Raw genomic sequence first — 72,089 nt, forward strand, 5'->3', positions numbered from 1 at the left:
GGACTGCTGGCAGGTGCCCCACACTGCTGGGGGGTGGGGGTGCAAGGGGACATGAGTGGGACATGTGTGGGGGCCTGCTGGCAGGTGCCCCTGACTGCTAGGGGGTGGGGGTGCTGGGGGACATGTGTGGGACATGATTGGGGGCCTGCTGGCAGATGCCCCGCACTGCTGGGGGGTGGGGGTGCAAGGGGACATGAGTGGGACATGAGTGGGGGCCTGCTGGCAGGTGCCCTGCACTGCTGGGGGGTGAGGGTGCAAGGGGACATGAGTGGGGGCCTGCTGGCAGGTGCCCCTGACTGCTGGGTTGTGGGGGTGATGGGGGACATGTGTGGGGGCCTGCTGGCAGGTGTCCCGCACTGCTGGGGGGTGGGGGTGCAAGGGGACATGAGTGGGACATGTGTGGGGGCCTGCTGGCAGGGGCCCCTGACTGCTGAGGGGTGGGGGTGCTGGGGGACATGTGTGGGGGCCGGCTGGCAGGTGCCCCGCACTGCTGGGGGGTGGGGGTGCAAGGGGACATGAGTGGGGGCCTGCTGGCAGGTGCCCCTGACTGCTGGGGGGTGGGGGTGCTGGGGGACATGTGTGGGGGCCTGCTGGCAGGTGCCCCGCACTGCTTGGGGGAGGGGGTGCAAGGGGCCATGAGTGGGACATGTGTGGGGGCCTGCTGGCAGGTGCCCCTGACTGCTGGGGGGTGGGGGTGCCAGGGGACATGTGTGGGGGCCTGCTGGCAGGTGCCACGCACTGCTGGGGGGTGGGGGTGCAAGGGGACATGAGTGGGGGCCTGCTGGCAGGTGCCCCTGACTGCTGGGGGGTGGGGGTGCTGGGGGACATGTGTGGGACATGAGTGGGGGCCTGCTGGCAGGTGCCCCGCACTGCTGGGGGGTAGGGGTGCAAGGGGACATGTGTGGAACATGAGTGGGGGCCTGCTGGCAGGTGCCCTGCACTGCAGGGGGGTGGGGATGCAAGGGGACATGAGTAGGGGCCTGCTGGCAGGTGTCCCTGACTGCTAGGTGGTGGGTGTGCTGGAGGACATGTGTGGGGGCCTGCTGGCAGGTGCCCCGCACTGCTGGGGGGTGAGAGTGCAAGGGGACATGAGTGGGACATGTGTGGGGGCCTGCTAGCAGGTGCCCCTGACTGCTGGGTGGTGGGGATGCTGGGGAACATGTGTGGGGGCCTGCTGGCAGGTGCCCCGCATTGCTGTGGGGTGGGGGTGCAATGGGACATGAGTGGGGGCCTGCTGGCAGGTGCCCCTGACTGCTGGGGGGTGGGGGTGCTGGGGGATATGTGTGGGACATGAGTGGGGGCCAGCTGGCAGGTGCCCCACACTGCTGGGGGGTGGGGGTGCAAGGAGACATGAGTGGGACATGAGTGGGGGCCTGCTGGCAGGTGCCCTGCACTGCTGGGGGTTGGGGGTGCAAGGGGACATGAGTGGGACATGAGTGGGGGCCTGCTGGCAGGTGCCCCTGACTGCTGGGGTGTGGGGGTGCTGGGGGACATGTGTGGGACATGAGTGGGGGCCTGCTGGCAGGTGCCCTGCACTGCTGGGGGGTGGGGGTGCAAGGGGACATGAGTGGGACATGAGTGGGGGCCTGCTGGCAGGTGCCCCTGACTGCTGGGGGGTGGGGGTGCTGGGGGACATATGTGGGACATGTGTGGGGGCCTGCTGGCAGGTGCCCCACACTGCTGGGGGCTGGGGGTGCTGGGGGACATGTGTGGGGGTCTACAGGCAGGTGCCCCTGACTGCTGGGGGGTGGGGGTGCAGGGGGACATGTGTTGGACATGAGTGGGGGCCTGCTGGCAGGTGCCCTGCACTGCTGGGGGTTGGGGGTGCTGGGAGACATGAGTTGGTGATCATATTGCAACGTGACATGTTGCTTGGCTGGGGGGCATGCCCATGGTGGATGGGCTGCCTGCGGGACATGACCAGGGGTGCAAGGTAGTCCCCTGTGGTGTGGGCTGCCCGCAGGGGCCGTGGAGGGGGTAGAAGGGACACCTGGGAGGACCAACACTGCCAATTCATGTGTAGGACTCCCGGCGCACCCCTGAAATACACGTACCCAGGCCAATCGTGTGTGAAACTTCCCGCGCACCCCTGAAATACACGTACCCAGGCCAATCGCTTGTGAAACTTCCCGCGCACCCCTGAAATACACGTACCCAGGCCAATCGCTTGTGAAACTTCCCGCGCACCCTGTGAAATACACGTAACCAGGCCAATCGCGTGTGAAACTTCCCGCGCACCCCTGAAATACAGGTAACCAGCCCAATCGCGTGTGAAACTTCCCGCGCACCCCTGAAATACACGTACCCAGGCCAATCGCGTGTGAAACTTCCTGCGCACCCCTGAAATACACGTACCCAGGCCTATCGCATGTGAAACTTCCCGCGCACCCCTGAAATACACGTAACCAGGCCAATCGCATGTGAAACTTCCCGCGCACCCCTGAAATACAGGTAACAAGCCCAATCGCGTGTGAAACTTCCCGCGCACCCCTGAAATACATGTACCCAGGCCAATCGCGTGTGAAACTTCCTGCGCACCCCTGAAATACACGTAACCAGCCCAATCGCGTGTGAAACTTCCTGCGCACCCCTGAAATACACGTAACCAGCCCAATCGCGTGTGAAACTTCCCGCGCACCCCTGAAATACACGTACCCAGGCCAATCGCATGTGAAACTTCCCGCGCACCCCTGAAATACACGTACACAGGCCTATCGTATGTGAAACTTCCCGCGCACCCCTGAAATACACGTAACCAGCCCAATCGCGTGTGAAACTTCCCGCGCACTCCTGAAATACACGTACACAGGCCAATCGCGTGTGAAACTTCCCACGCACCCCTGAAATACACGTACCCAGGCCTATCGCATGTGAAACTTCCCGCTCACCCCTGAAATACACGTAACCAGCCCAATCGCGTGTGAAACTTCCCGCGCACCCCTGAAATACACGTACCCAGGCCAATCGCGTGTGAAACTTCCCGCGCACCCCTGAAATACACGTACCCAGACCAATCGCGTGTGAAACTTCCCGCGCACCCCTGAAATACACGTAACCAGCCCAATCGCGTGTGAAACTTCCCACCCACCCCTGAAATACAAGTAAGCAGCCCAATCGCGTGTGAAACTTCCCACGCACCCCTGAAATACACGTACCCAGGCCAATCGCGTGTGAAACTTACCGCGCACTCCCGTAATACACGTACCCCACTCGCACAGGCCCTTTCGCGTGTGAAATTTCCGGCGAACCCCGTAATACACGTACCCTGCTGAAATCGCGTGTGAAACTTCCCGCGAACCCCAGTAATACACGTACCTCACTCGCACAGGCCCTTTCGCGTGTGAAACTTCACACGCACCCCAGTAATACACGTTCCCCGCTTGGCGTTTGCTGTTTGGCAGCCCTGTAAACTGGTCCAAGGTTAGCGCAGCCCTTTGCACTAAATTGGGAATTTTGATGGCTTTCCTTGCGCAAGGGCGTTCTTGGGGTCGTAACTGGCGCTGCTGCAGGGTCACTGCACCACTCTGCGCCACGCCGGTTTTGGAGGCTAAAATCCACGAATACGCTGTGCGCGGAAATCGATTTTAGCGCACGCGGCTGGTGCAGACATTCACACGCGCACACTGGGCGCCAGCCGCGTGCGCCACTTTTGTGCGAAATTCTATGAATTACCCTGAGAGTGTCAACTGCTATGGCTCACTGACATGTCACATTCCGCTGCCCATTCTAGCATTTGTAGGAATTATCGCATGAATACAACACAAAAAATGGGTTGGTGTGTCCTACAAAGCTTCCTATTGGCCACACTGTGCTCCCTACTGCATGCCAAAATCTTGTCAGGCGTTACACAACGTCGGTGTACCTGGCTCTACGTTCCTGCTGGTTTTACTGGCAGCGGCGCACTACAACTGTGGAGCTGCATCACTGCTTATGTTTTCATTGCACCCAATACTGACTTCCCAACTCCAATAGCACGATAGCATTCCTGCCAGTGAAACACTGTGGTGCAATTCTCCCTATGGCAAGCTATGTTCTAAGCGGAAGTGTGTGTTATAGGGCGATACTGTTTCTGTGATACAACGTGCAGTGTTTAAATGGAGAAAAGAATGAACGTTGGTCTTACAGATCTGCAGAGGGCTTTTGCTTCTGCACTTGTCTTATAACAACCTGAATATTAGAAATATGTGTTATGCAAATGGATGGTTCAAATACCGCTATTGGTGCTCTTGCGTCCCAAATAATGTATCCGGATGAACCTGGTGGTGTACTTCACTATGAAAGAATAGTCCATCGTAAGAACATTATTCCATGTCATATAATGCAGTAATCATTGACACAAGTAGGTCGTGCTCCTCCATGTTGTATTATTGGAGACGAACGAAACCTGGAATCTTTAAACAATCACACGTATGAATCAGTAACAAGCCAGATGGATGCTGTTTTCTCAAATTCTATTTTATCATCACGCTTGAAGGCAGACTTCCACATTTCGAAAGCAGATGCATTTTCACATCCTACATCAAAAGGTGTTAATAACACTGAAGTGCCCCAATAATTGTGCCAGAGCAATTTTATCATAACATATTGGCTTTGAAATAAACATGGGATAGCAGCTGCAGCATTATGGCATGCATTTAAGGTGTTATTGAAAGAGAAGTGCACCAATATTTCTGCACAGGCGAGTGATGGTATGAATTGGGTTTTTGCATTGGTGTAAACAAGCACATAATGCAACATTATCTTTACTGATATTAAAACTGACAAATAAGGAAGTAGAGGCATACTAAGTGTAAGTGCATTTAGTATAGAAAAATAAAAACATAATTGTGCTGATCACCAAGGTGAAACAAGAAGAATGTGCACCTTGGTAAGGACACAAAGCCAATGAGGAGCCGGAAATTTGGACGATAACTGAAAATGTACTGCCTGCGTTTTTTTCCAGCAACCCAGTGCCGTTCCTGGGATGAAGCGATTTCTTAGGTGCCCTCAGCACCTTGAGCACAGGTCCCTCCCCAGCCTCCCTGACCGCCCACCGTCCCTAAAAGTAAACTCCAAACCGCCTATGAAACCGGTTACCTGCAGAGGCTCCCAGCTGCATCTGCGCCACTACTTCCCGTCTCTGCCCGCTTACCTATCACAAAGTTTAAGAATACCAGGGGAACATTGATGCAATATTGCCATTGATTGCATCATCAAAGTCCCAGATATATACTACTTGTTTTTGGCCACACAGAGTGGGCTCATATGGTGATTGTTAAAAGGACTCTCTCCTTCATCAGCGACCAAAACACTTGGTGATTGTTATGCTCTGTTATGTTACATACATTTATAAAGTGCAAACGTGTACTCAAGAGCATCTTGGTGCGGCAGGATCCAGCAGACCGGAGAAGGAAAAGGGGCAAGAGTAGAAAGCCAAAATGCCAGTGTCCAGAGAGAGGAAGCAATTGATTGAAGTAAATTACATACAAAAAACGTAATGACATGATAACAATAATTACGTTATTGAAGATGAAGCTACCCTTATCGTTGGCATTCCCCATTTCTTCAGATGGTCATACAAAAGCAAAACGAATACAACCTGCCGTAGTGCTTCCAGTGCTTAATTAACCACTTAGTTGCAAAGGATGTGCCTGTCCAAATTGTTAGCCCTAAGGGAAATCCATGTCCTTGCTGCATTCGATATGGTTGCAGATGCAGCAGTTCAAAATCAGTGAGTACAGAAGTAAACCGGTTAATGGCGATCACTATGATTGCACTGAAGTGTTTACTTTGGTAGAGTTCTCATGCAAGAATGCAGTCGATCTGTCTGTTGAAGAGTTTGATTCTTGTGTGTTCCAGCTGACAATCCTAGATTTGTGAAAGGCTTATTATTGACACAAAATATATGTTCATGCAAACTCAAACGATGGCTCAAGATGTAGAAAGCTACAGATTTAGAGCATCAGGCTGCGAATAGAGCATGGGTCAGTGCATGGTATTTATTTATAGCCTGCACACATAGTACGTTTCAGTTTTAAAGTGCCAGCCTTTGATGTGGCCACACTAATTGTATTTTTAACCTTGCAAGTGCCCCTATTTATCAGCAAAACATAATGGACTTTTCAAAAGAAGTCCCACAGAGCCGAATGTGATTAAAGAATCGCCAGGATTCAAGATTAAAAAGGTTTCATTCTAGAGTTAACAGTGTTTGGTTGATTGTACATGATATGGTCTTGAGAGCACACCCACCATAGAAGTCAGCAAAGGGTGAGCTTGTCAAAATGTTAATTCAATACCGTCACATGGTTTAACACCATAAGTCGTGTACCTAAAACATTCAGTAAGAGAGAGTGCTCTGGAAAAATAAAGTATCTGGACAGTGTCGTCTACATATAACATAAGGTGTGGACAGCCATCTGCAAAAGAGAAAAACGGACTAATGGGCATTACAAGGGGCTGACTACAGAGAATAAACTGTGAAATATTACTGGTCTAAAAAGGGAATTAACAAAGCAATTGGGTTGGGGGCTGTGTTTGACACTGACAGATTCACCTAAAGGTATGGAATGATTTCTCCACATTTAAGATATTGAATATTGGGAAAAACATTTGTGATGTCATCTTTGATGTCCTTAGTGTGATCCTAGCAGTGCACAGTGGTGGCGCGAGTTGTGATTGCTTAGCTTAAAATAACTGGTGACTTTCTGAGGTTTTTCGGTTTTAGTTGTAACCATACTGTCCCTTTAACAACATTCTTTCACTGAATTTTATAGGTTTTTGTTAGTGCAAGTTAACCATAAGGTCCCTTTAACAACATTTTTACAGGGAATTTCATGGGTTTTTGATAGTTCAACTTAATCATAACGTCCTTTTAACAAAGTTCTTTCAGTGAATTTCATAGGTTTTTACTGGTGTACCTTTAATCTGCTACAGGTTCCTTATATTGTACCCTTCGCCCCCAATGTGGCAGCTATGGAGTCCACAGACAGTGCAGTAGTCGGCAAACATTGGACAGCATTTACAAGACTCAGAATCATAGGGCATACCCAAAAAAGATGTACCCATCAACCAACAAACATATGTACATACAATCACAACTAATGTTTAAAACATGCAAATGTACCTTTTTGTGCAAACACGTAGGTTAAAAAAAATTTAATTATTTTTTTAGCACACATTACAATGGAATGCACCAAACACAAACCATAACTGTACACTTCATATAAACGCCTCACTACAACTCTGCATACAGATTGAGAAACATCAGGTGCTTATTGAACAACACATTCTTACTAAACAGTATGTGCATTGCATTTATTTCTCTATTATTAGCTTTCATTATATAAACACATGTTATAAGAGAGAAGAAACTTTTTTTCTCACAGCAATGGCAAGCACACATGAGTGGTTAGAGGAGGACTTGCCAACAGAAGAAATGAGCGACGATAACATCTCCAATGGTATACAATACATACACAACTTACTAAAATAATCCAACTGTAAATAATCAAATCATGAACTTGTCTAAACTGAGTAACTGAGTAATTATTTTATCAAACTTTTACAGTATGCCAAAAACCATATAATTAAAAATGTTCCCTATCACTGTCCTTCTTTCACCTTTCCACCTTGTCTGCAGCAATCATCCCCATCAAATTCTGAACATTTCAATCAAAGACGCTTTGATGAAACCTCACTCTCTTCCTCCCCTCATAATTATCATACACAAATTCCTAATTCTCCCATTTATGTTTCCCATTCCAATACCCCATCCCTTTCTACAATAAATATATTGTTTGTACTATCAATATTTTGTTTATTGTTGTGTGATATTTCCTGTTATGAGTCAACGGACACCACGACTGTCCATGGTGTCCGTACCTAATAAAGAGGTGCCTCTGGACAGGTGAGATGTCTGGACATGTACGGTTTCGCATGATGCAATCTTAATTAGTCCATGGACACTGCACCTGTTCTACGGACACCAAGCGCATTCGCCCTGCAATTCCCGCCTGATGGGTGTCCACGGATGGCCGTCTGGCACACGGACAGCTGCAGACATCATGTGACCGCACCAGTGTGGCGTGATGGCAGTGTCCACCAACGGTATCCGTGGCCATGGACAGTTTAAAAGTGTTTTTCCATGGCAATCAAGGGTGTTTCAGACAGAAATGTTACCATTGCACAGCTCCCAAACGTATTGTACGTTCATCTGGCAACTTTTTACAACTTTTCAAGGCCTATTTTGAACTCAGTAGTCCGCGGACAGTACAACTGTCAGTGGACAGTTCCTCTAAAGGGACCTCCCTTATTACTTTTCCTCATTCTCAATCTGACTATCCAGGAGAGTACACCTGCTTCACTGTTGTGAACATTTATTTTCTCTTTGCTCCGGTGTTTTGCAGAGGTTGTTCTTGGAGAGCATGGCATCTCTTATGGTCATTGCTTCTTCCCAGCCACCCTCACTACCACCACCACCATCATCATCTGGAGGGGGGAACAGATGCAGTGATACAGAATAAGAGGATCAAGAGGAAGAAGAGGATGAAGTGGAGGAAGTCCCTGTCACCTGTACTCAGAGTGAGTCCTGGGTGTGACCATTTTTCACAACCTTTTCAAATGCCCCAAAGGCTCGTGCAAGCAAGGTACGATGCAAATTTGTATTCCATCATGGGAAACCGGACTTGTGTTCCTACTGGACTACTTCCAAAAGGAGTCACACCAAATCAACCCACCAACTGCTCTGAGACGGTTTCCTCCCTCCACCCCATTATCTTCATCTGCTCCTGTCACCACAAAGGATACTCCATTGGGGCAGAGGATCCCAGTGGTGGCTTCACAGGCCATGCAGAACGCTGTTGAACCTTACATTTTGAGGGTCACTGTGCTATGTATGTACTGTGAACCACTGATGTGTAGGGGGCAGCAGTTTTGCAATGCTTTTGAGGCTGCAGTCAAGGAGCATGAGAAACACTGCCACTTATCTGATTAAGGACTGCCTAACATCTTCCTCTCTCCACCTGCCCCTTCATCCCTGTAGTTGGTGCCCGTTCCCTCCCTGCCCTCCCCTACCTTCCCTATCTTGATAAAAAGCACAAAACAAATACAAAATCCCCAAAACACACAAAAAGTTTCCTTTAGGGGTCACCTTTCATGGTTAAAAAATAGAAGTGAGAAAAAAAGTCACAGGCCCCTGTGCGACCTGCACAGTCCGTGGACTTTGCGGTAGTTCGTGGACAGCATGGTAGTCCGCAGACAGCGCAGTAGTCAGCAGACTTCAAAAAAACTCCAGGCCCGGGAAGAAATTGAAATCATTTTAATTGTTTTGCTTTCAAAAAGGATGGCTCTTAAAATGACAATTTTTTGTGTTTTTGGCTTTTTATTTTTTTTAACAATTATGGTTTTCAAACTGAATTAAGAAAACATTTCACATAATTTAATTATTTCTTCTCACTATCATAAAAACGGATTCAAAAATATTTCAAAAATATTTTAAATGTTTTCCACTAAAATCTGATTACCCACATCAGTTAGATGAACTCAACCGCATCCACATCTGCCTCTGGGCAACGTGTGAAAAAAATCTAATTAGGGAACATTTCCTTCAACTTTCCCAAAGTCTCCTTCATTGCAAACTGCAATGCAATTCCAGTCACGTCCCCCAAACTGTTTCTTCCACAACAAACAATAATAATGTCTGGATGTTTTAATTCAACCATATTTGCACAAAATGGGAGCAAGTCCTCCCACTTCATGGCTCGCGGACAGCGCGGTGAAACTTTGTTCAAAATGTGTATTTAGTAGAGTGTGTTGGTGTGTAGGAGTGTTTGGGGAGGGTGGGAGTGTATGAGATAGGATGAAAGTTGTGTTTTTTATGTGTTAGACGTTCTTTTTGTGTTCGATTTGTTTGCGGACATCACGGGTGTTCTGAAATGTTCTAAATAAACTGACTGGGGGGTGTTCTAAGGACTCAATATGTGTCTGTTTTGTTCGCAAGCAAAGTGAAACTGTTCTAAGAACACTTGCGGTGTCCGGGGAGTGTTCGTAGGGGGTGTCCTGAGGACGCTGTCCGTATTGTTCTCTGTCAAGTTGAATGTGTTCTAAGAACACCCGCGGTGTCCTGAAATGTTCGCAAATAAACAAAATGGGGGTGTTCTGAAGACGCTTCTAAGAACACTTGCGGTGTCCGGGGAGTGTTCTTAGGGGGTGTCCTGAGGACGCTGTCCGTATTGTTCTCTGTCAAGTTGAATGTGTCCTAAGAACACCTGCGGTGTCCTGAAATGTTCGCAAATAAACAAGATGGTGGTGTTCTGAAGACGCTTCTAAGAACACTCCCGGTGTCCTGGAATGTTCATAGGGGGTGTCCTGAGGACGCTGTCCGTATTGTTCTCTGTCAAGTTGAATGTGTTCTAAGAACAACCGCGGTGTCCTGAAATGTTCGCAAATAAACAAAATGGGGGTTTTCTGAAGACGCTTCTAAGAACACTCGCGGTGTCCGGGGAGTGTTTGTAGGGGGTGTCCTGAGGACGCTGTCCGTATTGTTCTCTGTCAAGTTGAATGTGTCCTAAGAACACTCGCGGTGTCCTGAAATGTTCGCAAATAAACAAAATGGGGGTGTTCTGAAGACGCTTCTAAGAAAACTTGCGGTGTCCGGGGAGTGTTCTTAGGGGGTGTCCTGAGGACGCTGTCCGTATTGTTCTCTGTCAAGTTGAATGTGTCCTAAGAACACTTGCGGTGTCCTGAAATGTTCGCAAATAAACAAAATGGGGGTGTTCTGAAGACGCTTCTAAGAACACTCGCGGTGTCCGGGGAGTGTTCGTAGGGGGTGTCCTGAGGACGCTGTCCGTATTGTTCTCTGTCAAGTTGAATGTGTCCTAAGAACACTTGCGGTGTCCTGAAATGTTCGCAAATAAACAAAATGGGGGTGTTCTGAAGACGCTTCTAAGAACACTCGCGGTGTCCGGGGAATGTTCGTAGGGGGTGTCCTGAGGACGCTGTCCGTATTGTTCTCTGTCAAGTTGAATGTGTCCTAAGAACACTCGCGGTGTCCTGAAATGTTCGCAAATAAACAAGATGGTGGTGTTCTGAAGACGCTTCTAAGAACACTCCCGGTGTCCTGGAATGTTCATAGGGGGTGTCCTGAGGACGCTGTCCGTATTGTTCTCTGTCAAGTTGAATGTGTTCTAAGAACACCCGCGGTGTCCTGAAATGTTCGCAAATAAACAAAATGGGGGTGTTCTGAAGACGCTTCTAAGAACACTCGCGGTGTCCGGGGAGTGTTTGTAGGGGGTGTCCTGAGGACGCTGTCCGTATTGTTCTCTGTCAAGTTGAATGTGTCCTAAGAACACTCGCGGTGTCCTGAAATGTTCGCAAATAAACAAGATGGGGGTGTTCTGAAGACGCTTCTAAGAACACTTGCGGTGTCCGGGGAGTGTTCTTAGGGGGTGTCCTGAGGACGCTGTCCGTATTGTTCTCTGTCAAGTTGAATGTGTCCTAAGAACACTTGCGGTGTCCTGAAATGTTCGCAAATAAACAAAATGGGGGTGTTCTGAAGACGCTTCTAAGAACACTCGCGGTGTCCGGGGAGTGTTCGTAGGGGGTGTCCTGAGGACGCTGTCCGTATTGTTCTCTGTCAAGTTGAATGTGTCCTAAGAACACTTGCGGTGTCCTGAAATGTTCGCAAATAAACAAAATGGGGGTGTTCTGAAGACGCTTCTAAGAACACTCGCGGTGTCCCGGGAGTGTTCGTAGGGGGTGTCCTGAGGACGCTGTCCGTATTGTTCTCTGTCAAGTTGAATGTGTCCTAAGAACACTCGCGGTGTCCTGAAATGTTCGCAAATAAACAAGATGGTGGTGTTCTGAAGACGCTTCTAAGAACACTCCCGGTGTCCTGGAATGGTCATAGGGGGTGTCCTGAGGACGCTGTCCCTATTGTTCTCTGTCAAGTTGAATGTGTTCTAAGAACACCCGCGGTGTCTTGAAATGTTCGCAAATAAACAAAATGGGGGTGTTCTGAAGACGCTTCTAAGAACACTCGCGGTGTCCGGGGAGTGTTCGTAGGGGGTGTCCTGAGGACGCTGTCCGTATTGTTCTCTGTCAAGTTGAATGTGTCCTAAGAACACTCGCGGTGTCCTGAAATGTTCGCAAATAAACAAGATGGGGGTGTTCTGAAGACGCTTCTAAGAACACTTGCGGTGTCCGGGAAGTGTTCGTAGGGGGTGTCCTGAGGATGCTGTCCGTATTGTTCTCTGTCAAGTTGAATGTGTCCTAAGAACACTTGCGGTGTCCTGAAATGTTCGCAAATAAACAAGATGGTGGTGTTCTGAAGACGCTTCTAAGAACACTCCCGGTGTCCTGGAATGTTCGTAGGGGGTGTCCTGAGGACGCTGTCCATATTGTTCACTGTCAAGTTGAATGTGTCCTAAGAACACTCGCGGTGTCCTGAAATGTTCGCAAATAAATAAGATGGTGGTGTTCTGAAGACACTTCTAAGAACACTCGCGGTGTCCGGGGAGTGTTCGTAGGGGGTGTCCTGAGGACGCTGTCCATATTGTTCTCTGTCAAGTTGAATGTGTTCTAAGAACACCCGCGGTGTCCTGAAATGTTCGCAAATAAACAAAATGGGGGTGTTCTGAAGACGTTTTTGAGAACACTCCCGGTGTCCTGGAATGTTCGTAGGGGGTGTCCTGAAACCGGTGTCCGTATTGTTCGCTGGCAAGTTCAAAGTGTTCTAAGAACACTCACATTGTTCGCGGACATTAAAAGTTTCCCATAGATCATAGTTGAAATGTTTGACTCTATGGATGTGATATGCTGCGGTGGTTGTTGCCAGGGCATAGAGTCTTGGGTGCATGGCCATTTGGCCATGCACCCAAGACTGTATGCCCTGGCAACAACCACCGCAGCATATCACATTCATATTTGCTTATAACTTTGGGTGAAAAACAAAGGTATAAGGAACAAAGGTATTAGATACTATGGATGTAATATGCTGCTATGTCTGTCCTTATTATGGTATACTTACTGTTTGGTCTAGTAATGGGAGTCCATGTTTTTCTTCTTCATTTCTGTGATTAAAGAAAATAGCATGTTAGTATTAGTATTTTGTAATGACTTATTACATTGTATAAGCAATATACTTTTATTATTTTTCGACCCTCATATTTAGTAGAGTACAAATCAGAGTACTGTGCAATTTGCTCAGTTTCTGTATTTGTTGCTAAAATCATTGGGTCTGTGGGAGAAAAAAAAAATCCATGTTGGATTAAAAAAAAACCTTTTTCTGTTATGCTACAGTTTATTTGTTTGTTTGTTTTCAGTGTTCACTTGTTGTTTCTGGCTAATGCTTTATACTTTGCTTTGTTGTATTTTTTTTGGAGCAATAACAGATTCTTCATTTGTTTTGATATTATAAAATTTTGGAGCAGTTAGATACCAATTGGCGTATTCTAACTGTCTATTTTTTTAATATATTTTAGTGGTTTTGATTTATCTATTTGGATATTGTTAAATTTTGGGACAGTTAGATACCAATTGGCGTATTCTAACTGTGTATTTTTTGGCCTAATTTAGTGGTATTCATTTATCTGATTAGTTGTTGTAGAATCTTTGAGCTGTTAGATAGCTTTTGGAGTATTCTAACAGTTTATATTATTTTAACACAAACTTATAATTTTGGGACAGTTAGATATCAATTGGCGTATTCTAACTGTGTATTTTTTGGTCTAATTTAGTGGTATTCATTTATCTGATTAGTTGTTGTAGAATCTTTGAGCAGTTAGATAGCTTTTGGAGTATTCTAACAGTTTATATTTTTTTAACACAAATTTACTTAAAGGTTTAAATACAGTTTATTTATCAAATTTTGGTTTTAAGAACATCAAATAAGCGTTTGTAAGATTTGCTGGTAATCTCTGCTTTAGAATAATGGTACTATCATTACATTCAAACCATCCACATTTCTTTTTTATATATGCCGTGTAGTGCCCTGAATTGGTTGTGGCTCCTGCGTGGTAGATTATACCTATTGTTGTGAAGGTTTTCTTACCAAGTGATATTTGACTATATGTGAATCCAGTCAGCTTGCAGTTGTTTTTGGTACCATCTGCATTGTAACGTAGAAGCATTAGTATTGTGTATTTACTATGTGTTTGTGAGGTAATTATGTTGGAAGCCAATTTATCTTCTTGTGGTATATTCCATTTCAGAACATATTGTATTTAAATGAATGGTTAGTGTGTTACATATATGGGTTACATTTCTTATGTATTACTATATATAATGTGTTTGTGTGCTGCTTTTTGAAATTGTTAAATGTTCCTATATTATGATATAACAATCAAACATACCCCCCCCCCACAGTTTTTAGGTAGTGGTGCTGTTCGCCGAACATGTCCGCGACATAAGTTCGCGGACATCAAGTTCATAAGAAGAGATCTAGTCAGTTCCATATGACATGTATATAAAGTCAAAGTCATTATTGTTAAGTTGTGCTACTAAAAAACTATGAAATTCAGTGAAAAAACTTTGTTAAAGGGACGTTATGGTTAAGTTGCGCTACTAAAAACCTATGAAATTCAGTGAAAAAACTTTGTTAAAGGGACGTTATGGTTCCAAGTAAAACCGAAAAACCCTTGAAATTCGCCAGTTATGGTAAGCTAAGCAACCATAACTCGCGCCACCACCGTGCACTGCTAAGACTAACACCCAGGACATCAAAGATGACATCACAAATGTCATTGATGACATCACTGATGACATCACATGTATATGTACTTCTCATGAAATATGTGTAGAAGGGATTCTTATTATGTTGCGGAAAAAGTGTCAAGAATCATTGCAAGAAATATACCCTAATAAGTGCATTGAACGATGCATTGATATAAATAGCATCCTATTATGGGGTTCTACCTAGTATACTATGCTACTAATACAGAAACATAACATTGTGTGCAGCGAACAAGATGAAGGTATGATATTCGTAATGTTAATATGCTGAATAATGAAATGATAATTGTTTTCTTAATAGATTTTTGTGTACTGTGAAATATGTAATAAGTAGCTAATAAAACCCATGTATTACATAACTGCATTACTATAGACAAAACACAAAGACACAAGAACACATACCAATATGGGTATATACAGGGAAAGTGAAGTTAGCAAAAAAGCACAAGTAGTAGCAGAAACAATTCATAACTTAACTGATTAGTTTCATGCAAATAAATTATTGCTCTGTTTCAAAGCTGCTATTTACCCTATGTATATGTATCACTTGATGTGATTGGACCCTAAGGAAAGTAGTGTGAGTACAATGTATACAAATATGACCATATACAGGGAAAGTACAGCCATAAAAAAAACAACAGAACTATCAGAAAGTGCTCATAAGTCTAGTGATTATCTTTATGCACAGAAAGGATTGCTGTCTTTCAAGCTTGTGTTTTCCCATATGTATATGTTTCATATGATGTGACTGTACTCTAAGGGAATTACTGTAAGAATCTACTAGAAGGATATGTCTACAAATAAAATAAAATTCTTAGTTTCTGACTTTTACTGAAGAAAACCATGTGGCCTAGATATGTCAGCAAAAGAAAAAATAGTGAGCCAGACATGTGATGTCATCAGTGATGTCATCAATGCCATTTGTGATGTCATCTTTGATGTCCTGGGTGTTAGTCTTAGCAGTGCACGGTGGTGGCGCGAGTTATGGTTGCTTAGTTTACCATAACTGGCGAATTTCAAGGGTTTTTCGGTTTTACTTGGAACCATAATGTCCCTTTAACAAAGTTTTTTCACTGAATTTCATAGGTTTTTAGTAGCGCAACTTAACCATAACGTCCCTTTAACAAAGTTTTTTTCACTGAATATATATATATATATATATATATATATAGAGAGAGAGAGAGAGAGAGAGAGGGTTCCTGTAATAAGCTTCTCAATAAGCATATTCTCTTTTTAATCAAATGCCATCAATTGTAGCATTCATCACCTGCTCACATGAAGCAGCAAAGAATTGGAATGCTCTGCACTTCAAAATGTTTTGATTTGTAATCATTGTGATGAAAGTAAAAAAAGGATATGTGCATTTATAGCATTTATAGCAGCGCTGTGTCATTGTGTCACTGTTTCATAAAATAAAGGAAAAGCAGATAAAATAGGTCTGTAGACCATTTTTAAATGGCACTTATCATCTGCCAGTTTAATATGTTGGCAGCGCATGCATACATCCCAACATTACCCATTCCAATCTATAGGTGCATATTAGGTCTTTATTTTTTCTTATGCATTCTGTCACTTCCAATTAACTTTGCATATTATAAAACACAAACTACACGTCCCAGAATGCAAAGAACAAACACAACTTAACCTTAAGATTCAAAACTGAGACATGTATTTGAAATAAACATATAAAATGCTGTCCTTTTCCAATTATTATTTTTGGAAGCATTTTGAAGAAATTTAAAATAAAATCTGCATTTACAGCAGCACTGTCTCACTTTTTCCTAAAGGAAAGAAAAAGATAAAATAGATTTGTACTCCATTTATAATTGGCAACCAGTGTGTGCCAGTTTAATATATTGACAGTGCATGTATACTTGCTAACATAACCCATTCCAATCTAGAGCTTCTTATGCAGTCATACTTTTTTCTCTATATTCTGTGAAATGTACTCCAACTTTCACAATGGGAAAAACGGAACTACAAGTGCCACAACGCATACAAAAAATCTAGGACTACATAAACACCTACAGATTAGAATGCATCATGTTGGCAAGTATACATATTCTCCCAACATATTAAACTTCCATACACCAACTGCCATTTAAAAGTGTACTACAAATCTTTTCCATCAACCATCAACTTTTCTACTCTTTGCCAAAACGTTACAGAGCTTCTACAAATGCACATATGCATTTATTAACTTCCATGAAAATGCTCCTAAAAGCAATAATTTTTTCACCGTCCACCAATTTTATTAAATGTTTTCCCCCACCACTCCTCCTTCCTTCATAAATATCAACTTTGCTTACTAAAAGTACTTCGCCATTACCACATATCCCTACTAACTTTCTTTTACAATTACAGGAAATAAGCACATTACCGAAGACAACAACTGAAAAAAAGAATACCCTTTACATCCAACAAAGTAAGTACATTAATTTACCATGTATATGTATGTAAATACAGAAGTACAGTTCCACTACATATTTCCCCAGACTACTCTATTCAACCCAACATTTCTTTCACTCTAGCCCATTATATTCTACCATTCACACTCTTACTATTCCCAGCTACACACCACCATTGCAACACCCACTCTTGCTCAAAACAGCACAATCACCCTACAGATTCATCACACCAGCACTCCCTTACTCACTAACCCAACACCATCACATCTCTGCAGAATCTTACTGTCACAACCTTCCCAACAGCACCTAATATACCACCTCACAATCAAACAGCACTCTATTCATCTCTACAATGACAACCACAAACCCATGCAGCATACATGCATATACATACATGCATATACATTGCACAACTTTCCAACACAACATTTCTCTTTTCCCAACAGATACAACAAAATGCTTACTAAAATGCAACTCCACAGAAAAGAAAAAAATAGAGAAGATAAGAATAAAACTACAACATATAGTCATCCACCTCTAAAACTATTTATAGAAAGCATTAAAATAAAATATCTAGTAACCTCACTCAACAAAACAAAACCAGCCATGACTAAAAAAGGTAGGGAATCTCTTGCAAAAACTAAAAGTAAAATAAATATGTACAAAGAAAAGCAGACCTACTAACAAACCTAACCCTCTATCTAACAGTATTAACGTAGTCACGGTAAAGCAATCCAAAAAATGTATGTCACAGAAAATATAAACCTTTTCAAACGTATGTAACCGTGAATGGATTCACACAAGCAGCACAGAACTATATTTTAGTGAAGAAGCTTATAAACAAGAACAACAAAAAACAATTGCCATAGACAATAATGATGGAACACACCATTATGGCAAAAGAAACCCTTATAGAAAGAAAGATCACAACACACTTTGAAACAAATACTCCTTTCACCCAAACAAACCGTCCAGTGTACAAATAGAAATGTAGCTCAATGTGTAATGTATGTCAACAATCCTTTATATTTTCACGACAATTCCTCACTCACTATCTGAAACTAAAAGACCAAAGTAAAACAAAAACTTTACAAACCATAGACTCCTGTCCAGTGCTCAGCCACATTGGTCTCCGAGAACATTCATTAGCCTGCATTTTAGAAACTGCTTGCAAAAGCTCTTTCCATCACATCAAATTGATAGCGACACACCATTATACTATATGGAATCTTGTGCATCGACTATACTATGCAAAAAGGGAATCAGGTAATATTATCCCCATATATATGGTCGCTGTATATAATATCGCCAGGAAAAGGTTGTGGTGATATTATATGGGTGACCATATATACGGGGAGAGGGGCAGCCAAAAAAAGAAAAAAAACAGGGCTTGGGGATTGCGGGGGTGTCCCCCGCATGTTCCATGTAATAATGTCCCCACAAAAAACTGCAATTTTTCGGCGATGTTTTTGCATGGCGATATTTTTGTGGGGACATTATTACATGGAACCGCTAAAAGTCCAGCTCTAGAACTGTAAAATGGAAATACTTTCTCCTACATGCAACAGCCAGAGAACTTCAAGAAATAGAGCACATCCATTGTAAATACTTTTGGAACAGAAGTGGACTTAGAAAGTTCTGTACCTTCGGAAAACATTACCGAAAACCTCATAAACACCTCATAAACACCAATGTCCTAATGAAGACAAACAAAAAATAGGTGAGTTTCAAAACACATTGTCATGACCCCTGCCCCTGGCCCTCACTGGCAAGTCAGCCTTCCAGTTAGGGCCAGGTCAAAGGCCTTAAAACCTCATCAAAGACTCTCTTGGAGTCAGTCCTGGTGCCAGGCTCATAACCATCATGAAGACCAACATTAGAATGGGACTATTTACTTGGGATTATTTAACTAGGAGGGGTTAAGCCAACAAGGAACTGAGCTATGCGGTCTAATCTTTTGGGTATGGCAGGCCTGGGACTATTTTACCTGGACTACTTTGGGTGTGGCAGGCCTGGGACTATTTTACCTGGACTACTTTACCTGAGACTATTTAAACCGCACCCAAACAGCAGAACATGCTTTGCGTTATTCTGCTGTGGGCAGCGTAATGCTCAACGTGTCCAGTTCTTTGATGCCAGCTTACCTGAAACCAAGGACCTGCAGAGAGAGAAAGAACACTACAAAACTTACCTGGAATAGTATCCTGTCTTCAATTCATCGCCAACTTCAGTTCCACTCACTTGAAGGTACGAACTCCATCATCCGGCACCTCATGTTTCCTGGAATACCTTAACCTGGAAAGAGGAGAAAGAAAGACAGCATTAGTAAGCGTTTACTCATGTTTCCTCCCGAATGAAGAAAGCCACACAATTCTTACCTGGGTAGTCATCTCCTGGTCAGTATCATTGCTGGAACATTACAGCGCTCGGCGAGGAACATCGCAACCTGCAAGGAGAGAAAAGACACAGGTTAGCAATATAAAAGGCGAAACAGTGCAGCGCATCGCGCATTACTCACCGGACAGCATCGCGCACACCGCAATTTCGCCTACCGGCCCATGCTCTTCTTCACACTGCATCACAACATCAACATACCTTTCCATACCAAAAAGGAAAGAAGCAAGACATTATTATTCGAACTAAGAGGAACATAAGAACTGCATATAAAAATTATAAAGCAGAAAACCTACGGAGTCGCAGCAGGCCTGGATTTCCACTGGGGGGCTTGCACCAGTGAAGTAACTTGGTCGCTGCTCGCCCCCCACATCTACGCACCCCTGCCACGAGGAGCAGGACGGAGAATCCACCTTTTACAATATTAAGGTGAGGAGAGGGCCCAAGGGGGAGGTAGGAGTTGAGGCCAAGGGTGGTGGGAAAACATAAAGACATAAAGACAATATGGTATTGAATCCAGCTCTCCTATATTGCATACCCATCTTTAACCAGAGGCCTTACCAATGGACCGGGAGAGGGTTCAAGAGTGCAAATCATCAAACCAGGTCTGGGTGGCGTCCCCGTGGATACCAGTTGAGCATAACACACATCTGCTGAAATACCAGACTAAATATGTGTCTGTTTTCACAGAACATTTTCTAAAAAGAGCACACAATTAGTAGATCTAGCCTACAATGAAGAATCCCAATGGTTCCCTTTAGTTTTATATCTAACAGCAGAAACTAAATACAAAATAATTGACCCCTCAACAGTTTGCACGTACTGCAACACAAAGCTTGACAATAACCAAATGCCATCACATGCCATTACTAATAACTAATACAAACAGTGTGCCCATTTCAAGCTATAATACACTTTCAACCAAAATCTGCCAAATTACCTCCATCCGAGTTACTAAAGGGCATCCATGGCAAAGTAGTATATCTGCCATTAGTTCAAAATGAAAATGTACAAATTCTAGGAGTACAACAGCCAATAGATCAATCTTTGAGTATACTAGTTAATGGTGTGCCAACAAAAGACAAACAGATTTGGCAACTAGTCGACTTAAACAAAATCAGACAAGCCCTACACTATCTAAAAGAAAACAAAGAATACTACAAAGACATAAACATACAGGAAAACCTAAGAGAATCCACCAAAGTTATTCAAGCCTCACCACCAACTGGCCAATTTGAATGTGTAGATCCTGTTATTGCAGCTATATTTTCAGACCAGTATATAATTCACCCACTGCACTCCAAAGACACCATTGATGATTCATTAGAAACATATCTAATGCATCAAGCCAATGGATCCCAATGGGCATATGGAACAAAAAAAGTGTGGAAACACATTCTTTTCCTTTACTCTTTCCTACAGTAAAAGGAGCAAGATATGATGAAAGGCCCATGCAAATTAGTGCATCAAAATATCACTCTTTAAGAATGTATTCTGAAGACCCCAGATTCAGACAAATTGTTGAATACATTTTCCACCTCCTCTTTGAAAGTGAACTAGCAATTCTATGTCATGTTGGTACACACACATTAAAAACAGGCTCTAACTTTGTAAACATTTCCGTTACCCAACAGTTCAAAAAAATAAAACATAAAGATGAAGTTTCGCAGTCAATTATCACAAATCTCTTTGCAAACATGTGTTGTACAAAAGAATACTGGTTCCGACATCACACTGATGTATGTTGTATGCTAAGCAACCTAGGCCCACCCACATGGTTTGTTACTTTAAGTTGTGCAGAGTTTGCATGGGATGATTACAACAACTTCTTACGCACTGCAAACCAAAATAAAGATGGAGTAGATATAATAACACCAGGAGAACTCTGTTGTCTTGACCCTGTCAATGTCTCAAGGTACTTTCACCATCGCTTCATTGCCATGCTGCATTTAATCTGCAATAAATTTCCCCCCACCCGCTCGGAGAAGTACAACACTTCTTTTGGTGAAAAGAATATCAATCCAGAGGAGCACCACAGATCCACATGCTTTTGACAATAAAATGTGCTCCTACATTTGGCCATGATAGTGATGCCACTGTTTTACAGTTTATTGAAAAATGCATTACTTGCAGCATCTCTCCAGAAACCACATATAGTGACCTACATCCGCAAATCTTGTGCTTCCAATAAAATATGTTTGGCAAATCCTGCCACGGTAGATTTAAAAACAAAGGCAAATGCTATACCAAATGTTGCTTTGGCTTCCTTAGACCAGTTTACAAAATAGGACAAGTAAATAGCTTGATGTCTTCTGTTAGACACAGCATAAAAGGCAAATCCCCTAGAAATGCATGAAACATTAAAATGGATGAAGCATCCAAGTACATCAATGATTACAATGCAATCATTGCCCTCTTGTGGAATGCAAACATAGACATACAATACACTGCAGACAATTGACACTGTAGTTGCAAGATATGTCACAGCCTATCTCACCAGAGCCGACAAAACAGAGCTAAAAGACTCCTGGGATGATATATCATTGACCAGTTTACAAAATATGACAAGTAAATAGCTTGATGTCTTCTGTTAGACACAGCGTAAAAAGGCAAATCCCCTAAAACTACATACGAGATTAAAAGGGACGAAGCATCCAAGCACATCAATCAGTACAATGCAATCATTGCCCTCTTGTGGAATGCAAATGTAGCCATATCCTAGCTCACGAAAGCTGAGCAAATAGAGCTAAAAGACCTCTGGGATGACATATCATCCCACAAAACAATATCACAAAAATCGTACCGCTTTGGTATAAAAAGGCTCTCGCACAGAGAATTCAGGTGCTTCGAAGCTGCCGACTGTTTAACAGGTACAGCCTTATATGGCAAATCTGAACACATTGTCTGGCTGTACCCTGGACCAGCTTCATCATGACAAAGAGTACTAAAATCCTACCAAGAGATAGAAAACATAGCCGCAAATGATCCAAACAGCCGGGACATTTTAAAAGAAACAATTTAATTGACACATACTACCCAAACAGAAGCACTGCTTTGGAAAACATGTGTGTGTAAGACATTGCTCAAAACTACACCTACAAAAACAATGCCACACCAAATGACACAACTGGAAAATATTCAAACTGAACTTGTGGAGGAAGCCTAGTGAAACCTACGAAACACAGTCTAATTAATCATATAAAGTTATCATTTAAATCTCCACAACATAGAGAAATGCATTACATGACCCTAATCTAACATGTTAAACCTTAGAGGAAAGAGCAAGAATTATTAGGTGACTATCTCATTTGAAGCAACATTCAAAGCAAATTAAAGCAGTATAACAAGTGACAATTTCAAATGATATAAACAAATGTTAGACAATGAACGTCAACAAGAGAAAGAAATTGATGATCAACTAGTCAAAGATACTTCTGAGGGTAGTCAACCATCCCTTACAGGATGCCAAGAACCACTTGGAGAACCACTAATTCTAAATGAAGCAGAAATAGCCATGACTGAGGTAGAAAATACCATGTATCAATATAAGCCATCTGAGGAAGACTTGTCAGTGCTCGAATCACAGCTAAATGATGTACAACTCACCATTTATCTAGAAGTCACTCAAGAAATTGAACATGGTTTTAAACATGCAACTAAAACATGTTGCTGAAAAAAAATGATTAACCTCTGCTCCTGTATGTAAGTGGTGAAGCTGGTTCTGATAAAACAATCTTAATTAAAATAATTAGCACATTTCTACAAAACCTAACACACAACACCATTTCAGCTGTAGTAACAGCCCCCGTGGGTTTAGCTGCTACAAAAAAGGAGGTGTATCTTTACACCGACTACTGCTCTTCCCCGTAGAACAACAAAACAAATTAGAATACTACAAATTATCAGCAGACAGAAGCTGCAACTGAAGTACGCTGAATTCTAAAACAAATGAAAGTGCTCCTCATGGTTGAAGTAACCATGGTTTCTAACCTCATGTTAGCTTTAATTCATCTCAGAATGCAAGAAGTCCTAAAAACCAACTACAAAGAACTGTTTGGAAGAAAACATGTTATTGTTTTCTGAGACCTCCTGCAGATAACACCAGTGAAAGGTCAACCTATTTTCAAAACATTAGGACACAAACAGTGCCGCAATACCATCACCAGCATTGGAAATGTAAATCTCTGGCAACATTTTCACTACAGAGAAATAACTCAAAACATGCATCAGTTTTCAGACCCCTTCTATGCTAACATTTTAAAAAGCATTAGAACTGGTCTGCTTACTAAAGATGCAAAATCCATCTTAAATAGTAGACTAATTCAAGAGTTATATGGACAAAATACATCTGCCTCTGATGTCATTGAACATTTAATTCAACAAAATCTAAACTGCATCTGCTTAATTCCAACCCTTGCAAGCTGTAGCCAATTCAATGATACACTGTTGAAAAAAGAAATGCAATCGATGGTGCATACCAGCTCTACAAACAAACTAGAAGTGCACAGCATGACACTTCCTATGTGTCAGCAAGCAATAGCATGACTAAATAGCTTAGAAAAATGTATCTCCAACTCAGCTGGAGTGGAGAAAATATTGACTTTGTGAATAAACTGCAGAGTAATTCTAAAAGTTAACCTTGACATAGAACAAGGTTTAGTCAATAGAGCAATTGGTAAAGTTGTATGCTTCCAAACAAATCCACATGACAAAAAAATTCAGTTTGTCAACATACATTCTGACAAACTAACAGAATTAAAAAATTGGTCAGACAATAGCCCTTTTCCTTCTTTTCAAAGACATGCACGGATTCAGAGAGCAATTCTCTTGCATATGCTTGCATATGCTGTCACTATTCACAAATCACATGGTCTAACCCTAGATCAAGCATTGATTTACATTGGCAGCACAGTATTTAAAGAAGGTATGAGTTATGTAGCACTTTGAAGTCTCCATACACTCAATGGTCTATTCCTAGTCAATGTTGATGCAAACAAAGTCAACACTGAACATTCCTTGCATCTTGCAATACAACAGGCTATGGGCACTATACTCCCCATCTAGATAAGTACCCTGTACCTCAAAAAAAGAAACCTTTTTAAAGAAAAGTAATACAAACAGAAGCTATAGCAGATCTCCCAAAAATACCACTAAAAAAACAACAACCAACTCCTTCTGCACCAACAATACAAACAATACAACCACAAAACTATCTTGTACAAAGTCAACTGCACGTCCATCACATCCATCAGAAGAAAGACACAAATGTCTCTTCTCCAGAACAATCTGCAGGCCCATCAAAAAAATCCACAAACAGAACTCTCTGGTCCATTTAAATTCAGCAACACAACTGGAATAAATTGTTATGTAAATGTGACAATGAATCTTCTCTTTCAAATGACAACATTTGTTCAAATATCTACTTTAACTGCTCAGACCAGTTGTGTTTACACATGATCATCTTTCATAGAAATGCCACAAATAATCCTGACAACACTTAAAGTGCCTCAGGTATAAGGCAAGAATTTGACTACTGTGCAGGAATGATAACATATACCATAAATACACAGGAAGATCCACACAAAGTCCTAATGTACTTACTACAAGTACTGGAAACTAAAACCATCCCTATAAATGATATCTTCCAGATTTCATAAACATGGAAACATACATGCACTCTCTGGAACCATGTTTCACAAGACCACATCCCTAATGAACGATTTGTATATGTATCCATTCCAAATTCTGAATCCATTTCATTTCACCAGCTTCTGCAGAATGCAAATCATCGCATATGTTGCCCTTTTGGCAATTCAGCCAATCATTCCATTATACAAATAAACTCAAATAGTCAATATATCATACTAATGCTTCTAAGGTACAATGTAAATGGTACAAAACATAACTGTAAGCTTACAGGCTTCACACACAGCAAAGTATCTCTTGGAAAGACAACCTTCACAACAGGAGCCACAAGAACTTCAGGGCACTACACTGCATATATAAAAGAAAAAAAGTGGTTGGATTGAATGTAACAATGCCTCTGTTACTCCAGAATATAGGTTACCAGCAAATGTAACAAATGCCTACTTAATATTCCTTCAACTCATATGTAGTCACTAACTATAGCACAAGTAACAGTTAGAATACGCCAACACGTATCTAACTACATCCATAATACTACCATAGTACCTTTCAAAGTCAATCTAGTTAGAATACGCCAACACTACTTAAAAATACCCTTAATTCCAAAACACTTTAAATACGCCATCTCAATTCTTATATGACAAAGCATCTTCTAACCTCTAATGTAGTTAGAATAGGCCAACAGGTTTATTACTACTTCAAGCATTCCCTTAATCACAACATACTTCAAACAAACATACTATCACACTTAAACTGACATAACTGTAATTGTTTTTTCATTCAGTGTGGCTTTTATTTCCATTGACCCAATGATTATTTAATGTCAAGACAACACAGTGTGTTATATACTAATGGTGTACCAAACATTGTACTTAGAATGTACTGTTTATGAGGGTCTAAAAAATGTATATGTAAAATGATATACAACTACAGCTTTTCAACTATTCTGCTTAACAAAATGTACTGTTTTTTTCAGCAGAAAATATACCAGAGATTTCAATTTCATAATGCTATAAAACTAAGTAACCATAGCAATTATAATCAAATTCATATTCTATGAGCACTATCCTAAATTGTAGTACAATCATAACTACCATGGATAGTTCAATTACATCATTCCTCCATATTACAAAAACGTTGTACTCCCACTACATTACCTATAATTACTATACGCATATTACTAAAATGGTGATTCTGGCCATACTCCTACTACATTACCTATACTTAAAATACACATACTACTGCTGTGGTGGTTATGGGCAGTGGACATATTCTTGGGGCCATGGCCTGCTGCCAATGCCCCCCAGAATCTGGCCACTGGCCTCAACCACCAGAATACAATTAACTATGTAACAAGTACATACCATACACCATCAACTAATAAAACTCACCCTGACCACCTGCAATCAAACTGATGTCTTCGGACACTGAAATTGACCGCAGACTCAGTGGCATTTTCAAACCCTTTTTTTCAAAAATAGCTCCACATTACCTTCATTCCACTTCCCTACCATTTCTACACCCTCTTTCAGCATTCAAATAACCCCAAATGTCTTTTACAAGCTGTCCGTTCACAGCGCTGTCCACAAACTACCACAGTGTCCCACGAAGAGCTACAACACCTGCCTGACCATTTTCAACCTACAAAAATAGCCCATTTCATCTTTTTTCCACTCACCCACCCTTTCCAGTCCCTCTTTCCACCACCAAATAACAAAAAATGTGTTTTCCAGACTTTTACTCCACTGTGCTGTCGGTGGACACCGCCCGCTGCCCGCAGATCCAACATGGCGGGCGTTTCCAAAAATATGATGCACCTCATGCTTTTTACCATCCAATCAGTGGGCGCGTTCATTGTCTGCCCCTGGACCAATTGGAGGCCCGTCGACGGATTGAAATTAGTCCGCGGACTGAACCCAGGTAGTACACATTTTTGTTCCCCTACTTTTTGGTCATTTTAAAAAAGAGCTAAAAAACTGGACAGCGCACTAACGGGACCAAGCCGCTGCTTTTGCCACAAATGTCGTGTAAATACAACCAGTGCTTTGGGCTGTAGGTGTGAGCAAAATATTTTTTCCATTGTGTCTATGGGAAAAACCACATATTTTGGGACCCACCCTATAATTTTGCCCGCCTTAACGACACCTCAGCATACTTGGCAGAATCAGTCTGACAGAGTTATGTACTTTTGTGCAAAGTTTTGTGAGTATGTGTCCCGGGGTGGGCCGAGTTATAAGCCACCAAAAAGGTGCTCTTCTTATGTGTTGAGCAACTTAACCATAACTACAGGGCTGTTTCTGCAGGTACTGTAATACATTGAAACATACAAAAAGGCAAAAGCTAGGTGCCAGGTTGCACTGTGAGCTGCAAGAACAATGCACTTTACCAGACGATTTGGTCAAGTAGAAAATATATGTAATGTGGACAATGTCAAACACCGGGAGGCAACCGTTACGCGTTTTGCACCATTACGAGGTGCTTGATCACATATATATTCACTGAAAAAACCTTAGTTAAGGTGCAGTTAAGTAGCGCCGAATTACCACAACAAAACCTTTGAAATTCAGCGGATGTGAGATGTCATGACCAGCTTAACTCAGCACACTCCTGTTAATGTACATTTTGTATGTTATTGTGAATCCCTTCTCTTATAATATGTATGTGCGTATGGGCTTTGCAACGGAAATGCTCTGGTCATGACTTCCTACATCCGCTGAATTTTAAGGGTTTTGTTGCATTAAATCTGAGCAACTAAATTGCACCTTAACTACAGTTTTTCAATGAATTTCAAGGGTTTAGTTATACCATAGTTTATTTTACAGGCCACTAGCCATGGCCTTCAGCTGTGTCCACTGTATATTCTAAATCACTACCAGGCCACTAGCCATGGATTTTGGCCAGTGCCAGTTGCCACGGCCGGGGGCTGTTTTCTCTTTACATATTCCCCCAATTATTATTCTTGTGGACCCACTAGGTGGACACGGCCTTTGGCTGAGGCCACACTTCATGTTTTTCAGGCCCACTAGCTTCCCTGCTCTTTGTCATGACTTGTCATGTCAGGGCCAAATACCCTAATGCTATTTTAATTTTATATGTAAATGATTTCCTGTTAGTGATGGCCTCTGAGGGCCAATAATTTAGCATGATCATCTTTTGGCCCTGACACATTAAATCATTCTATTCATGTCCTCATGCATATGTTGAAGAATGTATAGGTCATCCAAAGATCTTGAGGGTTTTGTTTGGCATCACGGTTGTAACACATGCTTTTGTTCTGAAATGTCCCCATTTTTAGATCAGTGTTGGTGGCTTTTCAAGGGATTCTGTGAAATGTGCATCATAGTGATCTTGAGAGTAGAAGATTAAAGCTGTAATTTAACCTTCAGGCTATAGGGTCGGGAACTCATGCTTCAGGCAGTTCCTGCACCCAACACTGGTCATTTCTAGAATCCCCACAATATCTACTTATTAGCCACATCTACTACTCTCTCCCTTTATCGTTGAATTACCTCTCTCCATAGTCCCTCTAGAAAAGCTGAGGACATCTTTAAGTAAATGTCAATACTACAAGTACATTTGCCTTCAATTGACATTGACCTGCATAGGTTTATATGGAAATTGTAGAGATGAACTGATGTATCCTTTATCTATTCACTATCTTTAAATGAATTCCCTCACACATTTATAAACTGTTCATGCTGTTCATTTCAGAAACATTTAGCTGCTGGATACAGTATTATTGGCACATAGCGGTTACCTTTTTTACTGCAATTATGTATGTTTTATTGCATTTCACTGAGGACTATTTTGATATTATTGTAGTCTCAATGTGTGCTGTGCTCCAGCAGTAGCGGATGATGCACTCAGATGTAACAGTACCAGATTGATGCCTCAGTCTGCCTTTAGCTTAGCTGTGAATCTTTTTTTTGCATCCCCATTTGAAGGACTGGGAAAGCAGCCTTGTAACGTGTGTACGTGCCAGTGTGCTGTATTGTTAGATATTGATTTTGAGTTGTAATGTACGGTATATTGGTGCTTTCATTTTTCTTTGCATGGAAAGTGTTAGTGCTGTGTCAGTCATGGATATGAGCATGCAGGCAGTGGTATGAAGTCCTTTTCATTTTCACCTGCAATGGCAGATATAGAAAGCCAGCGTAGTGCCTCCAATAATGACCAGGCAACACAGTAAGTCCTGGCTTTGGGTGTTGCTAAATATGTGAAAAATCCAAGGCTACATTAGTGTTGGGACTGTCGGGACCCGAGGCTAGCAGACCTTTTGGTTGCACCCCCTGAGCTTTTATCTGGGGCTACAAACAAGAGACCTAGGGCTACAGCCCCGTAGCCTGCCCCCTAGCAACGCCTTTGCATGGCAGGTTTTTTCAAAGCAGCATTCACACTTTCCTGCAAAAATGCCTCTTAACATATATGTCTTCACAGCAATAAAATGTTTTCTGTAATTGCAATGAAACATCATTTTGAGTGTCATTTGGGCTATCTTCTGCATTTTCACTAATTTCTATGGTGGACTGAATTAGCAGGCGGGTTTAATAGGTGTCCTACTTATTCGAAGAGCTAGAACACGTTAAAAGTGCACCCTGCCATCAGACCTCAGAGAAGCAGAGTTTTAACAACTATAAGAGTGCAGCTCTTATGACCAGTACCCTTTACTGGAGCAATGCAGGGAATTGCATAGTAATAACCCTCTGGCTGTTGTTTTCTTTCTTCTTCACTGAGTGAAACTTTCAATAAGAAGATGTAACTGAGAACTCTAGTTACTAGAGTGGATATTCAAATAAAATATAAACAAAGTACACAACAAATAAAACACATCTGGACAAAGAATTGATTTCAACATACTTTAGTGGACGTAGAAAGTATTTTTTTATTTGAAATATGTGGCATGTCTGGAACAAGAATTAAAGGCACACAAAAACGTGTTTTCTATGGGCCTGAATCACAAGGATTTGCACTGAAGCAGATCAGAGATGTTATGAGCATATGTGATGTGCACCTGCTACCTCATACCTGATTGCACAGGCCTAAAAGTGGAGAAGGTATTTAGACCCCTGGGGTATCCTTAAAATGCTTACTTTCAAAAGTGGTATCTGTGTCTTATCTTATGCATGTCCATGTGATTTGCATGTCAACTGAACGCTAGCCATCGAGGCAGGTGTCCTGCATATAACGCACAACAGAGCCCTCGACTACAGACAGTTGCCTTGGGGATTGAAAAGCATCTTACTTCATCCTCACCCTCTCTCATGCTGAAACTCATAGAATACAGCTGTGTCCCATGAAAAATGTGGTCCAGCTGTCACATAGCCACTCACACAGTACTCTTCCTTATGTCTTTGCATTATGTGCTGCATGACTTAAAACAACTGCTTTAAACCTAGTCATTCTCTGCTTATCACTGATTTGGCAATACATGTATGCACACATTATACCTCTCCTTTCTTTTACATGTCTGTTCAGACTACGCTCTTCCGAAGGGCGTTCATCACCACAGCTCTTTAAGGCCATACCAATGGTTTTAGGTGCTGTGCAAACGTCAAATAACAGCATTCACAAAGATTCACAAATATTTGCATGAGAACACCTCTGAGATTCCCTGGGCTTCTAGAGATTTGTAAATCAGGTATAAGGCATCAGGCAAAATTCAGAGAAGCTCAACGGCCTTTTCTGATTTTTACTGTGCAAATCGTTCTGAATCTGTATTTTGCGATATTTGGTATTAATTGGAAGTAAATTGACAGAGGAAACGAGAAGTAGGTGTCAGGGAGAAGGGAGAGACAATGATTTTTAGACAGGTGCCAAAGATGTGGAATGAAGTGCAGGAGCGGATGGTAAGAGACAGAATAATTCAGTGATTTGCAGCAAGCAGTGCAAAAGAACAAAAGCAAGCAGTCTCAAATGGATGCTTAGGAACGGAAAGGAGGTACTGACAGTGCTGGGGAGATAGAAGGAGTAAAGGGAAGATAACTATGAGAGAGCAAGGCCATGGGTGCATTTACAAATTATGCAAAGAACATGAAATATGAGATCTGAATCAAACAAAAATAAGGATGCATTCGGAGGAGAGGGAGAGGTATAGGTGTGAGGTGGGAAAAAGGGTGGATAACAGAGTTGTAGGTAGAACAAAGGTGGATGATATGAAAGGAAGGGAGACCAACTAGAATTGCAATGAAGTAATCAAGGCAGGAGAAGATGAGGGAAAGATAAGAAGCTTGGTAGTGGGAAATTAAAGAAAGCGATATACAAAATGGATATAGTAAAAGGTAAAAATGACAGATTCGGACAGTAGTGGCAATGTCAATGAGTCTCAAATGATGCCAAGATTATGGACTGAGGGGGAGAAAGGCAGGAATGCCAGAGGGTGGACAGGGAGGAGAGCCAGAGGATGGGGGAAGGAACATAATTTCTGTTTTGTAAGGGTTTAGGTAGAGAAAGTGAGAGGGCATCCAAAATTTGATGCCTAGATGACAGGAGGGGTGTAGTCTTTGCATTTCAACATCTAGGCTCTGCATTTCAACATTCACATTTTAGCGAAGGTTTGAATTTTAACTACGCCCCAAGTGTGTGAGAGTTATAAATGCACTCAAGGGTATGACTCAGACGGAATCCAAATAGATGCCAATGTACAGAACACATGCTAGAAAATTATCACTTTGCTCCACGATGCTATGTCGATGGGCTGAGTTGCACAAAAAATTGAAACTAACATGAAACTAATATACTAATTTACCCTGCCCATGTAACATGTAACATGATACCATAAAAACATTAAGTGCACATTGGTCCATTATATAAACTGGATGCAGTTTGATGGAAATGCATGATGCTCTGGAAATGACAAAAAAGAAACATGATTTAAACATGCAGGCTTGATGATGTGCTGTGTTTTGAAGGCAAGCGTCCCCAACCAGCACGATCCTTCCCGCAATGAGAGACAATGAAGGACTCTCCCAGGATGGGAATAAGGCCAAGACAGAGTGCGGGTGAGCGTAAATGGGAGTTTATCAATCAGAATAGGGCATGCAAAGAACTTTGCAAACTCCGAGAGCGCTCTGTCTGACAATAGCAAAGACAGGCGTATATATTTACAAAAAACATCATCAGTACCTACATACTATAAGGGGCACAAGTTCAATGGGATTGGGTGGCGATGACTAGCTATAGGTGCTGCTGCGATGTGGTTGGCCTTGGCTGGAGGACGTCACTGGTCAGCCTCCTGGGTTGGGCTGGGCCTGGCAGGTCTGCTGAGTTCATCCGGGCGGTGTTGGTGTTGTTGTGGCCAGTGTCAGAGATGAATGTCTTTTCCTGACTTATTTGCCCTATGCCATGCACACCGCAGTCATTCAGTCATTGCAATATTATCTTCTTTAATAAATCTATCAATAGGTTACTCTACAGGTTAATGCAACCCAGGAGGAATGTACCTTGTGAGGAGTTTGATGGTGATTCATCAGTGGATGGTTACCAGCGTCCTGTTGACCGGTACCATAGGTCGAGGGGCTAAGTCTCCGTGCATGGGACGGGCGGTACATGTCTTTCTGTCTCGTTAGAAGTCAGTATGAATGGGCTGCTGTATGTTGCCACAGTATTGGGTGTCTTCATTGCACAGGGTCATAAGTCTAAGGTGATCCGGTGGGTTGTGGGGTTTAAGAGGGGCGCCTTTGGATCTGTGTATTCAAGCGGAGGTTTACTGCTGGGTTGTAAATAATGCAGGTGGCAGGCCGCGGCCTTGGGTGCTGCAGAGGGGACTACAAATCTTTGAAGTGGCTCCAGCCTAGTTGGGGGAGGTGGAGCAGCGTGGCGCAGGCCTCAGCTCTCTGGTTTGGCAGACTTTGCAGGGTGGGAGGGGAAATGGCCTTGCACATATTCACAAAGGTATTTTTCTCGTGTGTTGCCGACTTTAGGTGGGAACATCATAAACATTTAAACATTCTTATAATACTCATTTGGATCACTTGAAAGCATACATTTCAACTTAACTACATGTCTCTTGAATATAGCCAGTCTGAGCACCTTACTAGTACATTATATTTTAACAACTACAGCATTTAATTATATGCATATACATTTGCATTAAGTGAGGTAGTAATGTGGTTCGGGGAGCATAAAGATCGAGACCTGCCACCGTGCGTGGCGGTAATGGAATATAAGGGCTTAGATATACACACATAACTGGCGCATTTGCACGCGTCTTTCACACAAGCCTCATGTAAAGTTGCATTCATTCTCCCCTGCACTCTAGCAGCATTATTTCAGTTATGGCGCAGGGATGCGGGGTGTACATTTTTCAATGATACATATAAAGAATTATCCCCCGTAATGCTTTTCATCATTTGTGCACACCTGCAGGAGTGTGGATCCTCCATTGCTAGTGTCATATAAACATGCGTTTCTACAATAATTATACATCTTTACAGGTTTCTTTAGTAGAAGTAATTGTAGAGAGGCTACGCGTATCACGAATAGTTTTTGGCATTCGTATGTGGGTATTTTTCTACTTTCATCGGATGACCATTTTACAGTTCTTCCCATCACCCAGGCCTTGCTGACCGGGTCATACTGGGCGCAGCGATGTACTGCGGAAGGTGAAATGTTACAGTGTTAGTATTTTATGCTAGATCATGTCCGTCTTGTTCGTGGGAACGGGCTCACAGCGGATTTGCCAGGGTGCTGCGGCTACAGGGATAATTGAAACTCTCCAAGGGTGGGGGCCGCGCTACAGTGCGCTGAGCTCACACCATCTTTGTCAGACAAAATGGTTTCTGAGGCCTAGCTAAATTCAATACGTGTGGGCAATGTGTTCAGCAGGTGAACCCTCCACCATCTGGGCCCGGGTGGCATGAGGGGACGCCCAATGAGTCATAGCCCTCACCTGGGGAGAGGATGTAGGCAAGGGGGGTCTCTTGGACCAGTCCTCCCCTACATTTCCCCCCTTTCGTTACTTAAGTAACAAATTCTTTAACTCATTCAATCTCCTACACTCTTCTTCGTCCATAATTGCCTCATCCCATGCTGGTGTGCCTTTTATGGGCATCCAGGATCTGCACACCCCCCTTAAGCTCTCTCCCCTCCTAGCATATTCATCTGGGTACAGGTCAGGTATATACATCCGCTCTCTCCTTCCAAGTCTACCCACACCTCCTGGCACCATTCTAGTATACGGGGCTCTCTGATGGTGGTGTGCCACAATTTGTCTATGATATCCTTGTCATGATACCTAGGCACTAGTTGATACCTTGGTGTGTCATTGGTTCCGGTTTGTACCTGCACTTCCTGCATAGTTTGTATTGTACCACGGGTGTTGCCCATTGTCACCATCATCATTGCACCATTAGGTACTGCGTTAGCACAACATCGAAGACCCACCTGGCACAGGCAAAAAATAAAGAGGAGGAACACCACAGTTGGCATTAAAAATTTCACAGTCATTCCCAGCCATGAGGGAACCCAGGAGAAGATATTGTCGAACCATGTGCTGTCTTCTGCTCCACCTTCCATTTTCATCCTTTCTCCTAGATTGTGTACTGCTTCAATGACATGGTACAGCGAGCCGGTTTCTGCATCTTCAGAAGGTACGAAAGTGCAGCAGGCACTTCCGATTTTTCAGCAAACACCTCCATCCATCGCAGTCAACAGGTCCAAGACATACCTGTTTTGCATTGTCATCAATCGTAAAGCTCTTAGTTCCACTTTTATTACGTTAAACCCTTCTTCAGTGTCATTTGCCAACTGGATCAGCTCCCAGCGTGTTATCTGGAGCCATTTTGCATTTGCTCTGGCCTGGATACTTGGGATGAGTGAGGCGAAGAATGTCTCTGCCGAGCTGAATAATCGGTATCTGTCTGGGATCTGCGCCAGCAACTCCGATGATGCCTTTGATATGTAGTTTGATGCTCGTCTGTCTCGGGATAGCACCTCTTCGTTGCTCCCGGAAGATAAGACATAGATTTGTGACTCTGCAGTCAGCTGGGGCTTGCTTTGTTGGGTGCTTTCTCATTTTCTTTTGCTTCCATCAATGTGGCTTTCTGCTATCACCATTAGGGCCGAGTGCAGAGTGGCCATTGAGCAGCTGCCACTCCATGACTGGGGGAGGTGCAGGTATGCCTGGTTGCCACATACCCAATATGTATCCATCAGGGCCGCTGTTCCTTTTCTAAGATCTGGGATGGTGAGGGTCTTGTTACAGTTCTTGTTTGTCCCCATAGGGGTTTTTCCTTCTCCTCTAAAACATAGTTCATGGTCTATTTCGTTCTGCAGTTTGAAGGGTTTTTCAATGGCTGTTACCCAAGTTAGTTTTGAAATGTGTTCCTTCCATACTGGTGTGCACGTTTCTTCTATCCATTGCAATTTCTCTGGTGCCACACCCCTCACCGCTTCTCCTTTGCACAGTACTTCTTCATCCTTCCACTTGTTGTCCGGAAAAAGTGTTCCTTGTATCACAAAAAATGGTTCTTGCAGACATATCACTCCTACGGTTTTTGGGTAACAAGTCTTCTCGTTCTGCAGCATTCTAAAAGTAACATCATGTGCCTGGAAGGTGTTCTTAATCCTGCATAACGTGAGATAAAGGAGACATTGGGCATCTACAATAGACAACTCTCTGGGCAACAATACCTTGGGTGTGCCTGAAGCATGGGGGATGAGGGAGCAGACATAACAGCTCTCGTTTGTTGTTTGTTTAGCTGTTGCACTCATATCTGCATACCATTTATTCGTCTGGTGGGGGTGTCGTGGGTCTTCCATTCTATCTATTCCTAACCCATAATACTCATCATACTTCCTCCTGTCCGCTCCCCTTTTTCTCCTGTTATTTCTTTTCCTAATATACTTCCCGGTTTCATGGGCGATAGACACAGTAGACCCCCCTTTCTCCTTCCCGCCCCCCTTTACCCAATCATCATATAATATTTCATGTGTTGCTTTCATCCTTTCATTTTCTTCCATTTTGTTATCCGACAATGTGTCTATGGCTATGGAGGCAGGTTGGCTGGTAGGGGTGTTATACAACCAGGATATGGCGGAGGGGTTTCGGTCGTTTAAACTGTGAGCATTGTAATTAGATATCTTAGGCGGAGACACTGTGTTATTTTGCATTTCGCCCTGTAGGTCTTCATTTTTTGAGATGACAGCATTGGATGGTGTTGTATAGTAACCCCATACAAGTTTAGTCCCGTCCCATACCAAGAAGTCACCTTCCTTAGTATTTACACTCGTGGTTGCATTAATTACAGTGGTGCTGTTAGTCCCTCCCCCCTCGTTCATCTCGATAGAGATGAACGCTATGAACCAGTATGTAACCAAGCCAAACATTAGTGTAAAAAACAATGTAATACACACTGATAGTCCACATTCATACGAATATCTGCATTTCTCAGTTAACCACTCTCTAACTCTAGTAAATCTATCCATTGCAGGCTGCCCGTTAGATGCCGTGGTAGTTCCTGTTCGAGATATAAAAGTGCATTAAGTGCATGATTGTAAACATTTTGTTGCCACTACCAGTGCCAGTCATATATTGACGGGGAATGGAAGCGGGTAGGGTTGCAGGGAAGGGTATTCACAGACAGGGGAAAAAACATTCCACAATTTTATCATATCATTACATATATATACGTTCATAAGTGGGGAAAAAACAAACGCTGAATACTTATTCATCTGTATTACTGTCATACACACATAAGTTCACATTCAGACATTCTGCTCAGTTGTACTGTTTGCTGTTGTCTGTGCCTCCTCATCCACCTCTTCCTGCACATTACTATATGCCCTTCATACGTCGGTCAAATGCACCCAATACTTCAGGCCCTTTACTTTTACTGCTGTGGGCGTGCAAAACACTACTTCGTATGGGCCATGGAACCGTGGTGCATTCCACTGACGCACAAAACTCCTGACGTATATGAATTCACCCGGCATCAGCTGTAGCTGTTGTTCAGGTTCAGGAACCGATCCTGTTGTGTTTCCTTCCTCTCGCGTAAATGGTGGAGAGAGCTGCTTTGATATTGCACGTGCTGCCCTTGTCAATTTCTTCAAATAGTCTGTGAATTCGTCTCCCAGTATCGCGGCGCTTCTGTGTGCATCTGAGTGTTCGCACAGTGGGGAGTGTGCTGTGTGCATTCGTCTCCCAGTTACGATTTCATGCGGGGACAAATGGTGGTCTTTGCTTGGCTGATTTCTCAGCTCAAATAGCGCAAGGGGCAAACAGTAAATCCAGTTCTTTTTTAATGAAAAGCATAGTTTTGATAACCTCCCTTTTAACAGTCCGTTCATCTTTTCCACTATGCCATTACTTTGAGGATGATAAATCGAGCACAATTTATGCTTTATCCCCAATAATGTAGTTACTTCCTTGAAGAGCTTGTTTACAAAGTGAGTGCCGTTGTCCGAGCGAATCACGTCACAAATTCCCCAGAGCGGGAACACTTCCCTCACTAAGAACTTTGCAGCGCTTTTAGCATCAGGTCGTGCACATGGGCCTGCTTCTACCCACCTTGAAAATGGGCATACAACCACGATCATGTAACGTGCCCCATTACACCTTTCTCCCATGTCCGCGTAATCGATATGTAGCTCTCTGAATGGCCCAACTGGTTTTGGAATTGTTCCTCCGAGTGTACGTAACGTCATTCCTGAATTGTATATCTGACATGTTGTGCATTCCAGTGCTAACCGAGATATGTGCTCCTGAAGACAGGGCACAAACCATTCTTCCTGTATCTCTGCTGCGATGTGTTGTTTGGTATTGTGTGCAGGGAAGTGTAGTTGTTGAAATGCAATTTCCAATAATTTTACTGGCATTACCACTTTTCCTGAGTTATTTTGTCACCACAGTACGTCTGTTGCCGATTTGCTGCACCCTCGTTTGGTCCACATCAATTTTTCCTCTACACTAGCTCCTTCCTGTAATTCTAGTATTTGCGATATGGGCATCATATTGTAGCCTTCTGGGAGCCCTTCGGTTACCTTGTGCTGTAGCATGTACTCACCTGCTTCATATTTTTGAAAGTAGGAGGCTTCCTTGGCGGCAGCATCCGCTGCCGCGTTTCCCAAAGACACAACATCTGTGTTGGATGTATGTGCTTGGCACTTCACTATTGCTACCGCTGTGGGGTTTTGCAGGGCTTCAATCAACTCCTTTAGCAATTCTGCATGCTGCACTGGAGTTCCATCTGCTCATCGAAACCCCCTCCGCCCCCATCTTGCCAAACCCCCATGCACTGTTGTCGTCATGTAGGCCGAGTCTGTGTATATTGTCACTGCACAACCTTTAGCTGCATGTAGTGCTTCTATGAGTGCAATCAGTTCTGCTGCCTGTGCGGAGTAATGTGATGGGAGGCAGTATTCCACTAGTGTCTCATACTCACTGTCTTCTAATCTCACCACTGCCATCCCCACATGTTTCTCTCCCGTGTCCATGTCAATTGATGCTGACCCGTCTACGAAGTACACTTCCCCCTCGCTCAGAGCATTCTCACACACCACTGTGTCCTCCCCTCTTTCTCCTCTGTGCGTTGCTCAATCGTGTTCCTGCATGTCCTCTAGGGTGCATGCTTCTGTAATGAAGGTTGCTGGGTTTACTGCCTTGCATCTCACCACATGGATATTGGCGCTGGACAATATTATCTCATAAGCGGTTGCCCGCTGTGTTGTCAGTGTGCTTTTTGACCTCTCAAGTATTGCAAATAAAGAATGTTCCACAAACAATGTCACAGGGCATCCCATTACTATTGTGGCACTTTTCTCAATTGCGAACGCGGCTGCAGCGAGTGATTGCTCGCACGCGAAATGTCCTTGCATCACAGCATCTAAAGTGCCACTATAGTAAGCCAAAGGCTTGTGTCCTAAGGACGTCTTCTGTGTCAATACAGCTGTCATTAGTGTTCCTTTGCAGTGTGAAAACAGGTAAAATTCTTGTCCATAATCAGGATTTGCGAGTACTGGGGCGCTTGAAATTAAATCTTTTAATTCTTCAAAGGAGGCGCTCATCTCCTCCGTCCATTCTAGTTTTTTGTTCTCCTGTTGGGCCTCCTTGAGTGCTTGTAGTAGGGGTCTGGTGTATGCTGCATAATCTAATATCCATGCTCGGCAGTAGTTGCACATCCCCAGGAATTTTTGCATGTCTGTTACTGTTGTGGGTTCTCCTACTGATCTTATTGCTTCTACCCTGTCGGGGATTATTCTTTTCCCATCTTTTGATATTAACTGTCCCAGGTATAGAACCTCTGTCAGACAGTACTGTAGCTTTCCCTTGTCCACTTTGTACCCCTTATTGGCCAATAGAGTCAGGAGTGTTATTGAATCTTTTCTGCATCTCTCTTCGTCTTGTGCACAGACGAGTAAATCATCTACGTACTGAATTATGGTGCTCTCAACTGATAGGTTCCCTAGGTCTTCATGTAATATGCAGTTGAATATGCTCGGGCTCTCGCAGTATCCCTGTGGTAATCTGCAATGTTCATATCTCTTTCCCCCTAGTGTGAATGCTGTCAAGTATCTACTTTTTTCAGCCAGGGGGATGGAGAAAAATGCGTTTTTCAAGTGAACCACCGTGAAATGTGATGCCTGTTTTGGGATGCTACATAGTATTGATGCAGGGCTCGGGACCAAGGGGAACTCTTTCTGAATTACATCCTTTAAGGGTCGTAAATCTTGTATCATCCTCCAAGACCCTCCCTTTGCTTTCTTGATTGGGTAAATGCATGTGTTACATGGTGAATTTGAAGGCACTATGATCCCTTGTGCTAGTAGTGCATTTATTGTCTCTTTTATCCCTTCTTCAGCTTCACGGGACAATGGATACTGTTTCACTTGGGGTAGAATTGCTCCCTGTTTTAGTTTAATTATCACAGGTTGTACTCCATGCAACAGCCCTACATCATGGGGGCCTGTTGTCCACAAATTATTTGGTACGAGCCTCATGTCATCATCGAAGAATGACGGCGGTGCTCCTACCACTGCCATCAGCTGAACGGGGATTTCCCTGGCCTGAATCGAAATGTCACAGGGCATCGCTATTTCCATTACTATTTCACCATCCCCCTCTGCATCTGAGAAGAGATCCTCATTTGTTAAGTCTCTTAGGGCGATATTGGCATTTGTACACAATACTGTACGCCACTCACACCCTTCCATATCTATTCCAATCACAGAAATTATTTTTGCTGATATTTGTACAGCATGCAAATCTAATGATGCCACTGATCCTGGTGCTGTGTCAGGGCACACTATTGGGCGGAAGAGGAACTCTGCTGGAATCCTTCAATCCATCCTTCTCAGCTCTGGAACTATGAGGGCCAATGTCTTTAGTCCCTCAATGAACATTTCCTCGTTTTCCGGCAAACCTCGTATTTCTTGTATGGTTGTGTGCGCCTGTACTACCAACATTACGCGTAATGGGCATATTCCGGGCGTTGAACACACTATACCTCTCGCAGTGAATGATATGGTCATGTTGAGTTTGCTCAGGAGATCCCTCCCTAGTAAATTTATTGGTGAGTGTTCATAATACAGTAAGGGTGTCTTTACCGTTTTGCCCCCCACTGTTACATCCAATGCTTCTGTGTAAGGATCTTCAATTACAGCCCCAGAGAACCCCTGCGTCTCTAACTTCCGGTTAGATAACGGGAACCGGCCCTCTCTAATGCATGATTTCTCCGCTCCGCTCCCGAATCCACCATGAATATGAACAGCTTGTCTCCTATCTGAGCCCCCACCAATGGTTCCTCTGATGCATTGTAGGTGGTAGATAGAACTGGACACGCAAGTGTTCTCTGTGGGCTGTCCTATGCGGGGTGTCTCATTTCCCCCCCTCATTAAAAACGCTCCCTGAAACCACTGACACGCCACTGTAGGGGGCTGGTGCGGGGGCCCCGTTTGCTGTTATCGCAAAAGGGTTACCTCGCGTGTACTGCATATTGTCATTGTTTTGTGGGTGGTTCCGTGCTCTATACTGATGCCCCTGTTGTTGCTCATTGTGCCCCTGGCCTGGGTTTCTTTGTTGTTGTTGTCCCATTGGGAGACCATATGGGCTCCCCCGATGGGGGTGGCCATAATGTTCTGCCTCTTGGAACCCGTTGTTGGGTCTACTTCTGCATTCCCTAGAGTAATGTCCCCATCTTCCACAGTTCCAACAACTCCCTTGCGCACCTCTAGGTCCCTGCCATCCATTTCCTCCCATTCCTCCGTACCCTGGTCCACCTCCTCTTCGGCCCCTGTACCCACCTCGTCCCCCTCGAGGGGTCCACTCTTGCCACTGCGGTCCTCCGCCTTGCTCCTGCTCGTTCCACTGTCGCTGTCCTGCTCCAGCCCAATTAGTTGCCATCCTTCCTTGTATTGCTACCAACCCCTCCTCCTCTTCATCTCCCTCCCTGCTGTGTGGGAGCGCGGCTACTGCTGCTGCGACCTTCACCAACTTTGTCTGCACTAGTTTCGCTTCGTCTGCCAATCTTTTCTGCGCCACCTCTTTCTCCCTTTCTTTGATCCTCTTACAATGGTGTACTATTATGCTCTGAATTTCTGGCCATCCTTTTGCTTCAATACCTGCTATCTTGTCGAGCGCTTTTGCACCTCTTTTGGGAGCCCCCTTTTTATAATGAAATAAAATAAAGATGTCGATTGATACCATGGCGTGCCCGTTTCTGCTCTCCACATCTCTTGGACCCGAAAAATGTAATCCATAGCATCTTCCCCGTCATTCATTGTACACTGCATTACTGACTGTAGGTCTGGTGTGTCTGGAAACGTTTCCCGCAAGGCATCCCACACCCTTGCACGCACTGTGTTAAAGGAGGCCCCATCATAACATCGCAACCTGCAAGGAGAGAAAAGACACAGGTTAGCAATATAAAAGGCGAAACAGTGCAGCGTATCGCGCATTACTCACCGGACAGCATCGCGCACACCGCAATTTCGCCTACCGGCCCATGCTCTTCTTCAAACTGCATCACAACATCAACATACCTTTCCATACCTAAAAGGAAAGAAGCAAGACATTATTATTCGAACTAAGAGGAACATAAGAACTGCATATAAAGATTATAAAGCAGAAAACCTACGGAGTCGCAGCAGGCCTGGATTCCCACAGGGGGGCTTGCACCAGTGAAGTAACTTGGTCGCTGCTCACCCCCCACATCTATGCACCCCTGCCACGAGGAGCAGGACGGAGAATCCACCTTTTACAATATTAAGGTGAGGAGAGGGCCCAAGGGGGAGGTAGGAGTTGAGGCCAAGGGAGGTGAGAAAACATAAAGACAATCTGGTATTGAATCCAGCTCTCCTATATTGCATACCCATCTTTAACCAGAGGCCTTACGAATGGACCGGGAGAGGGTTCAAGAGTGCAAATCATCAAACCAGGGCTGGGTGGCGTCCCGGTGGATACCAGTTGAGCATAACACACATCTGCTGAAATACCAGACCAAATATGTGTCTGTTTTCACAGAATGTTTTCTAAAAAGAGCACAAAATTAGTGGATCTAGCCTACACTGAAGAATCCCAATGGCTCCAATTAGTTTTATATCTAACAGCAGAAACTAAATACAAAATAATTGACCCCTCAACAGTTTGCACGTACTGCAACACAAAGCTTGACAATAACCAAATGCCATCACATGCCATTACTAATAACTAATACAAACAGTGCGCCCATTTCAAGCAATAATACACTTTCAACCAAAATTTGCCAAATTACCTCCATCCGAGTTACTAAAGGGCATCCGTGGCAAAGTAGTATATTTGCCATTATTTCAAAAGGAAAATGTACAAATTCTAGGAGTACAACAGCCAATAGATCAATCTTTGAGTATACTAGTTAATGGTGTGCCAACAAAAGACAAACAGATTTGGCAACAACTAGTCGACTTAAACAAAGTCAGACAAGCCCTACAATATCTAAAAGAAAACAATGAATACTACAAAGACATAAACATAGAGGAAAACCTAAGAGAATCCACCAAAGTTATTCAAGCCTCACCACCAACTGGCCAATTTGAATGTGTAGATCCTGTTATTGCAGCTATATTTTCAGACCAGTATATAATTCACCCACTGCACTCCAAAGACACCATTGATGATCCATTAGAAACATATCCAATGCATCAAGCCAATGGATCCCAATGGGCATATGGAACAAAAAAAAGTGTGGAAACACGTTCTTTTCCTTTACTCTTTCCTATAGTAAAAAGAGGAAGATATGATGAAAGGCCCATGCAAATTAGTGCATCAAAATATCACTCTTTAAGAATCTATTCTGAAGACCCCAGATTCAGACAAATTGTTGAATACATTTTCCACCTCCTCTTTGAATGTGAACTAGCAATTCTATGTCATGTCGGGACACACACATTAAAAACAGGCTCTAACTTTGTAAACATTTCCGCTACCCAACTGTTCAAAAAAATAAAACACAAAGATTAAGTTTTGCAGTCAAGTATCACAAATCTCTTTGCAAACATGTGTTGTACAAAAGAATACTGGTTCCGACATCACACTGATGTATATTGTATGCTAAGCTACCTAGGCCCACCCACATGGTTTGTTACTTTAAGTTGTGCAGAGTATGCATGGGATGACTACAACAACTTCTTACGCACTGCAAACTAAAATAAAGATGGAGTAGATATAATAACACCAGGAGAACTCTGTTCTCTTGACCCTGTCAATGTCTCAAGGTACTTTCACCATCGCTTCATTGCCATGCTGCATTTAATCTGCAATAAATTTCCCCCCACCCGCTCGGAGAAGTACAACACTTCTTTTGGTGAAAAGAATATCAATCCAGAGGAGCACCACAGATTCACATGCTTTTGACAATAAAAGATGCTCCTACATTTGGCCATGATAGTGATGCCACTGTTTTACAGTTTATTGAAAAATGCATTACTTGCAGCATCTCTCCAGAAACCACATATAGTGACCTACATCCACAAATCTTGCGCTTCCAATAAAATATGTTTGGCAAATCCTGCCAATGTAGATTTAAAAACAAAGGCAAATACTATACCAAATGTTGCTTTGGCTTCCTTAGACCAGTTTACAAAATAGGACAAGTAAATAGCTTGATGTCTTCTGTTAGACACAGCATAAAAGGCAAATCCTCTAGAAATGCATGCAACATTAAAATGGACGAAGCATCCAAGTACATCAATGATTACAATGCAATCATTGCCCTCTTGTGGAATGCAAACATAGACATACAATACACTGCAGACAATTGATACTGTAGTTGCAAGATATGTCACAGCCTATCTCACCAGAGCCGAGAAAACAGAGCTAAAAGACCCCTTGGATGATATTTCATTGACCAGTTTACAAAATACGACAAGTAAATAGCTTGATGTCTTCTGTTAGACACAGCGTAAAAGGCAAATCCCCTAAAACTACATACGAGATTAAAAGGGATGAAGCATCCAAGCACATCAATCAGTACAATGCAATCATTGCCATCTTGTGGAATGCAAATGTAGACAAACAATACACTGCAGACAATTCCACTGCAGTTGCAAAATATTCCATATCCTATCTCACCAAAGCTTAGCAAATAGAGCTAAAAGACCTCTGGGATGACATATCATCCCACAAAACAATATCACAAAAATCATATCGGTTTGGTATAAAAAGGCTCTCGCACAGAAAATTCAGGTGCTTCGAAGCTGCCAACTGTTTAACAGGTACAGCCTTATATGGCCAATCTGAACACATTGTCTGGCTGTACCCTGGACCAGCTTCATCCTGACAAAGAGTACTACAATCCTACCAAGAGATAAAAAACATAGCCGCAAATTATCCGAACAGCCGGGACATTTAAAAAAAAAACAATTTAATTGACACATACTACCCAAACAGAAGCACTGCTTTGGAAAACATGTGTGTGTAAAACATTGCTCAAAACTACACCTACAAAAACAATGCCACACCAAATGACACAACTGGAAAATATTCAAACTGAACTTGTGGAGGAAGCCTGATGAAACTTACGAAACACAGTCTAATTAATCATATAAAGTTATCATTTAAATCTCCACAACATAGAGAAATGCATTACATGACCCTAATCTAACATGTTAAACCTTAGAGGAAAGAACAAGAATTATTAGGTGACTATCTCATTTGAAGCAACATTCAAAGCAAATTAAAGCAGTATAACAAGTGACAATTTCAAATGATATAAACAAATGTTAGACAATGAACGTCAACAAGAGGAAGAAATTGATGATCAACTGGTCAAAGATACTCCTGAGTGTAGTCAACCATCCCTTACAGGATGCCAAGAACCACTTGGAGAACCACTAATTCTAAATGAAGCAGAAATAGCCATGACTGAGGTAGAAAATACCATGTATCAATATAAGCCATCTGAGGAAGACTTGTCAGTGCTCGAATCACAGCTAAATGATGTACAACTCACCATTTATCTAAAAGTCACTCAAGAAATTGAACATGGTTTTAAACATGCAACTAAAACATGTTGCTGAAAAAAATGATTAACCTCTGCTACTGTATGTAAGTGGTGAAGCTGGTTCTGGTAAAACAATCTTAATTAAAATAAATAGCACATTTCTACAAAACCTAACACACAACACCCTTTCAGCTGTAATAACAGCCCCCGTGGGTTTAGCTGCTACAACAAAGGATGTGTATCTTTACACCGACTACTGCTCTTCCCCGTAGAACAACAAAACAAATTAGAATACTGCAAATTATCAGCAGACAGAAGCTGCAACTGAAGTACGCTGAATTCTAAAACAAATGAAAGTGCTCCTCATAGTTGAAGTAACCATGGCTTCTAACACCATGTTAGCTTTAATTCATCTCAGAATGCAAGAAGTCCTAAAAACCAACTACAAATAACTGTTTGGAGACCTCCTGCAGATAAAACCAGTGAAAGGTCAACCTATTTTCAAAACATTAGGACACAAACGGTGCCACAATACCATCACCAGCATTGGAAATGTAAATCTCTGGCAACATTTTCACTACAGAGAAATAACTCAAAACATGCATCGGTTTGCAGACCTCACCTATGCTAACATTTTAAAAAGCATTAGAACTGGTCTGCTTACTAAAGATGCAAAATCCATCTTAAATAGTGAACTAATTCATGAGCTATATGGACAAAATACATCTGCCTCTGATGTCATGGAACATTTAATTCAACAAAATCTAAAATTCATCTACTTAATTCCAACCCTTGCAAGCTGTAGCCAATTCAATGATACACTGTTGAAAAAAGAAATGCAATCCATGGTGCATACCAGCTCCACAAACAAACTAGAAGTGCACAGCATGACACTTCCTATGTGTCAGCAAGCAATAGCATGACTAAATAGCTTAGAAAAATGTATCTCCAACTCAGCTGGAGTGGAGAAAATATTGACTTTGTGAATAAACTGCAGAGTAATTCTAAAAGTTAACCTTGACTTAGAACAAGGTTTAGTCAATAGAGCAATTGATAAAGTTGTATGCTTCCAAACATATCCACATGACAAAAACATTCAGTTTGTCAACATACATTCTGACAAACTTGCAGAATTAAAAGAATTGGTCAGACAATAGCACTTTTCCTTCTTTTCAAAGACATGTACATATGCAGAGAGCAATTCTCTTGCATATGCTTGCATATGCTGTCACTATTCACAAATCACATGGTCTAACCCTAGATCAAGCATTGATTTACATTGGCAGCACAGTATTTAAAGAAGGTATGAGTTATGTAGCACTTTCAAGTCTCCATACACTCAATGGTCTATTCCTAGTCAATGTTGATGCAAACAAAGTCAACACTGAAATTCCTTGCATCTTGCAATACAACAGGCTATGGGCACTATACTCCCCATCTAGATAGGTACCCTGTACCTCAAAAAAAGAAACCTTTTTAAAGAAAAGTAATACAAACAGAAGCTATAGCAGATCTCCCAACAATACCACTAAAAAAACAACAACCAACTCCTTCTGCACCAAACAATACAAACAATACAACCACAAAACTGTCTTGTACAAAGTCAACTGCACGTCCATCACGTCCATCAGAAGAAAGACACAAATGTCTCTTCTCCAGAACAATCTGCAGGCCCATCAAACAATCCACAAACAGAACTCTCTGGTCCATTTAAATTCAGCAACACAACTGGAATAAATTGTTATGTAAATGTGACAATGAATCTTCTCTTTCAAATGACAACATTTGTTCAAATATCTACTTTAACTGCTCGGACCAGTTGTGTTTACAAATGTTCATCCTTCATAGAAATGCCACAAATAATCCTGACAACACTTAAAGTGCCTCAGGTATAAGGCAAGAATTTGACTACTGTGCAGGAATGATAACATATACCATAAACACACAGGAAGATCCACACAACGTACTAATGTACTTACTACAAGTACTGGAAACTAAAACCATCCCTATAAATGATATCTTCCAGATTTTATAAACGTGGAAACATACATGCACTCTCTGGAACCATGTTTCACAAGACCACATCCCTAATGAACGATTTGTATATGTATCCATACCAAATTCTGAATCCATTTCATTTCACCAGCTTCTGTTGCCCTTTTTGCAATTCAGCCAATCGTTCCATCATACAAATAAACTCAAATAGTCAATATAGCATACTAATGCTTCTAAGGTACAATGTAAATGGTACAAAACATAACTGTAAGCTTACAGGCTTCACACACAGCAAAGTATCTCTTGGAAAGACAACCTTCACAACAGGAGCCACAAGAACTTCAGGGCTCTACACTGCATATGTAAAAGAAAAAAAAGTGGTTGGTTTTAATGTAACAATGCCTCTGTTACTCCAAAATATAGGTTACCAGCAAATGTAACAAATGCCTACTTAATATTCCTTCAACTCATATGTAGTCACTAACTATAGCACAAGTAACAGTTAGAATATGCCAACACGTATCTAACTACATCCATAATACTACCATAGTACCTTTCAAAGTCAATCTAGTTAGAATACGGCAACACTACTTAAAAATACCTTTAATTGCAAAACACTTCAAATACGCCTTCTCAATTCTTATATGACAAAGCATCTTCTAACCTCTAATGTAGTTAGAATACGCCAACAGGTTTATTACTACTTCAAGCATTCCCTTAATCACAACATACTTCAAACAAACATACTATCACCCTTGCACTGACGTAACTGTAATTGTTTTTTCATCCAGTGTGGCTTTTATTTCCATTGACCCAATGATTATTTAATGTCAAGACAACAGCAGTGTGTCATATACTAATGTTGTACCAAACATAGTACTTAGAATGTACTGTTTATGAGGGTCTAAAAAATGTATATGTAAAATGATATACAACTACAGCTTTTCAACTATCCTGCTTAACAAATTGTACTGTTTTTTTCAGCAGAAAATAAACCAGAGATTTCAATTTCATAATGCTATAAAACTAAGTAACCATAGCAATTATAATCAAATACATATTCTATGAGCACTATCCTAAATTGTAGTACAATCATAACTACCATGGACAGTTCAATTACATCATTCCTCCATATTACAAACACTTTGTACTCCCACTACATTACCTATAATTACTATACACATATTACTAAAATGGTGATTCTGGCCATACTCCTACTACATTACCTATACTTACTATACACATACTACTACTGTGGTGGTTGTGGGCAGTGGACATATTCTTGGGGCCATGGCCTGCTGCCAATGCCCCCCAGAATCTGGCCACTGGCCTCAACCACCAGAATACAATTAACTATGTAACAAGTACATACCATACACCATCAACTAATAAAACTCACCTTGACCACCTGCAATCAAAGTGATGTCTTTGGACACCGCAATTGACCGCAGTGGCATTTTCAAACCCTTTTTCTCAACTATAAAAATAGCTCCACATTACCTTCATTCCACTTCCCTACCATTTCTACACCCTCTTTCAGCATTCAAATAACCCCAAATGTCTTTTACAAGCTGTCCGTTCATAGCGCTGTCCACAAACTACCACAGTGACCCACGAAGAGCTACAACACCTGCCTGACCATTTTCAACCTGCAAAAATAGCCCATTTCATCTTTTTTCCACTCACCCACCCTTTCCAGTCCCTCTTTCCACCACCAAATAACAACAAATGTGTTTTCCAGACTTTTACTCCACTGTGCTGTCGGTGGACACCGCCCGCTGCCCGCAGATCCAATATGGCGGGCGTTTCCAAAAATATGATGCACCTCATGCTTTTTACCATCCAATCAGTGGGCGCGTTCATTGTCTGCCCCTGGACCAATTGGAGGCCCGTCGACGGATTGAAATTAGTCCGCTGACTGAACCCAGGTAGTACACATTTTTTTCCCCTACTTTTTGGTCATTTTAAAAAACAGCTAAAAAACTGGACAGCGCACTAACGGGACCAAGCCGCTGCTTTTGCCACAAATGTGGTGTAAATACATCCAGTGGTTTGGGCTGCAGGCGTGAGCAAAATATTTTTTCCATTGCGTCTATGGGAAAAAACACATATTTTGGGACCCCCTCCTATAATTTTGCCCCCCTTAACGACACCTCAGCATACTTGGCAGAATAAGTCTGACGGAGTTATGTACTTTTTTGCAAAGTTTTGTGAGTATTTGTCCCGGGGTGGGCCTAGTTATAAGCCACCAAAAAGGTGCTCTTCTCATGTGTTGAGCAACTTAACCATAACTACAGGGCTGCTTCTGCAGGTACTGTAATATATTGAAACATACAAAAAGGCAAAAGCAAGGTGCCAGGTTGCACTGTGAGCTGCAAGCACAATGCACTTTACCAGACAATTTGGTCAAGTAGAAAATATATGTAATGTGAACAATGTCAAACACCGGGAGGCAACCGTTACGCTTTTCGCACCATTACGAGGTGCTTGATCACATATATATTCACTGAAAAAACCTTAGTTAAGGTGCAGTTAAGTAGCGCCGAATTACCGCAACAAAACCCTTCAAATTCAGCGGATGTGAGATGTCATGACCAGCTTAACTCAGCACACTCCTGTTAATTTACATTTTGTATGTTATTGTGAATCCCTTCTCTTATAATATGTATGTGCGTATGGGCTTTACAACGGGAATGCTCTGGTCATGACTTCCTACATCCGCTGAATTTCAAGGGTTTTGTTGCATTAACTCTGAGCAACTTAATTGCACCTTAACTACAGTTTTTCAATGAATTTCAAGGGTTTAGTTATACCATAGTTTATTTTACAGGCCACTAGCCATGGCCTTCAGCTGTGTCCACTGTATATTCTAAATCACTACCAGGCCACTAGCCATGGATTTTGGCCAGTGCCAGTTGCCACGGCCGGGGGCTGTGTTCTCTTTACATATTCCTCCAATTATTATTCTTGTGGACCCACTAGGTGGACACGGCCTTTGGCTGAGGCCACACTTCATGTTTTTCAGGCCCACTAGCTTCCCTGCTCTTTGTCATGACTTGTCATGTCAGGGACAAATACCCTAATGCTATTTTCATTTTATATGTAAATGATTTCCTGTTAGTGATGGCCTATGAGGGCCAATAATTTAGTATGATCATCTTTTGGCCCTGCCATATTAAATCATTCTATTCATGTCCTCATGCATATGTTGAAGAATGTATAGGTCATCCAAAGATCTTGAGAGTTTCGTTTGGCATCACAGTTGTACACATGATTTTGTTTTGAAATGTCCCCATTTTTAGATGAGCGTTGGTTGCTTTTCAAGGGACTCTGTGAAATGTGCATCATAGCGATCTTGTGAGTAGAAGATTAAAGCTGTAATTTAACCTTCAGGCTGTAGGGTCAGGAACTCATGCTTCAGGCAGTTCCTGCACCCAACACAGGCCATTTCTAGAATCCCCACAATATCTACTTATTAGCTACATCTACTACTCTCTCCCTTTATCGTTGGATTACCTCTCTCAATAGTCCCTCTAGAAAAGCTGAGGACATCTTTAAGTAAATGTCAATACTACAAGTACATTTGCCTTCAATTGACATTGACCTGGATAGGTTTATATGGAAATTGTAGAGATGAACTGATGTGTCGTTTATCTATTCACTATCTTTAAATGAAATCCCTCACACATTTATAAACTGTTCATGCTGTTCATTTTATTATTGGCACATAGCGGTTACAATTTTTACTGCAATTATGTATGTTTTATTGCATTTCACTGGGGACTATTTTGATATTATTGTAGTCTCAATGTGTGCTGTGCTCCAGCAGTAGTGGATGATGCACTCAGATGTAACAGTACCAGATTGATGCCTCAGTCTGCCTTTAGCTTAGCTGTGAATCTTTTTTTTGCATCCCTATTTGAAGGACTGGGAAAGCAGCCTTGTTACGTGTGTACGTGCCAGTGTGCTGTATTGTTAGATATTGATTTTGAGTTGTAATGTACGGTATATTGGTGCTTGCATTTTTCTTTGCATGGAAAGTGTTAGTGCTGTGTCAGTCATGGATATGAGCATGCAGGGAGTGGTATGAAGTCCTTTTCAGCGTAGTGCCTCCAATAATGACCAGGCAACACAGTAAGTCCTGGCTTTCTGATACATGGCTGCAGGGGTCTTGCTACATCTGGGAAAGATCCAGGGCTACAATAGTGTTGGGACTGTCGGGACCCGAGGCTAGCAGACCTTTTGGTTGCACCCCCTGAGCTTTTATCTGGGGCTACAAACAAGAGACCTAGGGCTATAGCCCAGTAGCCTACCCCCTAGCAACGCCTCTGCATGGCAGGTTATTTCAAAGCAGCATTCACACGTGCCTGCAAAAATGCCTCTTAACATATATGTCTTCACAGCAATTACAATTTTTCTGTAATTGCAATGAAACATCATTTTGAGTGTCATTTGGGCTATCTTCTGCATTTTCACTAATTTGTGTGGTGGACTGAATTAGCAGGCGGGTTTAATATGTGTCCTACTTATTCGAAGAGCTAGAAAACGTTAAGAGTGCACCCTGCCATCAGACCTCAGAGAAGCAGAGTTTTAACAACTATAAGAGCGCAGCTCTTATGACCAGTACCCTTTACTGGAGCAATGCAGGGAATTGCATAGTAATAACCCTCTGGCTGTTGTTTTCTTTCTTCTTCACTGAGTGAAACTTTCAATAAGAAGATGTAACTGAGAACTCTAGTTACTAGAGTGGATATTCAAATAAAATATAAACAAAGTACAAAACAAATAAAATACATCTGGACAAAGAATTGATATCAGCATACTTTAGTGGACTATTTGAAATATGTGGCATGTCTGGAACAAGAATTAAAGGCACACAAAAACGTGTTTTCTATGGGCCTGAATCACAAGGATGTGCACTGAAGCAGATCAGAGATGTTATGAGCATATGTGATGTGCACCTGCTACCTCATACCTGATTGCACAGGCCTAAAAGTGGAGAAGGTATTTAGACCCCTGGGGTATCCTTAAGATGCTTACTTTCAAAAGTGGTATCTGTGTCTTATCTTATGCATGTCCATGTGATTTGCATGTCAACTGAACGCTAGCCATCGAGGCAGGTGTCCTGCATATAACGCACAACAGAGCCCTCGACTACAGACAGTTTCCTTGGGGATTGAAAAACATCTTACTTCATCCTCACCCTCTCTCATGCTGAAACCCATAGAATACAGCTGCGTCCCATGAAAAATGTGGTCCAGCTGTCACATAGCCACTCACACAGTACTCTTCCGTATGTCTTTGCATTATGTGCTGCATGACTTAAAACAACTGCTTTAAACCTAGTCATTCTCTGCTTATCACTGATTTGGCAATACATGTATGCACACATTATACCTCTCCTTTCTTTTACATGTCTTTTCAGACTACGCTCTTCCAAAGGGCGTTCATCACCACAGCTCTTTAAGGCCATACCAATGGTTTTAGGTGCTGTGCAAACGTCAAATAACAGCATTCACAAAGATTCACGAAGATTTGCATGAGAACACCTCTGAGATTCCCCGGGCTTCTAGAGATTTGTAAATCAGGTATAAGGCATCAGGCAAAATTCAGAGAAGCTCAACGGCCTTTTCTGATTTTTACTGTGCAAATCTTTCTGAATCTGTATTTTGCGATATTTGGTATTAATTGGAAGTAAATTGACAGAGGAAACGAGAAGTAGGTGTCAGGGAGAAGGGAGAGACAATGATTTTTAGACAGGTGCCAAAGATGTGGAATGAAGTGCATGAGCGGATAGTAAGAGACAGAATAATTCAGTGATTTGGAGCAAGCAGTGCAAAAGAACAAAAGCAAGCAGTCTCAAATGGATTCTTAGGAACGGAAAGGTGTTACTGACAGTGCTGGGGAGATAGAAGGAGTAAAGAGAAGATAACTATGAGAGGGCAAGGCCATGGGTGCATTTACAAATTATGCAAAGAACAAGAAATATGAGATCTGAATCAAACAAAAATAAGGATGCATTCGGAGGAGAAGGAGAGGTATAGGTGTGATGTGGGAAAAAGGGTGGATAACAGAGTTGTAGGTAGAACAAAGGTAAATGATATGAAAGGAAGGGAGACCAACTAGAATTGCAATGAAGTAATCAAGGCAGGAGAAGATGAGGGGAAAGATAAGAAGCTTGGTAGTGGGAAATTAAATAAAGCGATATACAAAATGGATATAGTAAAAGGTAAAAATGATAGATTCGGACAGTAGTGGCAATGTCAATGAGTCTCAAATGATGCCAAGATTATGGACTGAGGGGGAGAAAGGCAGGAATGCCAGAGGGTGGACAGGGAGGAGAGCCACAGGATGGGGGAAGGAACATAATTTCTGTTTTGTAAGGGTTTAGGTAGAGAAAGTGAGATGGCATCCAAAAGTTGATGCCTAGATGACAGGAGGGGTGTAGTCTTTGGATTTCAACATCTAGGCTCTGCATTTCAACATTCACATTTTAGCGAAGGTTTGAATTTTAACTACGGCCAACTGTGTGAGAGTTATAAATGCACTCAAGGGTATGACTCAGACGGAATCCAAATAGATGCCAATGTACAGAACACATGCTAGAAAATTATCTCTTTGCCCCACGATGCTATGTCGATAGGCTGAGTTGCACAAAAAATTGAAACTAACATGAAACTAATATACTAATTTACCCTGCCCATGTAACATGTAACATGTTACCATAAAAACATTTAGTGCACATTGGTCCATTATATAAACTGGATGCAGGTTGATGGAAATGCATGATGCTCTGGAAATGACAAAAAGAAACATGATTTAAACATGCAGGCTTGATGATGTGCTGTGTTTTAAAGTGTGGAATGTGTTTGTTTGTTTGTTTTATTATTTATAATGCACATCATACCTGGGGGTAACAGGGTGCAGCAGTTACAAGTATATGCAAGGCTTAGTTACAACATAAAAGGTATAAAATCTATATAGAAGTCATTAATTACAAGAGGGTATATACAGATGGTACCTGTTTAGAGGCGTAGGATACAAGAGGGGTATATACAAATGATACAGACATTTTACAGAAGCAATATATACAAGGTTTAAAGTATTTATAGATATAACCAGGTGGGCGGAGATAGGTACAGGTATACAGGCAGTGAGTAGGGCAGTTGTAGTTACCACAAGGGTAGCAGGTCGAGACAAGCAAGGAAGGATACACTCCATACAGGCATAAGGTACCATATTAGTGAGTCCTAGCATGTGATATCCGTTCTACTAATGACATGGCATTGTCTTGGGGCAGGAAGTGCTGGGGAGATGTAACATGTTCTCTTCAGCAATGCAGCTTGTGTTTCAGGTAAAGGCACAGACTATCAGGCCGATTCATGGAATAATTAGCGCGGCGCAAGTGGGCAAAAACGTGCGAATCGCAGTGGAATAGCGAAAATCGCAGTGCAAGTGCGAAAATCGCACGAAAAGCAGCGCACGTCGATTCATGGAAGTCCGTGCGCGAGAAAACCAGCGGATGTGCGATAAAAAGTGCGCCGCGCACGTTGGCGCACAGGCCATCTAACAGCGTGCGCCAGGTCACAGCGAAAATCGCACAGGCCAAAGCGAAATTCGCACATAGCGCGGCGCACGCAACAAAAGTAGGCAGAACACGGGCATAACACTCGGAATGGGGAACAACTTGCAAAAACGTGGGCGTCACTGGGGAAGTACAGGGCACAAGTGCGCGGAACGCCCACACGCTCGCCTACAACACGTATTCATGGAATAGAATAGGGCAAAAAAGCGCACGCTCAAACCAGCGCACAGGCACAAACACGACCGCCACAAGAAATCAGGCGGTAGCGTCTCTGCGGCTGTAAGAAATGTGCGCCAAAAGGTGCGCCAACAAATAGCACCCATATACTGCCATGATGAATGTCCTATACTGTGGCCCTCCAGGACAAATGACGTGCAAAGGGGTACCCACAAACATGGACACGCTGACAAAAAATACGTGTGCGTGTATACCGGGGTGCGCGGGAAGTCTCACACGCGATTTGGCCGGGTACGTGGATTTCAGGGGTGCGCGGGAAGTTCCACACGCGATTCCAACAGGGTAGGTGTATTTCAGGGGTGCGCGGGAAGTTCCACACGCGATTCCATCAGGGTACGTGTATTTCAGGGGTCCGCGGGAAGTCCCACACGCGATTACAGCAGGGTACGTGTATTTCAGGGGTGCGCGGGAAGTTCCACACGCGAATAGCCTGGGCGCGTGTATTTCAGGGGTGCGCTGGAAGTTCCACATGCGAATAGCCTGGGCGCGTGTATTTCAGGGGTGCGCGGGAAGTTCCACATGCGAATAGCCTGGGCGCGTGTATTTCAGGGGTGCGCGGGAAGTTCCACACGCGAATAGCCTGGGCGCGTGTATTTCAGGGGTGCGCGGGAAGTCCCACACGCGATTACAGCAGGGTACGTGTATTTCAGGGGTGCGCGGGAAGTTCCACACGCGAATAGCCTGGGCGCGTGTATTTCAGGGGTGCGCGGGAAGTTCCACACGCGAATAGCCTGGGCGCATGTATTTCAGGGGTGCGCGGGAAGTTCCACACGCGAATAGCCTGGGCGCGTGTATTTCAGGGGTGCGCGGGAAGTACCACACGTGAATAGCCTGGGCGCGTGTATTTCAGGGGTGCGCGGGAAGTTCCACACGCGATTACAGCAGGGTACGTGTATTTCAGGGGTGCGCGGGAAGTTCCACACGCGAATAGCCTGGGCGCGTGTATTTCAGGGGTGCGCGGGAAGTCCTACACGCGATTACAGCAGGGTACGTGTATTTCAGGGGTGCACGGGAAGTTCCACACGCGAATAGCCTGGGCGCGTGTATTTCAGGGGTGCGCGGGAAGTTCCACACGCGAATAGCCTGGGCGCGTGTATTTCAGGGGTGCGCGGGAAGTTCCACACGCGAATAGCCTGGGCGCGTGTATTTCAGGGGTGCGCGGGAAGTTTAACACGCGATTTCAGCAGGGTACATGTATTCCAGGGGTGCGCGGGAATTTCCACACGCGAATAGCCTGGGCGCGTGTATTTCAGGGGTGCGCGGGAATTATCACACGCGATTTGGCTTGGTACGTGTATTACAGGGGTGCGTGGGAAGTTACACACGCGATTAGGCTGGGTGGGTCCTCACAGGTGTTCCCTGTACACCTTCGACGGCCCCTGCAGGCAGCCCACAAAACAGGGGACTACCCTGCACACCTGCTCATGTCTCCCACCACCCCCACCCCCCAGCATCCAGGGGCACCCTCCACCAGGCCCCCACTCATGTCTCCCACCACCCCCACCCCCCAGCAGTGCAGGGGCAGCCTCCACCAGGCCCCCACTCATGTCCCCTATCACCCCCACCCCCCCGCCACCAGGGGCACCCTCCACCAGGCCCCCACTCATGTCTCCCACCACCCCCACCCCCCAGTCACCAGGGGCACCCTCCACCAGGCCCCCACTCATGTCTCCCACCACCCCCACCCCCCACCATCCAGGGGCACCCTCCACCAGGACCCCACTCATGTCTCCCACCACCCCCACCCCCCCAGTCACCAGGGGCACCCTCCACCAGGCCCCCACTCATGTCTCCCACCACCCCCACCCCCCACCATCCAGGGGCAACCTCCACCAGGCCCCCACTCATGTCTCCCACCACCCCCACCCCCCACCATCCAGGGGCACCCTCCACCAGGCCCCCACTCATGTCTCCCACCACCCCCACCCCCCAGCAGTGCAGGGGCAGCCCCCAGCAGGCCCCCACTCATTTCTCCCACCACCCCCACCCCCCTGCCACCATAGGCACCCTCCACCAGGCCCCCACTCATGTCTCCCACCACCCCCACCCCCCCAGTCACCAGGGGCAGCCTCCACCAGGCCCCCACTCATGTCTCCCACCACCCCCACCCCCCACCATCCAGGGGCAGCCTCCACCAGGCCCCCACTCATGTCTCCCACCACCCCCACCCCCCTGCCACCATGGGCACCCTCCACCAGGCCCCCACTCATGTCTCCCACCACCCCCACCCCCCAGCAGTGCAGGGGCAGCCTCCACCAGGCCCCCACTCATGTCCCCTATCACCCCCAACCCCCACCATCCAGGGGCAGCCTCCACCAGGCCCCCACTCATGTCTCCCACCACCCCCACCCCCCCAGTCACCAGGGGCACCCTCCACCAGGCCCCCACTCATGTCTCCCACCACCCCCACCCCCCACCATCCAGGGGCAGCCTCCACCAGGCCCCCACTCATGTCTCCCACCACCACCACCCCCCACCATCCAGGGGCACCCTCCACCAGGCCCCCACTCATGTCTCCCACCACCCCCACCCCCCAGCAGTGCAGGGGCACCCTCCACCAGGCCCCCACTCATGTCTCCCACCACCCCCACCCCCCCAGTCACCAGGGGCAGCCTCCACCAGGCCCCCACTCATGTCTCCCACCACCCCCACCCCCCAGCAGTGCAGGGGCAGCCTCCAGCAGGCCCCCACTCATGTCCCCTATCACCCCCACCCCCCACCATCCAGGGGCAGCCTCAACCAGGCCCCCACTCATGTCTCCCACCACCCCCACCCCCCAGCAGTGCAGGGGCAGCCTCCAGCAGGCCCCCACTCATGTCCCCTATCACCCCCACCCCCCACCATCCAGGGGCAGCCTCCACCACGCCCCCACTCATGTCTCCCACCACCCCCACCCCCCCAGTCACCAGGGGCACCCTCCACCAGGCCCCCACTCATGTCTCCTACCACCCCCACCCCCCAGCAGTGCAGGGGCAGCCTCCAGCAGGCCCCCACTCATGTCCCCTATCACCCCCACCCCCCACCATCCAGGGGCAGCCTCCACCAGGCCCCCACTCATGTCTCCCACCACCCCCACCCCCCCAGTCACCAGGGGCACCCTCCACCAGGCCCCCACTCATGTCTCCCACCACCCCCACCCCCCAGCAGTGCAGGGGCAGCCTCCAGCAGGCCCCCACTCATGTCCCCTATCACCCCCACCCCCCACAATCCAGGGGCAGCCTCCACCAGGCCCCCACTCATGTCTCCCACCACCCCCACCCCCCAGCAGTGCAGGGGCAGCCTCCAGCAGGCCCCCACTCATGTCCCCTATCACCCCCACCCCCCACCATCCAGGGGCAGCCTCCACCACGCCCCCACTCATGTCTCCCACCACCCCCACCCCCCCAGTCACCAGGGGCACCCTCCACCAGGCCCCCACTCATGTCTCCCACCACCCCCACCCCCCAGCAGTGCAGGGGCAGCCTCCAGCAGGCCCCCACTCATGTCCCCTATCACCCCCACCCCCCACCATCCAGGGGCAGCCTCCACCAGGCCCCCACTCATGTCTCCCACCACCCCCACCCCCCACCATCCAGGGACAGCCTCCACCAGGCCCCCACTCATGTCTCCCACCACCCCCACCCCCCAGCAGTGCAGGGGCAGCCTCCACCAGGCACCCACACATGTCCCCCTGCCCCCAGGTCCTGACGATACTCAATCATGGCAGTAATGGGCAGCATACCCAGCACAAACACCCAGGCAAGGATTGCATCCACCCACATAGTGAATGCAATTACATGATACAACCCCAATGGCAAGTATGTAAATGAACACATGTCCGTCACACACACATACACAACGGGTGCAAGTGAATGTCAAAACCCATATCATGACATGTATGAAACCAATGAGAAAATACCACAAGTGAAAGTTAAAAAAACATGTATTAAATATGAAAAATAAGTAAACAAATCAAACATACAACAATGGGGATAACAAAATAAATGGTCCATGTCCGAGAACAAATGTAAAAATAAAAAAAAAAAGTAATCCAAAAACAAATGTAGTCCAAAGCAATGTCATGTGGAAGGAAAATAATGAAAAACCATTTCCTCATGGTGAACACAATAATCAATAAAAAAAATTATTCTTCAAAAAGCAAACTATATACACGAATATTCCAGGGTCCATGAGCCCAACACCATAAATGAAACCTACTACTACCTAATGAAAAAAATATCTACAAAAAAGTGGCCATCGTCCGAGCGGTCCAAAAAAGATAAAAATGAATAAAGGAAACCTAACACTAACTAACTAAATAACTATATACAAAGGCAGCGGGCAAGTCCTGCGGCTCACTCGGTGATGTTGCTGGCCAGGGCATCATCGAACTCCATGTCGATGTCCTGGAGGCGGGACTCTGTCCTGGCCCCGAGGTCTCGCAGGGATAACCCCATGTTCAGCTCAAACTCCCTGCGAGCTTCCTCGAGGCACTCAGCCCGCCTCAACGCCCGACGCATGGAGAACTCCGCCCTGACCATGGTGAGCCGCTCCTTTTCCGCCCGCTGCCGCTCCGCACCTATCCGCTGGACCAACTGCTCCCACACGGAAGACACCACCATCCCAGGGTTGCCCTGCCCTCCGGCCGATGCCTGCCCCTCTGATCTTGATGGCCCCGAGCCATGATGCCTCCCACGTCGAGCCTGCTGCTGCCTCTGACGCCACTGCCTCTGCCAGCACGACGGCATCCAGGCTGATGGAAACCACCGACGCCGTCGTGCACGTGCCCTGCCCGATGATGCTGTCACATCTTCCATCTGCTGGGGTCCAGTTGCTGTGTTGTCCACCCCTGCTGGACCTCCGACTCCCAACTGTGGCAGGGATGGGATCCTCACCGAGCTGGCTGCATTGGTCGGGGCAGGTCCACAGGGGGCCCTGGTGTCATCTGGGCCGGAAGACGGCAAGGAGAACGACTGGTGTATAGCCTGCACAGAGGAGGAGAGGGCCGCCAGATTGGCCAACACATGCAGCAAACCCCCGAACATGGCCGATCCCAATTGGGACACGTCGGCACGGTGCACTTCGTGATGACGTGCGTGCTCCTCCCGGGAAGCATGCACGGCATCACAAATCACAGCCGTGCGCATCGCGACCCCAATCAGGACCTTCTCCACCCGGCCAGGGGTTCCCACGTCCGCAGGTGGAGGGGAGTCAGGTGACATGGACATCCCCTCTACCTGCGGACGGGCCTGGGACGGGGCATCCCTGCTGGTGCATGGTGGTGCACTCACAGGGTCAGGGACAGCGACATGCACAGGCCCCTCCACGGTGACCTGTGCTGCCTCCTGCCCCTGGCCCTGGACTGCACCACTTGCACCAGCAGGGATGCCCCAACCAGGCCCCATGTGTGCCCCAGTGGCGGCCTCCTCCTCCTCTGTGCAAACCACCAACCTGGATGGCTCCTCACCGTCTCCCACCGTAGCAGGCCCCTGTGGGGGCTCACCCACCCCTTCCGCTGCAGCCGTGGGGGCATCCCCGCCGCCTTGCTCCACAGCGCCGTCTCCGCCCTCTTCTTCACTAGCCGCTGCGTAGAGGGAGACAAAGGACACAAGCATCAGGGTACTGTACAATGGTCCCCTAGACAGGAAGCAATAGCAGATGAGCACCACTGTCAAAGTACACTTCCATCATGTCCCTCCACAACACATGGGTCAATCCAGGCAAAACACACACAGTAACAGGCATGGTGCATGCCATGGAAATTTCCATGCATGTCCAATGGACTCTTGAAATATTCAATGATATGTAACTCACATGCATCATGGCTCATGCCTATCACATGCACACACTTCACCTCAGTCACATCCATCTGGCCCCAAACACACCAAACACAGCGGATACAAGGGTAATTTGGCTGCTTCACTGAATCTGTGCATAGTCACACACATGTGTCATGCATCCATGGCATGCACAAGTCACAGACACGCAGGTCAGGCACACAGACATGGCTACCATATATGTACCTGGCATCAGCACCCATCCCTCACCCCCACCCATGTCCAGGTACAGAGACTGGCATGCTCTCATGTTCAAAATCTGCATAGGGCTCCCCATGCGGCATTTGAACACATGCAACAACCATGTGGGTCACACATCACTGGTCGCACATGCATTACTATGATGTCCCTGCACACATACATGCATACATGGCCTATGGCACACATACAGGCAAGTATCATAGAACCAGCACACCGCAACATGCCCTGTCTCACACAGTAATGCTTGGACACTTACCGCTCAACTCCAGATGGGCCTCCCTCTCAAGGATCTGGGCGTGGAGCGCTGGGCGTACGCGTTCCAGGACCCTCATCTGGATGGAACTCATGCGGCCCCGGCCCCCCTCCACGAGGCGCCGGGCCTTCACAAGGGTCCTGGACCTCAAGTCCTCCCAGCGCTTCTTGATCTTCAGGACGTTGCGGGTTGCCACCCCCTCCGCGTTGATGGCAACCACACAGTCGGCCCAGATCCTCTCCCGTCCTTCCTTGCTGGCGCGGGACGATCCAAAGAGGGCATCATACTGCCCCAGGACATGCTCCACCAGGACACCAACTTCGGTGGCAGTGAAGCTGGTGCCCCTCTGCCCCTCTGGCCTGGGGTTGCCACTGGTGCCAGATGTGGAAGTGCCCGACATGGCAACCCCAGAGGCAGGTGTGGGTGGGCAACTGGGTCCTGGGCTGTGGAGCGATGTAATCCCAGTATGGAGTCTTCAGTTCCAGCAGGGGTGGACACAGCAACTGGACCCCTGCAGATGGCTGATGTGCAGGCACCAAATGGCAGGGCACGGTGGCAGCAGGCAGGCAGGCAGGCAGGCAGCAGCAGATGGCACGTGGGAGGCTGCTCGGGGCACTGGGGGGCAGTAACTCGGCCTTCTGGGCAGGAGCGTGGTCTTCCGTGTGTTTTCGCGTGGCCAGCTTGATACGGAGTGATTTGGCACGTGAAAATCCTGCACGTCAGCGTGAAATCCGAGGAAAGGCCCTTAGCGCGTAAGGGCATCAGCACGCATATGCGATTCTATTGGACCAGAGTCCCTCAGCGCGTAAGCGCGTCTGTGACGTGACCCGCACGGGTGTTCCCCACTCAGCACGTGATGACGGAGCACACGTGGAAATACTGCACTTCAGCGTGTAATTGGACAAAAGTGCGCGTACACGCGATTGGCCTATGTACGTGTATTTCATGGGTGCGCGGGCACTTACACATGCAAGTACGTCAGCGCACCTGTATCCCGTGGTGCGTGGGAATTTCCACACGCTATTGGACTGGGAACTGGATTCCAAGGGTGCGCGGGTCACACGCTCGCCTAGAACACGCGCAAAGCATAAATTTGCGCACTTTAACAATAACAAGCTCAGACGCCAGGATGAACATACCGTTCCTAGCAGCAGTGGCAGTGGGCTACCAAAGGAGGAGGAGGAGGATAGTCAGGGCCAGAATATTCACACCCAGAACCAGCCTTTTCGGGATGCCTGATGACCAGGTGTATGGGAGGTACAGGTTTCCACCACACATAATACTGGACCTGGTGAGTGAGTGGGAGGATGACCTCACATCACCCACCCTGTGCTCCCAAGCACTCAGCCCCCTGGAGAAGGTCCTCAATGTACTGCACTTCTTAGCCACTGGATCATTTCAGCGGACAAGTGCCATAGTGGGTGGGGTGTCACAGGCCACCCAGTCACGCTGCCTACACCAGGTCTTGAACATCATCACTGCACGCCCATCAGTCCGCAGGCACATATACCTGCCCAGAACACCTGCAGAAAGGCATGCTGCCGCCCTGGATTTTTACGGTGTGGCACGATTCCCCAAAGTGCTAGGTGCCATCGACTGCACCCATGTGGCTCTACGTCCCCCCAGGGCATCTGAGCACATCTATAGGAACCGCAAGCACTGGCATTCCATCAACGTGCAGGTAGCATGTAATGCCAAGGGAATCATCACCTCAGTATATGCCAACTATCCCGGGTCCACCCACGACAGCTTCATTTACCGAATGTCCACCCTAAGCCGGGACCTAGAAGCTGGGCGGCATGGCGATACATGGCTGCTTGGTGAGTATGTATGCCACTGCACATGCATGCATGTTGGATACTGAGCAAGGTCACAACCCCACCAATGATACCAATCACCACCTCCACAGGAGACAGTGCCTACCCTCTCAGCCCCCACATGATGACGCCGATTCGGAACCCCACCACGCCACCCGAGGTAAGATATAACACAGCCCACATTACGACCCGGGGCATAGTGGAGCGCACATTCGGAGTGCTAAAGTCACGCTTTCGCTCCCTTGACCGTTCTGGCGGCCAGCTGTTATACGCTCCCCCAGTAGTGTGCAGGATCATAGTGGCAGCATGTGTCCTGCACAACGTTGCAACACGCCGGGGCCTGGCCGTGGACATGGTGGTGGCCCCACATCCCCAACCACATGCACAGCCGCTGCGCATGGGAGGGGAAAGGGCACGGGGGGAGGCAGCCCGTACACAGCTAGTGGCTAATTACTTCACATAGAAATCACACCCCTGTGGAGTGCACACTGCCCTGGCACATTCCATCTGACAATCAATGATGACTCAACCTGACACTGATCCTGAATGTCTGGAGAATGAACCGTGAATACCATATCAGCCTGAGATTGTTCACCTGGAAGTGTCACAATGTGTGCATCCCTACCCACACAGACACCACCAATGCAGTTTTGTGGAGTTACACATTCAAGCAGCTAAAAAGAATACCCACTTGCAAAATGCAACAAGAGGACAGTGCCATGTCAGCCAACCCAACCCCAGCACCGCCACACGACACACCGTGCCATGTCATGCTATTTGCAGGTAAACAAAGTAATCCCCACAACATGACACTAGTGTCACTATGTACAGTCTCCCTATTAGAAACCTGCAACACCTGAAATGCTCACAGCAATGCCGGACCAACAACATACTTGAGCACGTACTACCATTAACATGACATCACAAATGTTACATATTAGTAGTCTCGCCACCTGGAAATGCCTGCACTCCCACCACTACCAACTGTGCAGTGTTGGCGCCATGTAGAGTTGTAGGTGCACTGCTGCCAACATGGACCCCATCTCCAGACTAGAGGTCCTTGTGTAGACATGAGGAAGGGACCTGCAAAATGGGAGGTAGACACAGAAGATGAGTTACACATCAATGCAACATGCAGTGTACAACACAACAGCAATATGCACTAGGAATGTATACACAGTATTGACTACAGACTGCCCACACAGCTCATGGGAGTCCAACGTCACTGTGTAATTCACTGTCACTTGGGCACACCCTTTGCAAGCCCATGGAAACGGGAAGCAGGAGGGGTGTGTGTAACTCAAACCCAAGCATCTGAACCAAATACATTACAAGCCTGCATATGCCCAGCCACAATGCAGCATATGCCCACAGGAACCACGGAAGCCAACAAATCGTCCCAAAAAAATAGGGAATAAAATAAATAAAAATAAAAATAAGAAACAATCAAAAATGGCCATTGATGGGCCCGGGGGGGTTGGGGAGGCCACTCAGGAGGTCCGAGGACAGGATGCACACCAGAACCCACCTGCGTGGATCCTGGGAAAATAAAACACCTCCATGGGCTCATGGCCCACACGGCTACCCTGTTGTGGGAGTATCACTGCTGTCGCTATTATCACCCTGTGCAGCTGCATCCGGAGGTGGTTGCACTATGGGAGGCAGCCCACGCAAGGCCCTAGTCTGCTCCTCCATGGCTGCAAGCATGCGGGTGTGGTAGGTCTGGTTCTGGAGGATGAGTGTGCGGAGGTCCCCATGCAACAACTCACGGGATGCCCGGACCTCCGCCCTCGTTGCCTGCATCTCAGCTGAGAGCGTACGGGTGAGACGCTCCAGCTGCTGTTCTGTCCTTTGGTGTGTTGAAGCCTCAAGCTCAACAAGAGTCGTCCTGAGGTGAAGGAGCTCCTGCCTCAGGGCTTCCCTGTGGCCCTGGGACTCAATGGAGATGGCCTCCTGCAGAGTCGCCAGTGCCGCCCGCCTGTCCCTGTTGGACCCCAACATGTCCTCCCTGTGTGACTGGCAGATGGAGTCGGTTGCCTGCTCTAGTCGCTCCATCAGCCTTTCTGGGGGGACAATGGAAGTGGCCACCCTATCCATGGCCTGAGCCATCATCTCGGATGATGCAGCCTGTTGGGTTGCCATACCGTAAATGGATTGCTCCCATGCGGTATTGCCAGGTGGCGTATGGCCACCACGTCGGCGGGCACCACACCTGTCTGGGGCAAGGCGAACTGCGCCTTGCTGTGCCGGCACTGCCTGAGGCTGCAGGACTGCATTCCCCCTCTGATCTGCTGGCCCAGGAACAGGATCAGATGTCGCGGAGTGTGACCCTGCATCCGTAACCACCAAAGGCGTAGCTGCCAACACTGACATCCCCATGGAGGGTTCTGACCCTGGTGGAGGTGGGTGAGACAGAACAGAATCCCTCCCTGGAACACTCACCTGCGACAGCACGTAGGTCTCATCCGAATCAACACCTGAGTACAGCTCGGGGGAGGTGCAGCCAGAGACACCCCTTGAGAGCACGACCTGCAGCACTTGTGGGTTCTCCCCCACCACCACACCACGTCCCTCACTGGTGGTTGGTCGGCCCTCGGACACCTCCTGGGTCTGCACCATCTCCACAACCCCAGCAGTATCAGGTGAGTCTTCCCCTGCAAAGACATGAAAACAAAGAAATGGAAACAGGCATTAGCACCATGGCACACAATGAGGGCTGAGAAGCAAGAGAACCAGAACTTGATTGACACATGTCCCACATGACTAAAACCCTCCCATGCATGCACCCTCACTGCGTATGAAGTGCAGGCAAATGGCACACACTGATGACACCAAGATGGAAGATGAACACATTTTCTGCATGCTGCCTGGCAGTGGCATCACACATTGGCCTGTGATTGCCAGGTGAAACACACATGCCATCACACAGATGGCATGTACCATTGCTATTGAGTGAAGATGGAGAGGAGGGCAGCACCTATTCATTCAGTCCAGTTCCCGCATGTAATTGCTTTTCTAATTCTAACAGGTCAGATTTTTCACCTGGAGCTGCCAGTCTGAAATGGTCCAATTGCACAGGGACATGTGTGTACAAATGATATCCAGGTAACAAAGTCACTCCACTTTACCATAGCCATGTCAGACATGTGACTAGTGGACAGCGACATGGCTAGTAAAAGTGGGGAATGCAAACAATCTGACTGAATGAACAGTGAAAAATAAGCAACTATGTTGTGGCAAGGTGACACTTCAAGGGCAACTGGCGTGCAGTTGGACTAGATGTCTACTGTTGGCAGAAGGGATACTGCTATGGCCAAATGCAGCTGCGCAGGAAGTATTGCATGAAGCACATGGCTGACCCATACGACTCAGGCGCACACACTCTCACCTGGCACACAAACAGAAGCCCTCACACACACACCATGCACATGGATGACACACACATGCATGTGCACTCACCGGACAATGCCTCGTAATCAGCCAGATCTCCCACGCCTTGGATCTGTTCCTCCGTGACGTAGGTCCCAGCGACTGACTCATGTGGAGTGAGTTCCATGTCTACTACTGGAGACCCACCTCCAGTCACTAGAGTTGCGGCATGACTTGAGGCCAGCTTACTCTTTGCCCTGCGCTTTAGGTCATTCCAGCGCTTATAGCAATCATTGGCTGTGCGCCTCACGATTCCAAGGGCACTTACGATGTCCTCAACCGTCTGCCAGTGTGCCTGGCGTTGTGCAGGTGTGGTCTTGGATCCTGCAACAATGACCATCTCGTTGTCATGTCCGGACACATACTCGACAAGTGCATTCAGTTCGTCATCCGTGAAGCTGGGCTTCCTGGACGGGCCGGACTGTGTAGCCGTGTCTGGGGCATCAGCCTGTGCCGGACGAGCACTCTTCCTCTTCCGCTTGGAAGGTGGTGGTGATCCTGAGTGTCCTGCGCTGCTCTGGACACTAGGGGCAGGAGCCCTGGTGGACTCTGTATCAGGAGTGTGGGATTGCACACTCAGCATGGGAGTTGGTGCAGGCATTGGCTCTAGTGTGATGGTGTCAGGGGGAATGTCAGCAGCATGGACTAGGACCGACACTGTCCTGGCTGGGTGTGTGAGGGCTGGGGTGGATGGAGCCGCAGCTGCCCCTGCAGCCTCTCCGCCCTGCCTCCTTGGTGCAGCAGATGACCTTGCTGCCCCAGATCCACGTGGCATGATGGCATCAACGTGCACCAGCGCACGTGTCGTAGCCCTGCTGACCTGGAAGTCAGCCATGGAGTCAGCCAGGTCTGGTGCCACAATGGGCTGGTCCAACAAGGGCTGAGCATGGATGGTGTCAGCCACATCAGCCTCAACGGGAGGGGAGGAGGTGGGGGGGGATTATGGGTGCCCGTGACTGGTCTTCCACACATGGGGGGACAGGCTCACCCTGCAAGTTACGACCACGTCCCCTACCGGATCCACCACGGCCACCACTTGTGGCTCTTCCACCTTTGCCACCCTTACGGAATCCTCGCCTCCCAGCCATGGCACTGATGTTAATGTGCGTATGGGAGTGGATGTAGACTATTGTCCTGGGCAATTGGGGGTCAAAGGGGTTGGGTACCAGATGGTAATTGTACCCTAGTGCTCTAGCAAGGCTGAATGTAACCCCTGGGGAAAGATGACGGGTCACGCAACGCACAGGAGGCCCAAAAAAGGGAGATGACGTGCACGCAACCCCTCCTAGACCACGTGTGCAGAAAGAAAAACCTGCACTACGCTGTGGCACCCAGTAACACAAGAATGAACGTATGCGTGTCACACGCAGCCTAGAATGACCTCTGAAGGGGTAGGCTACACACGGGGCAAGCACAGATGTTAGATACGTGCGTGACTCACCGTCTGCCAGGTAAAAGAGCGTGAAAAATGAGCGCGTTTGGTTGGCAACACCCCCGCCAAAAGAAGATATGTACGCTGTCTGAGGAGACAGGACAACAGTATAAGGGAACACTGTTTGAGGGAACAGGCCCAGGTAAACCAGTACAAGAGAAAAAATAGAAAAAGCTGTCAGAGGTAACAGGGAGTACGAACTTGAAACGCCGTGAAGTAAATCGTGTGTGAAACGACAAGAAGTACAGAATTCACCCACTCGCTCTCCACGAAAAGCAGTACAAGGAATTGGTGTTCTACACGTACCTTATATGCAGGCCCACACGTACAGCGTCACTTACGCGGCGTGTACGTGCTAGGCCCATTCCCACCAATTACACGCTTTGTCACTTCTGCGTGTAGGTCCATTTGCACCAATTACACGCTTTGTCACTTCTGCGTGTATGTCCATTTGCACCAATTACACGCTTTGACACTTCTGCGTGTAGGTCCATTTGCACCAATTACACGCTTTGACACTTCTGCGTGTAGGGCTATTTCCACCAATAACACGCTTTGACACTCGGACGTGTCACGCAATTTTTTCCTACGCGTGCACGTGCCTTCATAGACGCGCATAGGCGTTTACGCGCTAAGGGCCTTTCATCGATTTACACGCAGACGTGTGGGATTTTCACGTGCAAAATCACTCACTACGTATCCAGCTGTCCACGTGTTCACACACGAAAGACCACGCTCCTGCCCAGGAGGCCAAATTACTGCCCCCCAGAGCCCTGAGCACGCTCCCACCTGCCATCTGCTGCTGCCTGACTGCCTGCTGCCCACGTGCCCTGCCATTTGCTGCCTGCACATCAGCCAGGGGTGCTGTTGCTGTGACCACCCCTGCTGGAACCAAAGGCTCCCGACTGCTTTTCCGTCGCACCACAGCCCAGCCCCAGGACCCAGTTGCCCACCCACTCCTGCCTCTGGGGTTGCCATGTCGGGCACTACAACATCTGGCACCAGTGGCAACCCCCGGCCAAGGAGGCAGAGGGGCACCAGCTTCAGTGCCAGGGAAGTTGGTGTCCTGGTGGAGGATGCCCCTGGTGGCTGGGGGGTGGGGGTGGTGGGAGACATGGGATGGACATGGGTGGGGGCCTGCTGGCAGGTGCCCCACAGCGCTGGGGGGTGGGGGTGGTAGGAGACATGAGTGGGGGCCTGGTGGAGGCTGCCCCTGCACTGCTGGGGGGTGGGGGTGGTGGGAGACATGGATGGGGGCCTGGTGGAGGCTGCCCCTGGTGACTGGGGGGGTGGGGGTGGTGGGAGACATGAGTGGGGGCCTGGTGGAGGGTGCCCCTGCACTGCTGGGGGGTGGGGGTGGTGGGAGACATGAGTGGGGGCCTGGTGGAGGGTGCCCCTGGTGGCTGGGGGGTGGGGGTGGTGGGAGACATGGATGGGGGCCTGGTGGAGGGTGCCCCTGGTGGCGGGGGGGTGGGGGTGATAGGGGACATGAGTGGGTGCCTGGTGGAGGGTGCCCCTGCACTGCTGGGGGGTGGGTGTGATAGGGGACATGAGTGGGGGCCTGGTGGAGGGTGCCCCTGCACTGCTGGGGGGTGGGGGTGATAGGGGACATGAGTGGGGGCCTGGTGGAGGGTGCCCCTGCACTGCTGGGGGGTGGGGGTGGTGGGAGACATGAGTGGGGGCCTGGTGGAGGGTGCCCCTGCACTGCTGGGGGGTGGGGGTGGTGGGAGACATGAGTGGGGGCCTGGTGGAGGGTGCCCCTGGTGGCGGGGGGGTGGGGGTGATAGGGGACATGAGTGGGGGCCTGGTGGAGGGTGCCCCTGGTGGCTGGGGGGTGGGGGTGGTGGGAGACATGGATGGGGGCCTGGTGGAGGGTGCCCCTGGTGGCGGGGGGTGGGGGTGATAGGGGACATGAGTGGGGGCGTGGTGGAGGCTGCCCCTGCACTGCTGGGGGGGTGGGGGTGGTGGGAGACATGAGTGGGGGCCTGGTGGAGGGTGCCCCTGGTGGCTGGGGGGTGGGGGTGGTGGGAGACATGGGTGGGGGCCTGGTGGAGGGTGCCCCTGCACTGCTGGGGGGTGGGGGTGGTGGGAGACATGAGTGGGGGCCTGGTGGAGGCTGCCCCTGCACTGCTGGGGGGGTGGGCGTGGTGGGAGACATGAGTGGGGGCCTGGTGGAGGGTGCCCCTGGTGGCTGGGGGGTGGGGGTGGTGGGAGACATGGGTGGGGGCCTGGTGGAGGGTGCCCCTGCACTGCTGGGGGGTGGGGGTGATAGGGGACATGAGTGGGGGCGTGGTGGAGGCTGCCCCTGCACTGCTGGGGGGTGGGGGTGGTGGGAGACATGAGTGGGGGCCTGGTGGAGGGTGCCCCTGGTGGCTGGGGGGTGGGGGTGGTGGGAGACGTGGGTGGGGGCCTGGTGGAGGGTGCCCCTGCACTGCTGGGGGGTGGGGGTGGTGGGAGACATGAGTGGGGGCCTGGTGGAGGGTGCCCCTGCACTGCTGGGGGGTGGGGGTGGTGGGAGACATGAGTGGGGGCCTGGTGGAGGGTGCCCCTGGTGGCGAGGGGGTGGGGGTGATAGGGGACATGAGTGGGGGCCTGGTGGAGGGTGCCCCTGGTGGCTGGGGGGTGGGGGTGGTGGGAGACATGGATGGGGGCCTGGTGGAGGGTGCCCCTGGTTGCGGGGGGTGGGGGTGATAGGGGACATGAGTGGGGGCCTGGTGGAGGGTGCCCCTGCACTGCTGGGGGGTGGGGGTGGTGGGAGACATGAGTGGGGGCCTGGTGGAGGGTGCCCCTGGTGGCTGGGGGGTGGGGGTGGTGGGAGACATGGGTGGGGGCCTGGTGGAGGGTGCCCCTGCACTGCTGGGGGGTGGGGGTGGTGGGAGACATGAGTGGGGGCCTGGTGGAGGGTGCCCCTGCACTGCCGGGGGGTGGGGGTGGTGGGAGACATGAGTGGGGGCCTGGTGGAGGGTGCCCCTGGTGGCGGGGGGGTGGGGGTGATAGGGGACATGAGTGGGGGCCTGGTGGAGGGTGCCCCTGGTGGCTGGGGGGTGGGGGTGGTGGGAGACATGGATGGGGGCCTGGTGGAGGGTGCCCCTGGTGGTGGGGGGGTGGGGGTGATAGGGGACATGAGTGGGGGCCTGGTGGAGGGTGCCCCTGCACTGCTGGGGGGTGGGGGTGATAGGGGACATGAGTGGGGGCCTGGTGGAGGGTGCCCCTGCACTGCTGGGGGGTGGGGGTGGTGGGAGACATGAGTGGGGGCCTGGTGGAGGGTGCCCCTGGTGGCTGGGGGGTGGGGGTGGTGGGAGACATGGATGGGGGCCTGGTGGAGGGTGCCCCTGGTGGCGGGGGGGTGGGGGTGATAGGGGACATGAGTGGGGGCCTGGTGGAGGGTGCCCCTGCACTGCTGGGGGGTGGGGGTGATAGGGGACATGAGTGGGGGCCTGGTGGAGGCTGCCCCTGCACTGCTGGGGGGTGGGGGTGGTGGGAGACATGAGTGGGGGCCTGGTGGAGGGTGCGCCTGGTGGCTGGGGGGTGGGGGTGGTGGGAGACATGGGTGGGGGCCTGGTGGAGGGTGCCCCTGGATGCTGGGGGGTGGTGTTGGTGGGAGACATGAGTGGGGGCCTGGTGGAGGCTGCCCCTGCACTGCTGGGGGGTGGGGGTGCAGGGGGACATGAGTAGGTGTGCAGGGTAGTCCCCTGTTTTGTGGGCTGCCTGCAGGGGCCGTGGAGGGTGTACAGGGAACACCTGTGAGGACCCACCCAG

Source organism: Ambystoma mexicanum, chromosome 5q (genome assembly GCF_040938575.1).
Source record: "Ambystoma mexicanum isolate Mex_15411 chromosome 5q, UKY_AmexF1_1, whole genome shotgun sequence".
In the NCBI taxonomy this organism is placed as follows: Eukaryota; Metazoa; Chordata; class Amphibia; order Caudata; family Ambystomatidae; genus Ambystoma; species Ambystoma mexicanum.